Source organism: Lotus japonicus, chromosome 3 (genome assembly GCF_012489685.1).
Source record: "Lotus japonicus ecotype B-129 chromosome 3, LjGifu_v1.2".
Lineage (NCBI taxonomy): Eukaryota > Viridiplantae > Streptophyta > Magnoliopsida > Fabales > Fabaceae > Lotus > Lotus japonicus.
The window spans coordinates 73,775,811-73,847,899 of record NC_080043.1 but is presented as its reverse complement, the minus strand read 5'-3'; the positions used below and the strand labels follow the sequence as shown (position 1 = coordinate 73,847,899).

At 37.4% G+C, this 72,089-nt stretch overlaps 3 protein-coding genes and 2 pseudogenes across 4 annotated transcripts; 4 read left to right on the top strand and 1 right to left on the bottom strand.

Annotated features, from left to right (window-relative positions):
* Window positions 1-22,153: 22,153 nt before the first annotated feature.
* LOC130745807 (methyl-CpG-binding domain-containing protein 11-like) lies at window positions 22,154-24,887 on the top strand. Of its 2 annotated transcripts, XM_057598193.1 has the most exons (3): window positions 22,154-22,241; window positions 22,347-22,432; window positions 23,578-24,887. In XM_057598193.1, exons 2-3 carry the CDS (start codon window positions 22,361-22,363, stop codon window positions 24,628-24,630), a joined length of 1,125 nt encoding a protein of 374 aa, XP_057454176.1. In that variant the 5' UTR covers window positions 22,154-22,241; window positions 22,347-22,360; the 3' UTR covers window positions 24,631-24,887. The 2 variants fall into 2 exon arrangements, with proteins under 2 accessions (XP_057454176.1, XP_057454175.1); XM_057598192.1 differs by having other exon boundaries at window positions 22,179-22,432.
* Window positions 24,888-26,256: 1,369 nt separating this feature from the next.
* Window positions 26,257-28,948, top strand: LOC130745804 (glucan endo-1,3-beta-glucosidase 14). Its single transcript, XM_057598188.1, has 3 exons — window positions 26,257-26,454; window positions 27,361-28,391; window positions 28,607-28,948. Exons 1-3 carry the CDS (start codon window positions 26,280-26,282, stop codon window positions 28,670-28,672), a joined length of 1,272 nt encoding a protein of 423 aa, XP_057454171.1. The 5' UTR covers window positions 26,257-26,279; the 3' UTR covers window positions 28,673-28,948.
* Window positions 28,949-29,176: 228 nt separating this feature from the next.
* LOC130744702 (F-box protein SKIP23-like) lies at window positions 29,177-30,484 on the top strand (annotated as a pseudogene).
* Window positions 30,485-33,446: 2,962 nt separating this feature from the next.
* LOC130745805 (protein LURP-one-related 12-like) lies at window positions 33,447-35,074 on the bottom strand. The gene is made up of 2 exons (XM_057598189.1): window positions 34,622-35,074; window positions 33,447-34,129 (listed from the first exon to the last, which is right to left on the bottom strand). The coding sequence occupies exons 1-2, from the start codon at window positions 34,844-34,846 to the stop codon at window positions 33,719-33,721; spliced, it is 636 nt and encodes a 211-aa protein (XP_057454172.1). The 5' UTR covers window positions 34,847-35,074; the 3' UTR covers window positions 33,447-33,718.
* Window positions 35,075-61,746: 26,672 nt separating this feature from the next.
* On the top strand, window positions 61,747-65,489 carry LOC130745803 (replication protein A 70 kDa DNA-binding subunit C-like; annotated as a pseudogene).
* Window positions 65,490-72,089: the final 6,600 nt, after the last annotated feature.

Here is a 72,089-nt window from a genome sequence, read left to right as displayed (position 1 = left end):
GCTTCGCCCTTGTCGATTATTGAAGTTACTTCACTTGCTTTCTTTTTTAAGACTCTGATTGAGATCTTTTCCCGTCACTTCACCACCATACTCCTGTCATAATCACAAACAAGATATGCAAATATTTTGAAACTTGAAACTATCCATTATACCTCATGATGAAACGACGCCTGACAGTTTCCCAAAACCCATATCCACTCAGCATTTAATTCCCACTGACATTTCTGTATCAAACGGTACAAAAGTAATAATTATCTAACTCAAACCCTTCACACCCATTCATTTTCAGAAAACGTTTCATAGGTAAAAATTGATGGACCATCAAGAGACACGTCTTGGAACTTACATCCTCCATTACAGGGCGAATCGACGCGCCTGCTCTTTACCCCACTATAAAGCTTGACCCTAAAAACCTTTTTTCTTACCATTCTCCACTCTTCTTATTTCTCAGTAACTTTCTCGAAAAAACATTCGCTGCTCTGCCTCAAGTGCTTGAAGAATTTCTGGGAATTTCGCCAGAAACACTTCCCAACTCCTTCCAGGTCTTGTCATCCCACTCCCTGGTAATCTCTTCCTCCCTTCAACTTTTATTCATCTTTTCTATTTCTCTATCCTGTCCACCCCCATCTCTTTTAAGCCTTTTTCCTGTTTAAACTTAAAATCACTTTATCACTTCTATAAAGATAAATAATTTTCCTCAAAACTTAGAGCCTATTTACCCAACCTACTTCACCACTTACTCACAGAAAACTCCTACCTGACAAACCCCATTTCCTCTTAATTTTCAGGAAACTTCGCTCTCAAAAATGGTTGCAAAAAATCCTCGTAAATCACCTAAGAAATGTAAAGAACTTCCTGTTGCCGACTCCCTATGGATCTCACGATCAATTGCTACTAGATACAGCGACTTCTGCACTATTCCCAAAGTGATGGATCTGATAACCCAATATAATTTTAGGGCTGATGGTAATGACGCACATTTAGACATAGTCGCCTGCGCCCCTGATGAACCCTGTTGCTTCGGTAAACCTGACCCTAATGGTAAAAATCACACTTACCTCTTTAAAACCCTGTTCCAAGACCTTGAATACAAACTCCCCCTTCCTTACTTTACCTGTTCCAGCTTAACCTTAATGAACATCGCCCCTACCCAACTTTCTGCTAATGGTTGGGCTTACCTTCGAGCCTTTGAATTATTATGCGTCTGCCTAGGCATAATACCAACCTGCAAGAAGTTTTTCTTCTTTTTCGAAACTTCCGGCATGAAGGTAAAGGGCGAATATATTTCACTATCCTCTGCCAGGGGGCGTGGGGTATTTACTCTCTTTAGGAGTAATTTTAAACACTAGAAATCTAAATTTTTCAAATTAAAGGAATCCGAAGAAAGTAAAGATGTTTTCTACTTTGATGATGGAACCCCACGATTCCCTTTCTATTGGACTGATAAGCCCCAACTTATCCACAATGTTCCCGAATCCTCTCTTAGCCCTGATGAAAAATATGAAGTTGATTTCTTGTCCACGATTCACTTGAACCTTTATGATTTCTATGAAGCATTCAAGAAAAGAAACTTAGCCCGTTTTGTTGGTAAGAACATTTTTTCTTCTTAACTTGACTCACCCAAAAGTTTATGCAAAATCCTAACTGCTTTTTTTTTTCTTTTGTATTCTTCAGCGAAGATGTCTCGCCTTTCCGAAGATGACATTCTCCGCTTCCGCCGCGAGCAACAGGCGTTGAAGAAGAAGCAATCCCCTGCTAAGTCCCTGACCGAACCTGAAGGAAGTCACTCTGAAACTGAGAAGAATCCAGCCCAGAAAAGAAGAAAAAGAAATCAGAATTCTGAGAAGTCTGCCGAGAAAATCGCCATACAAACTTCACTGGAAAAATTCGCCACCAAAGGGGCGAATCAGTATGGTTCTTCCAGCACTCCACCGCCCTCGTGGAAGTACGAACTGAAAGAATTTGAGGACATGACTTCTGAGGAAGTTACTTCCTTATGGGATTCCCGAATCAACTTCAACTCCCTTGTGGAAACAAACCTTGTGTTTGAAGCTGATAAGGAAAAGATAAGAAAAATTGGGCTTCAGGAGGCATGTCAAGCTGTCATGACCAAGAGCTTGGAAATTGCTGCAATTTCCAAAATGATAGAAATTGAGTCCAACGGCTTTGATGGACTTTCTAGCGCTAAAAACTTGAAGATAAAGAAAAAGAGAATGAGAAATTGAAGTCCACCATGAAGCTGTTAGAAAAATCCAACAAGGCCAACGAGAAGAAAGCCGCAGATCTGGCTTTAGAACTTGAAAAATTGAAAAAGACTCTGGAAGAAGGTGAAGCCTTACTGAAGGCGAAAGAAGAAGAAACACAAAAAATGAAGGAAGAGGCGAACTCCTTGGCCTCAGAAAAACAAATTTTGAACAAAACTGTTGATGATCTCTCTGCCGAAGCGGCATCTTTGAAAACCTCCATTCTTTCCCAACTTGAAGCTGGCTTTAACAAAGCTAAAGAGCAAATCTTGTTCCTAAATCCCGACGTTCCTATCAAGACTGAAGGCGCTGATCCTTATGCTAGGATCATTGAAGGAAAGTTAATCACGCCCAACTTTGACGAGGAAGAAGAAGAACAAGAACAAGAAGAAGAAGAAGAAGAAGAAGAAGAAGAAGACAAAGACAACAACAACAACAACAACAACAAAGAGGGCGAAGGGGAAAGCAATTGACCCTTCCTGAGAAAAGTTGAAATGATGTTTTGTTCCCGTTGGTCTTATACCAAACGGTTGACTTAGTTTCCTGCTTTTATTTCCTGCATCTCCCGTTTTTAATTAAATGTAACGCCCCCCTCTAATATTAATGCAACAAAGTTTAAGTTCAAAATCTAAGAATCACCCCTATACTATGCTTTAAAATCACTTATCTTCCTCTAAAATCTCCCATTCCTTCTTAAAAAGTAATAACTCAGTAATCTAACTCGAAAGTTATTGTATTCTCTAAACTTAAAGTACTGCTCTAACAGTATAAGAATATGAAAATAATGTACTGCGAAAATACCTTTCTTCTGGATTCGTTTATCCACAAAGGCGTTGATCTTAACAAGTTGTCTACCTTATGAAGAAGGCTTTGACAAATTCCTACAAAACTCGAAGCCCTGGGCTTATTCAAAATTTTCTGTTTCAAGAAAAAATTGATTTTTCTTTAACAACTATTCTTTGAATTCATAAGGCCTTTGCATTTTGAAGTGAATCAAAAATAAAAAGATCAGAAGCGCAATTTGTTCTGATATAGAAATTTGCTCGCTTGGAGACTTTGTGCTTAAGTTGGACAAGCTTAATCCAAGTTAAGGCTATGCTTATGAATTCGTGGCCAAACGCTCTAGTTTTAAGAGACTTACTCTTTCTCAATTGTCTGGAATCGCCCAATTGATAGACCTAAGTTGAAAAGTAACTTAAATGCTCACAAAGCACTAAAGAAATTTTTAAAGGTTATGCCTCATTAAAAACTCTCCCGCCTGGGGTAGAGAAAAGAGTGCATACCTGTTTTTTCATTAACAATTAACGTCATGCCTCGTTAAAAACTCTCCCTAATGGGTAGAGAAAAGAGTGCATGCTACCAAGTCTTAATAGACAAACCACATAGTCTTGACACTTAAACAAATACAGAAACCACAAACAACGAACACGACGTAGTCTTTGAACAGAATAAAACACACTGAAACGAAACAAACAGAACACAACTTCAACTGTAGTAATAACGCAAGTGTTGTGCATTCCATGCCCTTGGAACCCTGCGCCCAGATAACTCCTCCAAGTGGTAAGCCCCCTGCCCCAAATCTCTCAGAATTCTATAGGGACCTTCCCAGTTAGGTGTCAGCTTTGAATCGGTTGGACTTTTTGCCTTTCTTCGCAATACCAAATCGCCCACTTTCATGCTCCTAGGCACCACTCGTGTATTATAACGCCTTTCTGACCTTTGTTTGACTGCAGCCTCCCTTAAACGGACTTCTGCTTTTACCTCATCTGCCAAGTTCAAGTCCACTAGAACATTTTCCCGATTCTGGTTTTCTTCATATGTAGTTACTCGAAAAGTCATGTCTTGTATCTCCACTGGAATCATTGCATCAACTCCGTAAGCAAGCTTGAAAGGTGTTTCTCCAGTAGTGGATTGGGGTGTTGTGTTGTAAGCCCAAACCACTGTGATCAATTCATCAGCCCATAATCCTTTTGCTTCGCCCAATCTCTTCTTCACGCCATTCAAAATCACCTTGTTTGCTGCTTCAACCTGCCCATTAGATTGTGGGTGCTCCACTGAGGCGAACCTGTTTTCAATTCCCATCTCTGCACAAAAATCCCTGACCTTCTTGCTTGTAAACTGTGTTCCATTATCACAAACAATGGTTGCTGGCACTCCAAACCTGCAGATTATCTTCCTCCAATAAAATTTTTTAACCTTCTCAGCTGTTATCTTCGCCATTGACTCTGCTTCAATCCACTTTGTGAAATAATCCACCGCCACCAAAACAAACTTGACTTGCGCCCCTGCTGGAGTGAATGGACCCAGAATATCTACGCCCCACATTGCAAATGGCCATGAAGAACTCATTGAACTTAAAACTTCAGGAGGTGCCCTGTGAAGATCAGCAAAAACTTGGCACTTTTCACATTTCTTAACATACTCCATACAATCGCCCTTTAAAGTTGGCCAATAAAATCCTGCCCTCAACACCTTCGAAGCCAAAGATCTTCCTCCTACATGACTGGCACAGACCCCCTCATGCACCTCAAACATAATCCTTTCTGCATCCTCTTTGCTAACACACCTTAACAACGGTACTCCTACGCCCCTCCTGTAAAGTTGTCCGCCCATCATAGTATAACGACTCGCCTCTCGTATTTGGTCCTTTGAAAACAGAGCTAAATCTGACCCATCCGCTTCCAGGCACATTCGAATTCTATCCATCCAATCTAATGCTGCTCCGCCCGTAACCACCATAACATCATCCTCCTTCACACTTGGACCCTTCAAAGTCTCTTGAATTACAGACTTGTTGTTACCTGGTTTCTTCGTGCTTGCAAGTTTGGATAATATGTCAGCCCTTGTATTTTCCTCCCTCGGAACATGATTTACCTGAAACTTGTCCATCTGCTTCAACAATTCTTGAACCTTTACTAAATACTTAGCCAACTGAACATCCTTCGCCTGATAATCTTGAAGGTATGAAAAACGGTAGAAAGGGGGGGTTTGAATAACGTTTTCAGTACAAAACTTCCACCTTAAAGATTTTGGCAAATCTTTCGAGAACTCAAGTGCAAAAGATAAGAGATAAAAAAGCACACAAGGATTTTATCCTGGTTCACTTGATAAATCACTCAAGCTACTCCAGTCCACCCGTTAAGGTGATTTCTTCCTTCTTAGAATGAAGGCAATCCACTAATCAGGTAAGAGTTACAACTGCACTTGAAACCTACAAGTGACTAACAATTACACTGACTTAGCTCACACTAAGATTCACTCTCTTAGTCTTCTCTAGGATCCGATCAACCTTGATCTCCTAAAGGAACTACCACTAAGATTCACTCTCTTAGTCTTCTTAAGGATACTGACCTACCCGGTCCCTTAAGGAAAATCAAACAACTGTTTGAGGTTGGTGTTTACAAAGGTTTGCTTCTAAATAAGCTGAGTGTAAACTAAATAAATTACAAGATGAAAGAAAGCTTAGAATATTTTTGAATATGTCTTGTGCGTGTGTATTGCTTCTTGCTAGTTTCTTCTAGCCGCTTCTTTCAATCTTCAGCCTTTATATATACTCCAAGGATTAGGGTTGAGCGTTGCATGGGAAATGCTACCGTTGGAGGGCAGTTCTGGAAAATCCAGCTTCTGCTGTGGCTGAGAACGTTAGGTAGGTCGTCAGGAAGGTACACTTGCTTTTGTACTTGGATAGCGACTTGACCTTTTAACCTAGGAGACTTCTGATCAGAGGAATACTTCAGATTGGAACTTGTGAAGCCGGTTGATCAGAGTCAGAGGGAAAGCACAGATCCTCTGACCATTGTATCTTCTGATTCTGAACTCAGAGGGAAGAACATGGCCTTCAGAGTTTCTTGCTTCTGGACTTCAGAGTTTCCACTATTCAGCTTCTGGATCTTCAGAGTCTTCTACACTATCAGAACATCTGAACCTTCAGTGTTTCTTGGTTATCAGAACTTCTGGATCTTCAGAGCTTCTAGCGACTGAGTCCACATCAGAGTTTGTATAGCTTCAGAACTTCTGAAGCTTTTCCACTGTTCATACTGAACATGGTGAATGCGAAAGCGTTGCTTGGGTCACTCTTTATACACAGTGCTTCTGATTTGTGTGAGATTGAGTTGAGGTCAGAGCCTGTAAATAGCACACTCAGAAAAACACGTTAGAGTACCACAATTGTTCATATCAAAAGGTTAACTTGTAATCATCAAAACATAGAGTTGTACTACTAGATCAAAACTTGATCTTACAATCTCCCCCTTTTTGATGATGACAAAACTAAGATTTTTGATGAACAATTCTTAAACATTAAACTGAATTCACTCAGAGTTTTGAGATATAGAATAATACGTAGGGAAGGCAGATCAGGATAAGTATTATTTTGCTCATTCTGAATTCAAGTCACTGCTTGATTCTGAGCTTAGCTCCCCCTGAATCTAATACTTGATGAAAACGTTAGTAAAGTCTAGATTCTGAGCTAAAAAATATAAGAGTTCAGAGTGAGAAACTTATGACATAGATGAAAAACGAATAAACAGAGCGCATAAGTGATCAGAGTCAGGGACAAGGTATCAGAGTCTTGGGTATCAGAGCCAACTTATAATCACTTCAGAAGAAGTGAAATGTATTCCTTGTATTTGCCCAGTGACACATCTATGGTCATGAAGGTGGAACTCTTAAATTCTCCAAAAGAAAAAATAAATCACACTAACACATCTTACACATCAAAAACTGGGTTTACTCCCCCTTTTTATCATAAGCAAAAAGCTTGGGGTGTGAAAAACTTAGCTTGAAGTACAAGGTACTCCCCCTTAGAGAAGGTCTAAGTTTAAAGAAAATGAAAACGAAGTAAGAATCAGAGTTAGGCGAAAATAAATAGAAGAGTTAATGCAAGGGATGAACGTTTACCACCGGTCAAGTGAGTAAATAGAAGGGTCAGTTACCAAGAACTTAACCTCGAGAAACTGTAAGAGCATTAACTTTCAGAGAGAAAGTGAAGCCTATAAAAAGCGTTGGAGAGAAAGGTAAGCTTCACACCTCGAATAATTTTCAGTAAGAAAAAAATGGCATCATACAGAATGGCATTAGAAGAGCTCAGAAGGAAGGCTTTTGAGGAAGATATGTTCCTCAATATTAGGCATCCCGATGGTACAAAGACCATACAAGGGCTGACGAAGACACTGCTGGAAGAAGATCTTGGTCCAGAGATGGAGAAAGATCTGAAGGAGTTCCTCTGCTTCGTGGAGGAGATTCAGGAGCTTTGCCAGCTGGAGCTGAATCTGCTGGAAGAGAAGGAGACTGTGGAAAAGAGACTCAAGACGACAGAAGATAGTCTAGAGAGAGATGAGCGGAGCATCAAACTCGGCAACATAGAGTATACACTGGATCGTCTGGAGAAGGAAAGAGTGGAGCAGCGCCAAGAATGCAGAAGAATGAGGAAGGATCCTCCATTCTAGATGTAGGGAATAATGTATGATGTAAAGAATTATGATGTAAACATAGAACAATTATGAATAAAACGAGTTGAGCAAACATATTTGGCATAAGTATATAGTTATGTATGAACAAAAGAGAATAAATAAATAAAAGGAAACAGAGTTTAACAAAAGGAAAACAAAGTTAACGAAAAAGAAGAAAAAGAAGAGATCCTAAAAACTAAGGTTTGTCAGTGCGTCTCAGAAGTTCCATCATCATTTGCTTCATCTCAATCAGCATGGATTCATGAGTGTCAAGACGTTGTTCCATGATGTTGAGTCTGGATGAGCTTGTCTGAGTAGAGCTGGAAGGAACATTCTGAGCAGCTTGAGGTTCTGGAATGGAAGCAGAAGCAGCAGGAGTAAACACAACTGGTGCAAGTCGCTCTGCCTCAGCCTCAGCTTCAAGACGCTCTGCCTCAAGTCTGGCTTGTTCAGCCTGAGCTGCTGCTTGACGTGCAGCTTCTTCTGCTTGTTCTTTCTTTCGCTTGGCTTCTTCAACAGCTTCAAGAAGCTTATTTCTCTGTTCTAGTTCGTGAAGAGCCACCCTCCTAGCAAGCCTTTGCTTTGCAGCCTCAATGCTCTGACTGCCCTCTGCATGCAGGAGCTGCATCATAATTGGAACTTGAGCCACTAGCCAAGTGCTCAGATTGTTCCACTCATCAGCCACATTTTCAGCATTCTCACTGAGATCAGTCTGACCGTGCACATTGCGGAGCCTCAAAGAGGCTTCATGATAGAAGATATTGATGCACTCAGAGAGAGATGTGGGTTGAAGGTGAGTATAGGGAATTATGGAGAGGTTGGGTTCAGGAGAGGCTGGGTGATTGCTGCTATGGGCTTCAGAGGCACCTTGTGGAGAACCAATGTGAATCATGGGAGCATTGGGTTCAGAGGTTCCAAGGTGTGGGTCTGAAGTTTCAACCAGAGGGTGAGGTGATTTAACCGAGGATTGGTTAGACACTGATTGTTCAGGTTCAGGGTCTGGTTGAATGGGCTCTTGTTGGTCAGGGACAGGATGAGCTTGTTGAACTAAGGGGTCTGCCTCTTGGATAGGATTGGCCAAGATAGGTTCATCTGGGTCAACTAGACGTTCAGGTCTAGGGCCAGGATATCTCCTAGGGCTTGGACAGGTAAGGTAATACTCTTCCAAGGCAGATACCTTTTCTTTTCTAACCTCCATGAATTTTCTAATTGATTCAGAGGTATTGGAGGGAGGAGAGTCAATGACATTGGTTGGGAAGGATACAGGTGTGAAGGCTGATGAAGAGTCTGTATCCGTGGTTCTGACAGCAGGACGTGCTGATGCTCTGGGAGCAGAGTGATCAGACGTTCTGGGTTGTGGTTCTGTTTGGTTGGGTTCGGGTTGGTCTTGGACTATTGGTTCAGAAGATAATGGGTCGTATGGAATGGTAAGGAGAGAGGTTGGATCTTCTGACCTAGAGGTTGGGTTCTGAAGCAGATTCCAGAGTGATGCTTCAGAAGGAGAAGGTTGAAAGAAGGAGGATCTTGGAGAATGTGGTGGAGAGGTGGTTTGTTCGGCTGGCTGGGATTCAGGAATAGGAGTGAGGGGATTTGAGGAGTGTTGAAGCAAGGCAGAAATAGGGAGTGCATCAAATAAATTCAAATCATCATCAGAAGCAAGTGCAGGCTTACTTGTATGTGCTGATGATCGAGTCACTCTGGCAGGAGGTTCAGTCCTTCTGACCACTGCAGCAGCTGGTTCCACCCGAGTAGGCTTCACCACGATTCTGACCTTCTTCTGCTTCTTCTTTGGAGGACCATCCTCACTATCATCATCATCACCATCATCAGGCTTTCTCTTTGTCTTCTTGACCAGAGGGACATCAGAGTCTTCAGAGGATTCTTCCAGAACCATCTTCCTCTGAGCTTTCTTCTTTGGAGGAGAAGAATACTCTGGAGCTGGCGGTAGTCTGCTGATGAAATCATCAAGGTCAATTTCGAAACCTTGAGCCCTGAGGTCTTCAACATAGCATCTGATGGCTTCAGGATGGTCTGCTTGAGTCCACAGAGGGTAGTCATTCAGAGGCATTCTTCTTCCTCTAATCTCAGAAGATGAGTCTTCATAAGCAGGAGCAATCTTCTTCTGGATTAAGCCCATCTTCTTCAAGGAGTTTGCAGTGAAGACATCACTGACAATTGTGCTCAAATCCTCTGTGCAACCAGCATCGATCAAATCTTGCACCAAGTTGCTTTCAATGAGAAAGTCTGAGAGCAGCCTCCCAAAAGGGATATATTTGATTGCAGACTTGATGGAGGCGGTGGTGCGAGACTTCCGGATGCATTCCTTTAAGTAGGAGAACAGGAAGTAGGGAAGGCAGATCTTCTCCTTGTTCTGAATGAAGAACAGCATCGCCTTCTGGTTGAAGTTGATGTAGTCTGGAGAACTGCCCTTCGGTCTCTGGTTTATGCAGTTGAGCAGGATCTTGTGCCAGATTCTGAGTTTGGGGTGAAGATCCATCACCTTGTAACTCGTCTTGCCCGGTTTGAAGGTGGTGTACAGAGCCTGGTTGACTATGTCCTTGGTGCTGGGTTTCAGCTTCGATTCCGTCAGTTGGAACCGATACCCATAAGCAGTTTCTGCTCCTAGCAGATTCACGAATAACTTCTCCGTGATGATGATCTTCCTGCCAAGAATGTGAGAGACCACCTGAGTGTCATCGCAGTCTGCGTGCTTCCAGAATTCCTTTACCAATTTCTCATACACCGGTCCTCGAAGTCGATTGAAATAGTTTCCCCAACCTTGAGCTTGGACTTCAGGACGAAGATCAAACCCATTTGCAGCCAAGTTATCGAGGTTGAATCTCCATTCTGCCAGGACTTGGAGTTCCTCAGGAGCAAATACGCAGTGAACGGCACAGCCCCGTTCTGCAATAGGAACAATCTGCTCTTGAACTTGAGCTTGTTCTTGTGCCGGGTTCTCAGAGCCCCTTTGACCCGTTGCCAAACCAACTTCCATGTGAGGGAACTGAGGTGCATCTGCAGTAGATCTTCTGGTTTGTCTCACCATTTTGAAGAGGTTGAAGGTTTGAGGTAGAAGATGAAGTTTGAAGGATGAAGAGAGATCGAGAGAGAAATCAAGAAAGAGGCGGTTTTGAAAAGCAGAGAGTGCGAGAGTGAAAACCGGAAGTGAACGAGAACGTGTGTGTATAGTGGGTTTTATCAAATAACCGTTGTTGATTCAAAAGGCACTTTAAGATCAACGGTTGAAAATTAAAGATTGATAGTAACAGTAAAATACACGATCACACACAGGAGATAAGCATATCTACACGCACTCATAACAGACTGTCACACGGGCACAAGGAACTATGCATCAGAAATTCTGACACACGTGTTGTTGTCTCAGCTTCAGAGTCAGCACCAGTGGGCACACACACTCTGATTGAGTTACCTTCTGGACTAGACATCTTCTGATCAAGAAGTATCATAGTCAGAGGTTCTGATCCATCTTCACTCTGGACAAAAGTCCATGTTTAGATTTTTCAGAATAAAATTAAATCTATCTTCAGCTAAGGGCTTTGTAAAGATATCTGCCCATTGATGGTCAGTATCAACAAACTTCAGAAGAAGTACGCCCTTCTGCACATAATCTCTAATGAAGTGATACTTTACCTCAATGTGCTTTGCCCTTGAATGCAAGATAGGATTCTTGCTCAACGAGATTGCAGCAGTGTTATCACAATAAATTGGGATATTGCTCTCAAGGATCTGATAATCCTCCAGCTGATGTTTCATCCAGAGCATCTGAGTGCTGCATATTGCTGCTGAGATATATTCTGCCTCTGCAGTTGATAGTGCAATGGTTGATTGCCTCTTGCTTGCCCATGAGACTAGATTGCTTCCCAGAAATTGACAATTTCCAGAAGTACTTTTTCTCTCTGTTCTATCTCCAGCATAATCAGCATCACAATAACCTGAAAGCTTATACTCTGATGTTTTCTTATACATCAAGCCAAGGTTAGTGGTGCCTTTCAAATACCTTAGGATCCTCTTAACAGCAGTTAAGTGGGTTTCCCTTGGATCTGATTGGAAACGAGCACATAAGTGAACACTAAATAATATGTCTGGCCTAGATGCAGTTAAGTATAGAAGTGAACCTATCATTCCACGATAAAGCTTCTGACATACTTTACCACTTTTATCTTCTTTCTCCAAAATGCATGTAGGATGCATTGGAGTCTTGGCCACTGTAGATTCCAGCATATTGAACTTCTTCAGAAGTTCTTTAGTGTACTTGCTCTGATGGATATATGTTCCTTCTGGTGTTTGATCAACTTGTATTCCCAGAAAGTACTTTAATTCTCCCATCATACTCATCTCAAATTCAGCCTGCATCATCTCAGAAAATTCTTTGCATAGAGATTGATTAGCAGAACCAAATATAATATCATCAACATAAATTTGCACATGGCTTAATTGCAACTTTGGTCCCTGACATTTACAAAAGCCACGATTTTGGTCCCTCACCTAATTTAATTACAAAAATCGTCCCTCACCTAACACTTCGTGAACAACGTTGGTCCAACCGTCAATTTTTTAAAGGAAGAAGCTTACGTGGCGTCTGAAAGCTTATGTGGAAGTGCCACTGGCGTCAGAATCAATTTTTCCTCTCCTCTCGGCTGTTTTTTTTATCTCATAGTGAAGCTTTGCTGTTGGGAGGCCTAGTTGTTGGAACGTTGGGATTGAGGTTGTGTGCTATTCCTCTGAGTTTTTTTGTTTTTTCCTCTGAGATGTAGAGGCATGTGCCTCCCTCTCTCCAGTGGCACTTCCACCTAAGTTTTCAAACACCGCATAAGCTTCTTCCGTTAAAAAATTGACGGTCGGACCAACTTTGTTCACAGAGTGTTAGGTGAGGGACGATTTTTGTAATTAAATTAGGTGAGGGACCAAAATCGTGGCTTTTATAAATGTCAGGGACCAAAGTTGCAATTAAGCCTTTGCACAATTAAGATATCATCTTTATAAGTCTTGCAAAAAAGAGTTGTATCTACTTTACCCCTTACAAACTCATTCTCCAGAAGGAATGAGCTAAGTCTCTCATACCATGCTCTGGGAGCTTGCTTCAGACCGTAGAGTGATTTCTTCAATTTGAACACATGGTCTGGTTTCTTTTCATCTTCAAAACCTGGGGGTTGATGAACATAGACTTCCTCTGAGATATAACCATTTAGGAAGGCACTCTTTACGTCCATCTGATGTAGAACTATGTTGTGATTTACTGAGAAGGAGATCAACAGTCTAATTGCCTCCAGTCTTGCTACCGGAGCAAATGTTTCAGTGTAGTCTATTCCTTCCTGCTGGCTGTAGCCTTGAGCAACTAGCCTTGCCTTGTTTCTGACTACTTCTCCTTTCTCATTTAGCTTGTTTCTGAATACCCATTTCGTTCCAATAACATGGACACTCTCAGGCTTCTTCACTAAGCTCCAAACATCGTTCTTGGAGAATTGATTCAGTTCTTCTTCCATGGCCAGAATCCAATCCTTGTCCTGAAGAGCTTCATCTATGGACTTGGGTTCAATTAAGGACACCAATCCTTTCAGACTCAGCAAGGTCTCTTCAGAGGGTCTGAAGGCAGATCTGGTTCTGACTGGTTCATCTTTGTTGCCCAGAATCAATTCCTTAGGGTGAGCTGCAGTGATTCTGCTCTTCTTCAGAGTTTGTGAGTTAGAGGGACCAGCTTCTTCCTCTGGTTCATCTTCCTCTGGCTCAACTTCCTCTGGAGCTTTGCCTTTGTCAGAAACATTAATGCTTAAATCTGCAAACTTTTCAACTAGCTTTGACTGGTCAGAGTCAAGCTTATCATCAAATCTAACATGAATAGATTCTTCAATAGTCTTAGCATCGGTATTATAAAATCTAAAACCTTTAGATCTATCAGAATAACCAAGTAATAGACACTTAGAAGACTTAGCATCAAATTTATGCAATCTATCCTTAGTATTGAGAACATAACAAACACAGCCAAAAGGATGAAAATAAGAAATGTTGGGTTTTATGTTCTTCCACAATTCATAAGGAGTCTTATTCAGAATTGGTCTCACAGAGATTCTGTTCTGAATGTAACATGCTGTATTTACTGCCTCTGCCCAAAAGTGCTTAGCCATGCCAGTTTCTTGGAGCATGGTTCTAGCCATCTCCTGAAGAGTTCTGTTCTTCCTCTCAACAACACCATTTTGTTGAGGAGTTCTGGGACAAGAGAAATCATGTGCAATTCCATAGGAATCAAACAGACTCTCAAACTTGTCATTCTCAAACTCTCCACCATGGTCACTTCTGACACGCACAATCCTACAAGCCTTCTCGTTTTGCACTTGAGCAATGAAGGTAGAGAACACAGCATGAGACTCATCCTTGCGGGTTAGAAACTTTACCCATGTCCAACGGCTATAGTCATCAACGATAACCATCCCATATCTCTTGCCACCTATAGACTCAGTTTTCACTGGTCCAAAAAGGTCGATATGCAGAAGTTCCAACGGCCTTGAGGTTGAGACAACATTCTTTGCCTTGAAAGGGACTTTTGTGAATTTGCCTTTCTGACATGCTTCACAAAGAGCGTCTGAAGCGAACTTCAGATTGGGTAAGCCCCTGACAAGGTTTAGCTTGCTCAGCTGAGAAATCTTTCTCATACTGGCATGCCCTAACCGTCTATGCCATACCCACTGCTCTTCATTAACAGACAGAAGGCACTTCACATTCTGAGCCTCCAACTCAGATAATCTGATCTTATAAATGTTGTTCTTCCTCTTGCTGTTAAACAGAACAGAGCCATCGATCTGACTTACAGCCCGGCAGGACTTTTGATTGAATATAACATCATAACCCTTGTCAGTTAATTGACTTATAGACAATAAGTTATGTGTTAAACCGTCTACCAATAAAACATTATCAATGCATGGACTACTATCTGCACAAATAGTACCAGTACCAACAATTTTACCCTTTTCATTTCCTCCGAAGCCAACTTCGCCTCCAGGCTTAAGTTTCAGCTCTCGGAACATACGCTTTTCTCCCGTCATGTGACGCGAGCATCCACTGTCCAGATACCATGATTGGTGTTTCAGTGGAGCTATCAAGGATATCTGCAACATAGATGATCTTGTCCTTAGGTACCCACTTTCTGGGTCCTCTTTTGTTAGTTACCCCAGAGGTTCTGATCACCTTGGGTGTCTCAACATAATATTTTAAAGGAATATTTGCATGATATTTAGTCATAGAGAAAGATCCCTTTTTAAGAGGATGTTTAGCAACTTTAGCAGGTACAGGATCAGGCAATATGGTACCAGAGGGAACAAAGCATTCATACAAGGATTTAGCTTTAGACACAGAAGGCTCATTTCTAATTGGTTTAGAATAGCCAATGCCATGCATTCCATTTCTGCTTACGCCATAGATCATTGAAGCCATCAAGCTTCTATCTACGCTTTTAGCCAGGAATCTTTGAAAAGATTTTTCATACTTAGATTCATGCTTACTATCAGAGGCATCGCAGGCAATAACTTCTTCTAACTTAGCAATTTGATTCTTAAGCACAGAGTTAGAATTAACTAAAGCATGGTTATCATTTTTCAAATCAGATATGATTTTCTCATGTTCAGAAGGAGTTTTAGAAACAGCAGATAAGTTCTTTTTCAGCTTCTTATGCTTAGACAACAAAGAGTTATACTTATCCATGATATCAGACAAAGCATGTTTCAGTTCAGAGGTTGAGAAAGAAGCGAATACCTCATTTTCATCGTCAGAGTCTGGATCTCCTTCTGATTCTGAGTCAGAGTCAACAGCTTCCTTTGACTCTGCTCCTTTGTCTTTGACAATGGCCATGAGTCCTTGGACTTCACCATCAGAGTCAACATCCTCTGACTCTGATTCATCGAATGTCACCATCAGACTCTTCTTGGTCTTGAAGTGCTTCTTTGGCTTCTTGTCTTTCTTCAACTTTGGACAATCACTTTTGTAGTGCCCAGATTCTTTGCACTCAAAGCATGTGACTTCCCTGATTGAAGACTTCTTCTGGCCTGAGGACTCATACTTGCCTTTTGCCTTTCCAGAGCCTTTGAACTTGCTCTGCCTGTGCTTCCAGATGCGGTTGAGTCTCTTGGAGATCAGAGTCAGCTCATCTTCATCAGAATCTTCTGATGCTTCTTCAGATTCTTCTTCTTCAGCTTGAAGAGCCTTTGACTTCTCAACCTTAGCCTTTTCAGATTTGGATTTCAAGGCTATGGACTTTTTCCTCAGATCTTGCATCTCTGAGCGCTTCAGCTCATGGCATTTCAAAATGCTGATGAGTTCTTCTAAACTCATATTCTCAACGTCTTTCGTGAGCTCTATTGAAGTCACCAAAGGCATCCAGCTTTCAGGAAGACACCTGATGACCCTTATGACATGATCTTTTGTTGTGTAGCTCTTGTTGAGAGGTCGTATGCCAGCTATAAGCAATTGAAATCTGGAGAACATTTCTTCAATGGACTCATTTGGCTCCATGATGAAGGATTCATACTTTTGGATCAAAGACAATGCCTTTGATTCTTTGACTTTCTTGTTTCCTTCATGAGACATCTTCAGAGAATCAAAAATGCCTTTAGCAAACTCACGATCTGTAATCTTCTGGTACTCTTCATAGGAAATAGCACTTAGAAGAATTGCTCTTGCTTTGTGATGTTGTGAGTACAGCTTCTTTTGATCTGCAGTCATCTCTGACCTTGGGATCTTCTTGCCATCTGCATCAACTGGACGCTCATAGCCATCCACAATAATATCCCAGAGATCTGCATCGAAACCCAGAAAGAAACTTTCCAGTCTATCTTTCCAATATTCGAACCTTTGACCATCGAACATAGGAGGCTTTGTGTTGTAACCATCTCTTTGAGTTTCACTGGTGGTGGCAGCCATTGTTTTTCACACCGGCCCGGATCACTGAACACTGTTAGGTGTGGTAATCAGAACTTGCGCTCTGATACCAATTGAAGGTATGAAAAACGGTAGAAAGGGGGGGTTTGAATAACGTTTTCAGTACAAAACTTCCACCTTAAAGATTTTGGCAAATCTTTCGAGAACTCAAGTGCAAAAGATAAGAGATAAAAAAGCACACAAGGATTTTATCCTGGTTCACTTGATAAATCACTCAAGCTACTCCAGTCCACCCGTTAAGGTGATTTCTTCCTTCTTAGAATGAAGGCAATCCACTAATCAGGTAAGAGTTACAACTGCACTTGAAACCTACAAGTGACTAACAATTACACTGACTTAGCTCACACTAAGATTCACTCTCTTAGTCTTCTCTAGGATCCGATCAACCTTGATCTCCTAAAGGAACTACCACTAAGATTCACTCTCTTAGTCTTCTTAAGGATACTGACCTACCCGGTCCCTTAAGGAAAATCAAACAACTGTTTGAGGTTGGTGTTTACACAGGTTTGCTTCTAAATAAGCTGAGTGTAAACTAAATAAATTACAAGATGAAAGAAAGCTTAGAATATTTTTGAATATGTCTTGCGCGTGTGTATTGCTTCTTGCTAGTTTCTTCTAGCCGCTTCTTTCAATCTTCAGCCTTTATATATACTCCAAGGATTAGGGTTGAGCGTTGCATGGGAAATGCTACCGTTGGAGGGCAGTTCTGGAAAATCCAGCTTCTGCTGTGGCTGAGAACGTTAGGTAGGTCGTCAGGAAGGTACACTTGCTTTTGTACTTGGATAGCGACTTGACCTTTTAACCTAGGAGACTTCTGATCAGAGGAATACTTCAGATTGGAACTTGTGAAGCCGGTTGATCAGAGTCAGAGGGAAAGCACAGATCCTCTGACCATTGTATCTTCTGATTCTGAACTCAGAGGGAAGAACATGGCCTTCAGAGTTTCTTGCTTCTGGACTTCAGAGTTTCCACTATTCAGCTTCTGGATCTTCAGAGTCTTCTACACCATCAGAACATCTGAACCTTCAGTGTTTCTTGGTTATCAGAACTTCTGGATCTTCAGAGCTTCTAGCGACTGAGTCCACATCAGAGTTTGTATAGCTTCAGAACTTCTGAAGCTTTTCCACTGTTCATACTGAACATGGTGAATGCGAAAGCGTTGCTTGGGTCACTCTTTATACACAGTGCTTCTGATTTGTGTGAGATTGAGTTGAGGTCAGAGCCTGTAAATAGCACACTCAGAAAAACACGTTAGAGTACCACAATTGTTCATATCAAAAGGTTAACTTGTAATCATCAAAACATAGAGTTGTACTACTAGATCAAAACTTGATCTTACAAATCTCCCTTTATCTGATTCGCCACAAGCTGAGAATCAGTTTTTATTACAATACAACGTACATTCATCTCCAAAGCAAGCCTCACCCCAGCTATTATTGCTTCATATTCTGCCTGATTGCTGCTCGCCTTGAAGTCAAACTTAAGAGATTGCTCTATAATTACTCCACCTGGTCCCTCCAAAACTATACCAGCTCCACTTCCTTTCAGATTTGATGACCCATCAACAGACAAGAACCATTCCACTTCTTCTGGTACTTTTTCTTCCGGAGACATCTCATTCACAAAATCTATCAAGCCCTGCGCCTTTATTTGTCCCTTCTTCTCAAATACTATACCAAACTCTGACAATTCGACAGCCCAAGAAACCATACGCCCTGCTAAATCAGGCTTTTGAAGTACTTGGCGTAAGGGAAAGTCAGTTTTGACTTTGATCTGAAAACCTTGAAAATAAGGCCTCAACTTTCGGGCGGTGATAATCAAAGCTAGTGCAGCTTTTTCTATTTTTTGATACCTTGTCTCAGCCCCTTGTAAAGCATGGCTCACAAAATATATGATCCTCAACTCCTCTTTACATTCTTGCAATAAGACAGAACTCACAGCATTATCTGATATGGAAATGAAAATTGACAACGGAATACCTGGAATTGGTTTTGACAATATGGGAGGCTTAGCTAGATGCTCCTTTAGAGTTTGGAAAGCCCGCTCGCACTCATCTGTCCATTGAAAAGCTTTGTTCTTCCTCAAACACTGAAAGAATGGAGCCGCCTTACTCCCTGAGCATGGTAAAAATCGTGATAAGGCCGCAATCCTTCCTGTTAACTTCTGTACTTCTTTCACCGATGTTGGGCTCTGCATTTCTAGAATTGCTTTGCATTTATCCGGATTAACTTCAATTCCCCTCCGAGTAATCATAAAGCCTAAAAATTTTCCACTCTGAATTCCAAAAGATCATTTTTCCGGATTCAAACGCATGTTATGCTTCCTGATTTCTCCAAAAGCCTCAGCCAAATCCGTACAATGACCGCCCATTTCCTCTGACTTGACCACCATATCATCCACATAAATTTCCATGTTACGCCCCACTTGCTTTTCAAAGACTCTGTCCATCAATCGCTGATAAGTTGCTCCTGCATTCTTAAGCCCAAACGGCATGGTTTGATAACAATAATTCGCTTGGTTCGTCATAAATGCTGTTTTCTCTTCATCTGGCGCATACATTCGAATTTGATGATAGCCCGAGTACGCGTCCATCAAACTCAACATTCCAAATCCCGAAGCCCGATCCACCAACTTATCTATGTTTGGCAATGGATATGAATCCTTTGGACAATGCTTGTTTAAATCCGTATAATCTGTGCACATTCGCCGTTTTCCATTACTCTTCTTGACCATGACAACGTTAGCCAACCAAGTAGGATACTTCACTTCCCTTATAAAACCTGCATCAATTAACTTATTAGTCTCTGTTTTCACCGCCAATGCTTTCTCTTCGCCCATTTTACGCTTCAACTGGGCGATCGGCTTCACTCCAGGGTTCAATGCCAATTTGTGGCAAATGAACTCTGGATCAATTCCTGGAAGATCTTGGGCGCTCCAAGCAAACAAGTCCATGTTCTCAGCTAACAATTGCACCAGTCTGCTTTCCTGGATTGGAGTTAAGTTTACCCCAACCTTCAAATTCCTTTCGCCCACCTTCACTGTCTTTGTTTCCTCTTCTGGAGTCACCTTAAAATCTGAAAATCCCTCTCTTGGGTCCAAACTAACCTCATCTTGATCAACATCAACTCCAAAAACTCTATGTCCCTCCTTCACTGCTCTTTTTCCCATGTGACCATACTGTTTGAAACTGTCAGAATAGCACTTCCTAGCAACCACCTGATCAGCCTTCAAAGTTCCAACTCCGCCCTTATCCAATGGATACTTAACTGTTAAATGCCTTGTTGAAATAATCGCCCCAAGCTTGTTAAGCGATGGTCTTCCAATAAGCACATTATACGGCGATGTGCACTGTACCACAAGAAACTTAATGGCAAAGGCTTTCTCATTTTTACCTTCACCAAACACAGTATTCAGCTCCACATATCCTCTAACAAATACTTTTTCACCAGAAAAACCAACTAATGCCCCATCGTACGGTAACAGATCAGTTTCCGTAAGCCCTAACTTTTCAAATGCATCGCCATATATCAAATCTGCAGAACTCCCTTGATCCAACAGTACCCTCTCAATTTCGTAATCAGCAACTTTTAACATCACCACAATGAGATCATCTTCATGAGGTTGTACTCCCTCAAAATCTCTAACAGTGAATGTAATATCGGGTTGATTGACTCCCCAAGTTCCCCAATCGTTTGTATAGACAGCATTAATGGAATGAACATACCTTTTCCTTGAAGAATTAGTTATACCTCCTCCTCGAAATCCCCCAAATATAGAATGAATGCGCCCTTTAGTTTCAGCGCCAGCTTGCTTCTTTGGTTCAGACTCTTCAATTTCCTTCCCTGTATCATCACGCTTCGTTGAGGTTCCAGCTCCGTCCGAGTCCTTTCGCCCATCCAGTTGACGCATGTAGCCTGCTTTTATTAATGCCTCAATCTCTTTCTTTAGGGTAAAACAATCATCTGTATTGTGTCCCGCGATTCGGTGGTACTCACACCACTTACTCCTGTCCACGTTGCCTGGTGGGCGTTTTGGTTGTTTAGGAAAACGAATTGTGTTCGCCTCCAGACACATGTGCAATGCTTCAGTTAAATTAACCGCGAGTGGGGTCGACCTGTCTTGTTGGTTTCTGGTCCACGTCATCGATCCATAACCACGATTTCCATAAGGCTGAGCACGATTGCGAAAATTAGAGCGGTTATCGAAACGACTTGAATTATTGTAACCTCTCTCTCCTTTTGTAACCGCTCCGCCCGAACGTTGATCATTAACCACCGCCTTTTTCGAATCTAACTGCTGTTGTTGGCCAGTTACCGCCGCACTTTTACGGTTTCTCTTTATGCGATCACTTTGCTCCTCCCGAATGAAACCCTGTACCCTGCTTCGCAACTCCGCCATTGTCTCCACGGGCTTACGACTCAAACTGCTGTTCAAACTTCCTGATTGAAGACCCAATTCAAAAGCCGCAATGCAAATTTCGGGCATTTTATCCTCCAAATGCACGGACAATTGATTGAAACGCCCCATAAAGGATTGAAGGCTTTCATTATGCCTCTGTTGCAAATTAAACAAGGCTGCCGGAGTCACTTTCTGGGCGCGACTAGTTGAAAATTGGGACAAGAATTTCGCCGATAAATCCATGAACCCTGCAATTGAACGCGGTGGGAGCGTTGTGAACCAAGTCATTGCTGACTTCTTAAGAGTTGAAGGAAGCATTTTACACTTCAGAGCATCTAAAGCGCCCACAATAACCATCTTGGTGTTGAAATACACCAAATGATCCTTGGGGTCAGAATCTCCGTAATAAGAATCAAGAACCAAAGTCTTCAAATTATCTGGAACGGTTGTGTTTGCAATGTCTTCTGTGAATGGTTGGAAATCTACCACCATCTCTGCCATTCTACGATCGCCCTCATGCAAGCCCCGATCTTGGTTGATCTCAGCAAGTTGAGTTTGCAGTTGTTGATTGTGTTGACGAAGATCAGTTAGATCCGCCATGATCTGTTGCAAAATGTCGGGCGGAACATTTTCATGGTTAACATGATTGTCCCTTCCGTTTGCTCCAGATCGATTCACCATTTTCAGTGAGTTTGAAGCTTAGGATTGAATTCCTCGGCCCCACGGTGGGCGCCAATGTTCCGGTCTAAATCTCCGGTCAGGGCTAAGCAATTAGGCAACAAAAGTAGAAAATAACAAGATAACAAAATGAGTAAAAAAGTGTTGGATCCCCCACCGCTTGGGCGGTGTCCTCTTTATATATTATGAAGTTTTGACCCGTTCGGGTTATGGGTCGCCTGGCCCAATAGTACAAATTAGGTAAGCCCACATAATACAAAGGCTGTAAGCCCGCTAACAGTACACTAACTAACTAACGATAACGTTGAGAATATAAATAAATAAATGATAATTGATTGACACGATGTGCGTGAGGGGACAAAAAGCGGTTTGTGATTGGAGGTTACCAAACAGGCGGGTGAGTTTATCGAAACCCGATTTCAAAATTCAATTTAGCTACGTTTATGAGAGAGAGAGAGAGAGACAAGTCACAAAAGCCCCAAACAAACCAACACATAACAATATCCTCACTGCACGCACGGTTCCGGTTTGTGTACTTTTTCTTTCCTCTTCCTTCTTTCTTTTCTAGATTTGTTTTTGAATTTGCAGTTACTTGTTGTCGACATTCCCATTCTTCAACTCACCAACACAGAGAGAAAGAGAGAGATGGAGAACGACCCACAAAGTGAACAAGTGCTGTCGGTGGAGCTTCCAGCTCCTCCTGCTTGGAAGAAACTGGTATCTTTCTCTCTTCCTTTTTCTCTCATTTTGTATGCAACTCAACATATTTGCAGGTAGTTAGTTTTTTTGTTTTTTTCTCTAATTTTTTTTTTTCACTTTTCTTGTTTTTTGTGTTAATTTATAAATTATTATTATGTTTGTTTCCATGGCTTGGTTTCTTACTTTCCAGTTTCCCTGCCACAATCCTGTTCTCTTTCAGTTTTCTGTTTGTAAAAATTTGCTGTTAATTTTTGTTTCTAGGGTTTTGCTGAAAGGGGTTAATCTTGCAATTGTGGTAGCCTTTGCCTTTTTTGCTTTTTCCAGTAACTTTTACTTTTTCTGGTGGTGCTAGCTAGTGTAGGGTTAATTTAATTAGCATAGCAGTTAGATTTGTTGTTACCAAAATTTGTCTACTTTAGGTTCAGTTGGATTTTTTTGGAAAAAAAAAATCTGTTCTCTGCTTTCATGGTAATTGTTTTGGACAATTTTCCTGAATTTTTTTCCTAGATTTAGGGTTTTCAATGTATTTTGTGGATTCGAAAATTTTGGTGCCGGAATTCATTCCATTTTTGTAATTTTGCTTACTTGTCCTGCTCTGCGTTTAATTTGGTTTACCCTTCTGGATTCTGAATTGCAACCTCCAAGTCCCAGAACTTACTAACGGGTGTGTTTGATTAACCGTTGAGAGGAATTCTTGGGGTTCCTTTGGGGTTGAACCTAATTTTGAAGGCTTTTGTAACTGATTTCCAGTATGAAACTGTCATGAAATTTACTGTTTGCTAAGGAAACAGATTAATATATATATATTTTTTGGTTCAGCACTGGTTGGTTAATTTTAGTTCATTTCATGGGCTTATGTTACAGAAAGTCATGAATTTTGCAGCAAAATATTTACAGACATACATTATTATCTGAGTCATTCTAGACCAGACCATTTTGTGAACTAATGCTTGAAGGTTTAATGATGGTCATGTCCTTCTGGTTTTGTTTTCTATGCTTTTGTACATTTTTAACATAATTGACTCTTGAACCTAATCATTCACAATACTGTTTTGCACTGTTAAGCTGTACCTATGAAATCCACAAGCCTTCTTATTAGACTCATTGTAATTCTATGCTGTATGGAAATTTCGCTATAATGCTTTTTAACTTACTCTATGCAGTTCTTCCCTAAGAAAGTAGGAACACCAAGGAAACAAAGTGAGATCACATTCATTGCTCCTACCGGGGAAGAGATCAGTTCCAAGAAGCAATTGGAGCAGTACCTGAAGGCACATCCTGGGAATCCTGCGATATCGGAGTTTGATTGGGGAACCGGTGAGACCCCGAGGCGATCAGCTAGGATTAGTGTGAAGGCCAAATCAACTCCGCCACCAGCAGAGACTGATCCTCCAAAGAAACGATCTCGGAAATCATCATCAGGGTCAAAGAAGGATAACACAGAAACTGAATCTGCTTCAGAGGAAGGTAAGGCAAAGTCTGCTGCTGAAGAAAACACGGCTGACCCGAACGATGCTGATGATAAACCAAAGACTGATGCAGAGGAAACTAAGCAGAGTAATGTGGAAGGGGACAATGTGACTGCCAAAAAGCCTCAAGGGGAGGAAGAAGCGTCGTTAGCAGAATCAGGGGAGAAACTTGTTGGGGAAGCTTTGAACGATGCTGTGATGACTGAAACCCCCCAAGAGGAGGCACCAGTAGTTGTATCAGAGAAAGAGAATGGTGCAGTTGATAGTAAGCCTGATAATGTGGAAGGGGAAAATGTGACTGCTGAAAAGCCTCAAGAGGAGGAAGATGCATTGTTAGCAGAAGCTGGGGAGAAGTTTGCTGAGGATACTTTTTACGATGCTGTGATGACTGAAATCCCCCAAGGGGAGGAACCAGTTGTTGAATCAGAGAGAGAAAATGGTGCAGTTGACAGTAACAAGGATAATTCAGGTACTGTGACTCTTGAGGTAAATGGAGGAGCTGAGAAAGAGGAACCAGTAGTTGAATCAGAGAAAGAAAATGGTGCAGTTGACAGTAACCAGGATAATCCAGGTACTGTGACTCTAGTGGAAAATGGAGGAGCTGAGAAAGTGAATCCTACTGTTGAAGACATCATCAATAACAATGCTAAGAATGAAATCCCAGTAAGTGATGGAAAAATCAACATTCAGGCTGAGGAGCAAGTTCAGAAAGTGGTTGACAATGGGATTTGGAGCTTTGCTCAATGAAGTGTAGGTTATTAATTCCTAGCACCATTAACTTTTTGTGATGCTATATTCAAATTGCTTTAGATGTTTTGTGAATTACCGGATGACTGTAGTATCATGTTATGGCTAAAGATTTGGATGTATTTAGGAGATTAATCACGTATTTGTGGTAGATTAGATCATAGTATGCAGTTCTGAATGTAGGTGTTTTGTACAATGTTCTGACTAATGTCCATTTGTGTAACAGGAGTAGGAATTAAAATTTTACTTTGCCCGAATTTCATGACCCATCCTTTACTTGGAAGAAAAAGTAAATGTGGATTTTAAGTTCACTCGTTTGTTTATCTGTAAGTAGATAGGATATATTTTAAAAAATGTTTTCATAGTCAGCATAGATTGGTAAAGTTAGTCTTATGTAAATGAAGAAAGTGATTATTATGTATTCAGTTTTTAGAATAATGATGTACTTTCACATTGGAGGTTTTTATTTTTTTCCCATTCAATGGTTGCGTTTTGTTGGCATTGATGATAATTAGATATGCTTACATAATATGTTTATATATTGTATACATTAAATTGTAAATTAAGAAAAGATACAATGAAAGGGGATGAATTTGTATTAAGTTAAATTTTAGTTAGCATCAAATAGTTGTGATTTTTTTTTACATGAGGAACACAAAAACGAAAAAGACATTATCACATTGCATCTCGGCACAACGACACAATTAAGCTAGGTGGAAGCTTCACAATTAAGCTAGGTGGAAGCTTCTAGGTATGTCGATGTGATCCTTCTCGAGGCTTGACGGGCCAACATATCCGTTGTACGATTTTTATCCCTAAGATATGTGAACAACAAACTTATGTTTTTATATGCCATGTGTTGAGCTTATGTTCTTCATTGACTTATAATGAGTTAAACAAGTTACTTATGTCTAATGAGAGGACTTTGATCCCCTCCGATAATATATAAACTGTTTCTTTATTAAACTTATAATGAGTTAAACAAATTATTTATGTCTGATGAGAAGACTTTGATCCCCTCCGATAATATATAAACTATTTTTTTATTAGACAGTTTACTGAGAATGTGAAAATACACATTTATCATTAGATAGAGAGGAGTTCCAACTCTCAACTCTCTTGCCCTTCCGCAATCAAAATAGAGGACACAACTATAGATCCTCAATGATACCACGTATACAATTCCTTAACAATATCTTAAAGCATACATAACATGCAATACATGATGTGTTTGTTCTTCTTAGTTTATTATAAATACAGCATATTTTTGTCCCGCGAGGCCTATGCTCTCAACTCTCATGGTTTTAGAACCCCCTTAATTACCCATGAGGTGAGGCCACGAAAGGTATTGAAAATCTAGTTGATGAAAAAGTTCAAAAACAAGAGTGAAAAGTGAAAAAGGTATACTTTAAGGAGGAGTCAAACTCAAAGGTGGTGATGAAGAAAGGAAGAATCTATTCTAAGCTGCTGAAAACATCCTAGTTATGTTGCAATCATCTTAATTCGATTTCAGGCCAAGAATCTTATTCAAATATTTTACTAGCCAATAATACTCATCTAGAGGGTAAGAAAGAAAGAATCTTAGTTTATGACATGCCTAGAGGAAAAGTTTTGCATCACTCTCAGGATTGCTTACGTTTTCCTCGTTCATGACGTTACCGTTTTCTGAATTACATAATACATGGACGCGCCCACATCGTTTCCACAAGTGGAATTGCACTCTAATTCTTAACAACATGCTCAGATTTCAGATGATCTTCTCTTCCTCAAGCTCCTCCTTTCTCTGGCTTCTTCTCATCTTATTCTCTGTAACATTTTCTCACGGTGTGTAATTGCTCTTCCTAAACTCATCTTCTTCACATTCTTTCTTATAAAATCAGGGGTTGATGTTTCAGAACACAGGGTACTTGTTTTTAATACACATTTTTCTCTCTAAATTCTAGGATTTAGGCCAAGTATAGGAAATCCTCAGCTTAAGATTCCAAAATCCGTGTGAGTGAAGATGTCTCATCCTATTGGGCTATGCTCCCTTATAAATGCTCATTTTTTATGTTAGATTAATAGGAGGTTTGGCATTTATCATAGGATTAATGGATTAGTAAAGGTGTTATGCTTAGTTAATTAATATGAGACCGCACTGAGTTGGTTTGATTAGGGTGTTACGGCTGGCTTGACAATTGGGGGGTTACGATAAGGTTTGTAACCTTTAGCCTGTCTCACTCAATTGTGGTCCTTGGCTGAGGGTGGTGAGAATAAGTTAAACTCTCCTTTAGTTTGAGTTTGGGGGCACTAAACTAAGGAGGTACATAACCCTCCTAGTCCTGAGCGTTTAGCTTAATAGACTTAACGTCTAACTCCTGTTTAGTCTGGGTTTGAAGGCTCCATACTCGGGAGACATACACTCATGTGGATATGGATGTAGTTTTTTATTGTAGAGACCCTGATTCGTGTTATGAACCAATTATTCCGGAGTTTAAGTTATTAAATGACATGAATGATTTTAAATTATAGTTTAAACTTATTTGTAGATTACATTTTACTATTTTAGTCATAATAACATGTTTGGATTAACTTCTTTGGTTAGAATTCAAATTTTATTAGAATTAATTCTGAATTCAAAATTGATTCTATCTCCATAAGTAATTCTAGAAAAATTTATGTTCTTTTCAAACATTGGGTTGCATGTCATGGAATTTGTAAACAAGCTTTTCACATTCTTGTGTGGTGCAGTTTCAGGTTCATTCAAAGGAACATATGGAGTAAACTACGGTAGGATAGCAGACAATCTGCCATCCCCTGAAAGTGTGGTTACTCTGCTCAAAGCAGCAAAGATAAAGAACACAAGAATATATGATGCTAATCATGATGTTCTCACTGCCTTCAAAGGTTCAGGACTCGAAATCATCATTGGACTCCCTAACGAATTTCTGAAAGACATAAGCGTGGCTGAGGATCGCGCCATGAGCTGGATCAAAGAAAATGTCCAGCCATACCTTCCGGGGACCAAGATCGTCGGAATCGCGGTCGGAAACGAAATCTTGGGAGGCGGAGATATGATGCTCTGGGAAGTCTTACTCCCTGCAGCAAAAAACGTTTACAATTCCCTTGACAAGCTTGGTTTAACAAAACAAATTGAGGTATCAAGTCCACATTCAGAGGCAGTGTTTGCCAATTCATATCCTCCATCAGCATGCACTTTCAGAGATGATATACTCCCTTTTATGAAGCCTTTGTTGCAATTCTTCTCACAAATTGGAACTCCTTTCTACATAAATGCATACCCTTTTCTTGCATATAAGAATGACCCTCAGCACATTGACATCAACTATGCTCTCTTCAAGAAAAACCCTGGGATTTATGATGCTAAGACTAAATTGCACTATGATAACATGATTGATGCTCAAATTGATGCTGCTTATATTGCTCTGGAGAAGGTTGGGTTTGAGAAGATGCCGGTGATTGTTTCCGAGACAGGTTGGGCTTCTCGCGGGGACCCAGACGAAGCGGGAGCAAATGTGAAGAATGCGAAGACTTATAACAAGAATTTGAGGAAGAAGCTAATGAAGAAGAAGGGGACTCCTTATAGGCCAAAAATGCCTGTGAAGGCTTATATCTTTGCTTTGTTTAATGAGAATTTGAAGCCTGGTCCAACTTCTGAGAGAAACTTTGGACTGTTCAAACCAGATGGAAGTATTTCTTATGATATTGGCTTTACTGGGCTTAGGTCTTCTTCAGCAACCTCGTCTCTTCTTTCCTTCAAGGTACGTGTCAAGTTGTTTTACATTGACTAGAGATACAATCGAATAAGGGTTTATAATGGCTAGAGAAACCCTCTCACAAATTAGTTTTTTTAGTAGAGTTAGGCCATACACAAATTCTTCGAGTATGAATGAATGTGTATGTATATACTTTATGTTTTGACTTTTGGTTAACTTATTCCAATTGCAAGTTTCTAATGGATGTTGCATTTTTGCAGGGTATTGAGTCATCATTGGTAATGCTCTGTGCAAGTTATGCTGCTCTTCTTCTTGTAGCATTGTAATGGGACGTGACCGAATGTATGATTCTTTGAATGCTGTAACAGTTTTCTAAACTTACGAGCAATTCAACTTATGGAAATTCCTGAACACTGACATCTGATCAATCTATTGTTGATTCTTTTTATTCCTCTTTGTTAACACCCGGCATTGTATCATAGGCTTAAGTGTATATTTGATCCTGTCTCTTGTTGTCGTTAATGATGAAGTAATGATGTTGTTTTTTCCAGCGTCAAGCAGTTTATTTTTGCAATAAGAGAATCTAAGCACAATGTCTATTATAAGTTTGTTTATTGTGGTTTAACTAAAAGTGACATTAATGTGAAGTCATTGTGTGTACTTACACGTTTTAATAATTTTAATCATTAAAAACTTGATCAACTTAACAGTTAATTACGGCCTGAGTGAAAAATTGTCAGTTTGATCGCCATAACCTACAAAATACGTCCCAAGCTCTTAAGCATTTGATCTGCTTAGGGTGACATATACTGTTTGTCTAATTTATCTCTTATTTAGCCAACAAGTCACAACTGAAGGCGGTAGACTGGTCTCAACTCCCGACGGAGCTCCTCCATCTGATTTCCCAACGCCTCGATAGCCCGCTCTACCTCCTCCGCTTCCGCTCCGTCTGTTCCACATGGCGCCGCTCTTCCTCATCCGCCGTCACGCCCCTTCACCACTTTCCCAACCCTCTCCGACGACACCGCTTCCACCTTCTTCCTCTCCCAACGCACCGTCTTCCTCATCATCCCACCGCCACTCCAACCAACCGAACCCCTAACCCCCTTGTTGTTCCAAATCAGCCAAGACAACGGCTGAACCCGCCGCCTCTACGACCCCCTCTCTTCTCACCGTGACCCCCCCTTCTCTTCCTCGCGCGTTCTCAACTTCTACAACCTTCGCGTCATCGATCTCGGAAACGTGTTCATCCTCCACCACTCCATTCCTCTGCCCGATTACCGATACTCCATCTACAAGAGAAAGGTAGTAGCGGCGGTTGCCGGAGAGGCTTGGATTTTGCTCACCATTCACGACTCCGAGAAGCTGGCCTACTTCCGAAGCGGCGGCGAGTGCTGGACACTCATCCCGGAAACACACATGCCCTATGACGACGTTTGCGTCTTCAACGGCCGGCCCTGCCCGTCCATAGATGTAATCGCCGAGCCGGTGTTTGGCGGGGACGAGAAATTCTTGGTGGAGAGCGAGGGTAGGTTGTTTCTGGTGGACAAACACTTGTCCTCTACATGTCATGAGAATGATGAGGTTGATGTTGGTGATGATGGGGTTTTTGTTGACAGGTTTGAGTTGAAGAAACCGGTGAAATTTGATGTGTATAGACTTGATGAGAATGAGAAGATGTGGGTAGAGGTAGAGAGTTTGGGGGATCGGGTTTTGTTCTTGGGGGATGTGTGTGCTTTCTCTGCTTCAGCTTCTGATTTGGGTGTTGGCAGAGGAAACTGTGTGATCTTTGAAGATTATAAACTGAAAAAAAATGGGGTGGGTATTTTTCCTTTGGATGTAGGTTGGATTTCGCTTCTGGATGATCTTCCTGATTACTCCAGCTTGATTGATTATTCCAGGTTGTTGAAGCCACCTCCGGACTGGGTCAGGTAGCATCGCCATTGATCTTAGTGATATTGGAAATGTTCTGAATTCGGAACTATAACTGACTATATGCCATAATGCATGTTTTCTAATTTTGCTGGTAATTTTAGATAGAGTTTCATACTCATGTAAATGTGCTTTCTGGATGCTGTGTAATCCACTTTTGGAACTGGTAATTGTAATTTTAAACCAAAATATGCTGTTTTGGGACATTTGGGATGTGACACTGCCGTGGGTTGGGGTGGGTGACTTCTCTAAGTTGCTGCATAATGTATCCAGGATAATTTAGGGTCAACTCTAAGGCTAAAATGGCTTATGATACTATAGATGGAATAATTTGAATAGAAGCATCAACCTGTATGAATATTATGTCATCAGTAAACTAAAACCTGATAGAGAAGCATGCATGAGTGCTTTAGTGTAAGGTCAATAAAAGCTAAGAGGCATGGTAGTGGTTGTTAGACCAATTTGCCTCACTTGACTAGCTACTTTACATTTTTTACAGTCTCAATTCTGGGTCTGAGTGGATGAGTTTGGCTGGAGGTATAAAATAAGCCCCACACTTACATGAAACCACCACAATTCAAACTTAAAATAAGCCTCACAGTGTGTACACATTGGGCTTTCCTTCTTAGATAGGCTCACCTCATCACAGTCAATTAAGTCTTTTAGTGAGGCCAAGGGATACCAGGTTGCAATCAGTGAAGTTCATGTCCAGCTTGGTGTTTTTGCCTTAAAATGTTGGAGGGAAGCTTCAATGGCAGATGCAGAGCAACAGGGTCAATTTCAATGCAAGGGGAACATTTAAGGCGGGGTACAACATAGGTCTTATCCATTTATCTTACTGGTTGCATATCATATGCCAGAAAGAGATGACTAGTCCTCCAACTGGTGTTCTATTAGCTAGACTATGCTCAACATGGCGATGGTGATGATCGAATAACATGTTTTTAGAAATCCTTATACAATTGGTTCTAAAGCCAAAATCAATTCTAGGGAGAATCTTATGTGAGCACATAGCTTCTGGGTGCTAGAATTGATTCTGAGGAAAAATTGATTCAAACATGCTAGAAGAGAAAGTGTAGAATTCTGTGTTTGTTTATGCTTTCTAGTTTCTATCATATTTTGATTTATAGCTAATGGTAAATACCAGTGTACTAGAGAGTGATATCAGTCATGAGTAATGAAAAAGAGAAAGATTATCAGAAGATACCTTTTTGATTTTCTTTTAGGTTGTTGATAGAAACTTTTTAGGTACAAACTTAAGAGGAGGTGTTTAATTGAACCCTTCAATATCAGGAACATGTAGCGGTGGAATTTATTTTAATCTACTAGTATTTACAGCAGGTTCGCTAAAGCAAGCATTGAATTAACCTTTTGTTATTGTTTTCTTTTGTTTCCTTAGTTTGTGTTGGGTCAGCAGCACTAATTGGAAAACCTTTTGACTGTATAAAATAGTTGAAACCAAACTGCCAAAAAAGGACTCGGCAAAGATTGATCATTGATGTGGAATTAATTAGGCTTTCAACGTATGTATAATTTATTTTGGTGAGCCTAGCATCCCAAAATCATTTCTTAATCCAGTTCATCAAAATCATGTGTTTTTCATTCTTTTGCAATGACAAAAGTGAGAACAACAATCATGTCTTCTTTCTGGTTTGGACTAAAGTGAATGTTAAAGAAGAAAGTGAATATTAAAGAAGACAATCTTCCTCAGTCCAAACCGATATGCAGAATGTTAACAAAGGCAAACTCTGGAAATCACGGAAGAGAAGCTTAGACTAACCTCACGGAAGAGAAGCTTAGACTTTGTAGCTCATCATATCTTCACCGTATTAATTTTTTTTTTCTATAACGCTGATCTTATAGCATTTCCTTTAAATCATTATGACACTACTTTGACATAAGAACGTTGGTTTACACTCAGCAAATTTTCAGTAATCCTGCAGTAAGAATGAGTACACATCTTCTGCTATTATGTTTCACTCTTGTGCCAGCAAATTTGAAAAAATAAAAATGGAAGTGAAATGACTAATTACTATAGTCTTGCTTTTAAACGGAAGATGAACAAAGCTGAGAAATCAGCTTGAAGAATAAAGAGGGAAGAAATTCTCATTATTCTTCTTAGAATGGTATGTTACACATTAACAACCATTTGTACTAGTTCACTGTACTGCTAGTTAGTTTATCAGTGTTTAATCACTTCATATCAAACATGTTACATGGCTATCCTCTTAATTAACCACACTTGATCAGTTAACCTACTTGTTTCACTCCACAATCTTAACCCAAATCACTTTTTCTCTTCTCTTTTTCTTCTACCAAACAACCAATAAAATATACGCACTTTCTCTCCTCTTTCTCTCTATTCATTTTTTCTATTTCTCTCTTTTATTCCTAAACCAAACATAGTGTAGAGGAAACATCAAACACACAAATAAAAAGTGCAATTAGTTTAGTTCCTTTTGGCCGGTGGTGGCCGGTGACGTGATATATAAGTTTAGCTCTATGGAATTAGCTAGGTAGGTTTCCTTTCTAATGAAACAGAAGATAACTAATAGTCAAATTAGTTGCAATTGTCTAGTTCAGGAAGGGTTTTAAAATATAAAATATATTAGACTAAAAGAAAGGAAGAGTTTTCAATTCAAATTTGTATTCATTAAATTGGTAAGTTAGAAGTCACATTACAATATTAAATTCAAAAGTGAAAGATATCTAATGCATAAACAAACATATTTCAAAAATGTCCTTTTCATAAAAGAAATTGTGATCCAAGTCAACCCAACAACATCTACCTTGATGACTAACTCCATATCTCTAAAAGGTTGTAATAATTATATAATTTGGATGAAAATCATCATGGATTTGTCTCGATTAATTATATATTTGTTCCCTAAAACGAGACCACCATATTGTATGCATCTCAGGCAGTTCCAAGGGAAAACAGTCCGAACTGAGTAATGTTTTCGTACCTGAAATATATGAGAAAACATCTTATGATCCTATCTTATGATGGTAGAATGTTACATTGCTAATTTACTATCACATTTTCAATTAAGAAAAATAGCAAACACTCTACACAGTTTATCTCAGTATCTCAAAATGCAGATTTCTAGTGATCAGAGAGACATTCATAAACTACAGGTATCGCTTAAAAAATTTAGACACGAATACTTGATTATAAAATAGTTGGTACTTCACCTTTCACAATTTCCTTGACATAAAACATCTAATTAAGATACTTGCAACTTAAAAGTGAAATGGGAATAACAATTTTGTTTAAATGAAGCATAATTTGACTTTTGAAAGGTATTAATATATATACACCAATAACCCTTTTTATTTAAGCCATTCAGGTAAGGTGAGAAGATAGTGACCGAAAAAGTTGAAATAAACACAAATCTCAACTCAAAAAAGGAACCAAACCAAACCAAAGAGCCAAGTCCTCAATCTTCTGTAGCAGGGTGCACAGCAGGCTCCGTCGTGATTCCACTATCAAAGAAATTCTCACCGTTGATCTGATCAAGCACTAGGACCAACCCCATGGCGAAGGACCCATCAAAACCAGGTTGAACGCAAAGCATGAACACTTCCTTCCCAAGCATAACGCTGGTGGTGGGGTCCACCTTGCGACGAATCTCAGCCACTAATTTTCGAGTGGAGTTGTAAATCTTGCAACAACGCTGCGGGAAACACCCTTCGATGAGATACTCCACACCGGGGTTATCGTACACCTCCACCGTCAAGGTAGTCCGTGACCGTCCGATTATTGAAGATCTCTTCACGCTGAACATTGGTTTATCACCGTCCGTTCTCTCCCCTCTGAAGCCTTCCCACCGTTGATGAAGACTCGGTTTCTGTGTTAACTCAATGACTCACTCAACTCAATGATAAAAAAGTTGAATAAAATAAAAATTGCAATCCTCTCATCAGTTACAAATAGAATTATAATCTTCAAAAGAAAATACAAATATATAGAGAAATATGATCAAAACTGAGTTCACAAGCTTAGATCTTATTCTCGGAATCAAGGCCGGCTCAAGGATAAAACCACCCAAGCAAAGGCTTTAGCCTTTAGGCCTCCAGTTTCTTTTGTTTTTTCTTAAGTAAAAGAGGCCTCCGATTTTATTTTTATTAAAGTAAAAAAGGCTCTCAAAATTAAAATTAACAAAATTTTATATTAGATCAAACATGTTTCAAGGCCCCCAAAATTAAAATTCGTTTTAAGCCTCATTTGGTGTTGGGCTGGCCCTGCTCCGAGTAGACTCGGTGAGTTAACTCAGTGAAACATAACTCGGTGAAACAGAGGAGAATGCAAAAATGACCGAGAAAGATGAGTCGAACAGTACCTTTCGGCGGAGGGTGAGAAGAGAATGACCTTGGGGATCCATGAGAACTAGCTCGTCCTTGTCACGAGTGGAGGGTCCGTAGCAGTCGAATCGGAAAACCAATTGGCCCTTACAATCGTAGACGGTGAAGCCATCACCGGCGAAGAACAGAGAGGTTTTGAGAACAGTGAGTTGGGTCTCTTGAGTGAACACATACCCATCTTGCACAACCAGCTCTTCCGTCATTCTTCTTCTTCTTCTTCTTTAATAAAAGGCTTTGAAGAGAAGAAAACAGAGTTAGCTAGTGTTCAGAATTTGAATGAGAATGGAAACGTGGAGAGGAAGGTGTATTTATATAGCTAGGTGTATGAATAATGAGGGAAGGAACATGAAGCACCCTATTGTGTTGACATGTGCTGTAAAGAGATTTCGCGTTTGAATGGGAAAGGAACATTGATGAGAGTGTGTGACCTGTATGTATTGTAAAGGAAGATCAGGAGTATCATAAATCTACATCGTCCATTATCACTCTTTTCAGTTTTTTATTTTGATTTCTATACTTTTTCTGCCTCACATTTTTATAATATGTCAATCAGAATAAAAGAATATATTCGAGATTTTTTTTTTAAAAATATATTGTCAATTCTTTATCGGTCTATCGTGTTTTGTTCAACGTTTTTCTTAATTTTATTTCCCTTAATATTCAATGTTTTTTATAAGCTCTTAATATTCAATGTAGCTTTCAAATTAAAAAAAAAAATTCATGTCTAATATTAGGTTGGTATTCCATTAATGGACAGCAAAATTGAGAAAGACCGCGTTTGTGTTTATGAAAAGTTTATTTGAATTTATTTTATATATTCATGAACTTATAATAATTATTCAAAACAATTTGCAACAAATTAGCATCTGAGAAGTAGCCAATGTTTAAGGGTTTGTTTAGTTTTTAGTTTAAAAGTAGAGCTTTCACCGAGCGGTGGTTTAGTCCCCGAAGAATAGCTCAAGTGGTAAGAGTTAGGGACATAAAGGTTGGGTGGTGTGAGACCCAAGATTTTAAGCTTAAAATAAATTAGTGAATTCCTTATTAACGAATAAGTTCGATGTATCGTGAAGGGAAACCTGAACAAGAGTTTATTGGATGAAATAAATTTATGAAGGAGAAGATTCAGGAAAAGTTCAAGGATTGTATCAAAACCGATAAGAGTTATAGCACGATTAATATTCGCCTAAGCCTAGGTCAAAGACACTAGTAAATAGCTAATTTACACTTTAGGACGCGATGGAAACTAATTCCAAAAATCTTCAGAGAAATGTTAGAATTTCTCTTATTCGTCTATAAACAAGTATTTCGATGCGAATCCCTGGAATGTACGAACGTCAAATTCCAATTCTCGGAAGTTTGCCGAAACGGAATCCCTGATAGTTCAAAAACCCTAAAATCGACGGAAGATGAAGACTTTTTCTATTCGGAGCTTCAAATAAAGATTTCATCCGCGCACGCCCACTCTAATCGACGTTCCAAATCTTTCTTCAGAAGGAAGTTTCTGCATCCGAGGTCAATATCATAAAGTGCATAAAGTGCATTTTTAATGCCGGTAAGCATTAAAAACAAGCCTCGAAAACCAAAAATCATACTGATATTTCTTTGAAGAATTAGAAGATTCAGCAGGAAGAATATCGTGTCTAAAATACGTTGGAATCAGTAGGAAAAATCGGAATTGCGAAATTTTCATTTTTCCGCATTTTCCATTTCCTATATATAGTATGAAAAATGAAAAAACAAAAACAAAAAAATCCCAAAACACACACACACGGCCGAGAGCTCTTGGAGGAAAGGAGGAAAAGTGTTTTTTTTCCAATTCTTGACCGATCGTCGTTCCGTTCGTTGCTAATCGAAGACATCGAGGTATAGTTACTATCCCTCACTTCTGATCGTCAGATCTGTCGACTTTTTCTATGTTTTTCTGAGCTCAAAGTTTGGAGCTTTTTGTAAAACTGTCCAAATAACTTGATTTCAGTGTCTAAACTTATTGCCTACGTGCTCTAGAGCATGAATATCCGGTTGTTTTCTGTTGAATCTCGCCGAATTGCCGCCGAGTTTCAATTCTGCTCAAAAACCCATTTTTATGCTGAGGTTCCGCTTTTTGGATCAAAAACTCTCGACTGAGCTTAGCTTTAGTAGGATTAGTTGTTATAAATGTCGTTAGGATCGACCCCATCTAATTTGTTTTTCGAAATTCTGATTTTGAGTTTCCGAGCTAAAAATATTGACCAAAATACCCCTGCGACAGTTTTCGACCCGATAATTTTTCTGAGAGTTTCCCTGGCCTAGATATCGCCTAAGAATACCTAGGAATTGATTTAGATCGAAGAAAAAGTTCGAAAACCCTATTTTCCATAGTGGCCGAAACCTATTTGCTTGGGTACCGTGTCCAAAAATAATTTTTGAGTCTCTATGACCTGAGCCATTGCGTAGCTCTTTCAATTGTCGAAATTTTGGCGCTGGTTTTGTGTCATTCCGAGTTCTGTAGCCCGAGTTATGCACGTTTTAGCGAATAAAGTGTTTTTGTACAAAACTTGAATCGAGTCAAAACTCATCCATTCGGGGGAAGCCCTTCCATTCGTGCCTAAATGTTGTACTCTGAAGCTTCTCGAGCTTTGTCGACCATTAGTTAGGATTGTTTCGACTGTATCGACTTGTGTTGATTCATTATTGCTTTGTTTGCTCAAAGGTTCAATTGTGGAAACCTTGGGATTGACTGAGCAAGCTTGTGAGCGAGACCTGCACCGCGAGACTAGAACAACTCGAGGTTAGGGCAACTTACTTACTAGCTATTTGTATTGTAGGCGTCGATAACTTCGACTTGAGTATTGCTTGATATTGAATATTGCTTGGATATTGTTTATCGCTTTGAATTGGAAAATGTTTTCTGGAGGCTTCGGCCGGGTGAACTTATATGAGACGTGTGTCTCCGTTTTCTGAGAGGCTTCGGCCGTTTACTGGTTTCTGTCTTATCGCTGTCTAGTGGATATGACAAGGTTATGTTTACAGCACTGCCATATTGATTCATCGCTCGATAGAGCTTGATGTATTTGCGTTTATGATTAAATTGTGCTGACTATATTCGTGCATTTTGATGCCACTTTTGGAGTGTAGAATACACTTACCTTCGTCATGACAAGGACGGGTTTGTTTTGGGAACGTTTGTTAGGTCGGACCAAGGTTCGAACCTTCATTGTTCTAGGGGATCTAGTGTTTTCTCGGGGAGTTGTTTGGGTTTGATGGAAACTTTGAACTTATAGAGTTTTGGACTGAAAATAATCATAATCTGTTTTATGTAAATAAATCCATAATATATTTATTAAGAATATAATGTTTTTAATTAATGACGATGATTCAACGGAAAAGACTTAGGAATGAAAGTGAGTTGGAAAACGGGAATGGGTCGGTGATCCTAGCTTTGGGAACTTTATTTTGAAAGGTGTTGGAAATGAAAAACTGAACTTTGGAATTAACGACATAATGGACTAATTCACGATGGAACATTTTACCTAATAAGAGAACTATTGTTTTAAGGGAACTCATTTTATGGGGAAGAATTTGAAGACGGGCTTTAGCCAAGGGTCTGGGCGTTAGTAAGGTACCTAGTAGAGTACACTTGGCACAACAGGTAGTGACGGTCAGCCGTGTAGAGTTGTATCGTGCCTGTTGATGTCTGGCGCAGCAAGCAGAATGGTTAAACCCGTGGGGTCACAACCGACTTGACTATAGCCTAGGTTTCTCGTTGTAGATGCCTTTGGTCAATGAACCAATTTTACCTGTGAGGACGAATCGTTGTTTAGCTAACCATATTGCACCCATGCATACACGCGATGAAGTGCCAAGTGGAGTACTTCGGTATAGCAGGAAGCAACGATCAGCCGTGTAGAGTTGAATCGGTCCTGACTATACCTGGCACAACATGAGGTAACGATCATCCATGTAGAGTTGTATCGTGCCTGTTGATGTCCGGCATAGCAAGCAGAAATGGTCGAACCATGTAGAGTTGGATCGTCTTGACTATAGCCAAAGGCGAGCAGAAATGGTTAAACACGAGGCCAGTGTTACGACCGTCTCGAGGTGCCCAGCCTTTAAGTGGCAATACCATTGGTTTGTCCCGTCGCCAAGCAGAGTGACGTTATTCCGGTTTGTGTCAGCATATTCTGCATTGGCACACCATGCATCTTATTATGATTACCGTTGTATGACATATCATGCACTCTAACTATAATTGTTGAGACTTGATGATTTGATGTTGATAAACATCGTTATGTGTTTTGATGATTGAATTGTGTAAGAGATTTGATAACATGTCATGTATATACCTTAGGGTAGGCAATGCATAACTTATATGTATATATACAACATATATATACCCCCTTTATCGCATGTTGGTTGTATATCTATTGTATTCTGTAAGTTGACCCTAGCGCCTTGGCTTTGTTTGTATGTTTGTGTTTGGGCGGTCGGCCTGCTGCCAGGCGTCCGTCAGCCGATTCGTGATGACTCGTCACTCGAGGAGGACCAGGAGCGTAATGACTATTACTGAAGCTTTCGACGAGGACCCGGACTTCAGGCCTGATCGAGGAAGGGTCGATGAAAGTAGTGTGGGATATGGGTGGTTAGAGTCTTTGAGTTGGTTGTTAGAGTCATAGCTCTGATTGTCATTCCTTATTTTGGGGCAGTGCAGGTCCCCGACTATTAGCTTTTCGTGTGATTCCCTTCCATGAGGATCACAGGGAGTTTGTCGGACGTAGGAAGTCTTTTGAGGCCGTTTTGGGCCGACTTACTTTCGTTGGAGGACTGTATTCAGAATACTTGACCTTTTGTTTTAGTTTGTACATAATTGCCCACGGGCACTACCTTTCCGTCACTGGAGGTCACTCGTGACGATGTTTTTAGTTGCAACGAGGGCTGTGCTTGTATTGTATATTAATCGCTGTTAATCGCGATTGGGTTGAGTCTTTATTTCGACAAGTCTTTTTATTTAAACAAAACGAAAAAAAATACCTGCTTTTCGGCTTTATTTTATTTTGAGTTACTAAAGTGACGCCACCGAAATCGGGGTGTTACAGGTGGGGTGAAGGGTCCCGGGTTCGAACCCGGATGATGGATTAATTTACTAACATTTCCAACAACTAATATTTGCCTATAAAAAAAAACCTAACGGTTGTTTAAAGCCTCTAGCTTTTACGTGTGGGGTATTGGAATGTGGGATTTTGAATTCCAATATCTCAAACGGACTGCGAAACTGAAAACCAAACACAACCTACTACGTTGTCCTCAATCCAAACACAATTTGGAGAAGCAAACGTTAACTTAGTAAGAAAATCAGCTGAATTAATACTCGTTTGTCTTAGGAACAGATAAAACAAGTATGCAAACGAGAATTCCAAAGGAAAAACATGTTTATCCTTAAGGGCATAATTATTGGTACCACTCCACATCTAATTATGTCACCCTTAAAGGGGTGAAAATACCAACTCTTCGTTAAAAAAAATACGGGTAAATGGTCACATTGGTCCCTGGATGTTTGCACCGACTTCAGAATCGTCCCTGGATGAATTTTATTAGGCTCGCGGTCCCCAGATGTGGCAAAAAATAGTCATATTAGTCCCTGACGTTAAAATCCCCTAACGTCCGTTAACCCAATTAATAAAAGTCAACATTATTTTTCTAATTTTCTTTCACTTTGGTCCATTTCTTCTTTCTTCCACCCTCTTCACCCCCTCCTTCCATCATTTTCACCAAAACCCACCCCCCATCATGCTTCAGAAACCCAGAACGTAAACCCACAATCTTCACCTCCTTCATCTTCATCTTGTTATTCATCTTCATCCCCTTCTTCCATCATCTTCACCAAAAACTCCTCTCCTTCTTCATCAACCCATTCCCCTTTTTTTTTTCTTTTTTTTTTCATATCATCATCATCAACACTCTTCTTCTCCTTCTTCAACCAACCATGCCCAAACCTTCTCTCCCAGATTTAACACAAACCCAACTCAGATTTAACACCAAATCAACCCCCTTCACCACCAATCTGAAGCTTTTCTCACCAAACACTGAAAACCATGGTTAGTTTCCTTAACCCAACCCCACCCATCTGGTTAAAGCAAGAACAAGAACGTTCTCAGAAGTCAGAACACAACACAATCCAGAAACTCAAGAAAAAAAAACCAGAGCAAGATAAAACGAGTTGCAACCCATCCGAATCGACTCGGACGCGTTGCTGAATCGCTCTCTGACTCGTTCTTCTCCTCACAAGATTTTCTCTTCTTTCATCGATTTGGGGTTTTTTTTGTTTTCTCTCTCAATTGAATCGGTGTTCGTGGATGTTGTTGTTTCCTCAATCACGTTTAACAGATCTAGCTTCCATTGCAGCGAGTTCGAATTTCGAAGGTTGAGCTAGGTCGACGCTGTTCAATCTTGATGGGGGGTGGGTTTTGGTGAAAATGATGGAAGGAGGGGGTGAAGAGGGTGGAAGAAAGAAGAAAGGGACCAAAGTGAAAGAAAATTAGAAAGATAATGTTGACTTTTATTAATTGGGTTAACGGAAGTTAGGGGATTTTAACGTCAGGGACTAATATGACTATTTTTTGCCACATCTGGAGACCGCGAGCCTAATAAAATTCATCCAGGGACGATTCTGAAGTCGGTGCGAACATCCAGGGACCAATGTGACCATTTACCCAAAAAAATACTCACATCAATTAATACTCTACCCCATCCTCACTAGCTACTTGCGCACTTTAAAGTGTGGTACTTGTGGATGAGAGTAATCAGAAATTTGTCACGGTTTATCTCTTTTCTTTCTCTCTCGAGCAGGACTAGAAAAAACAACTCTAAAAACAAACAATACAAATAAAAAACCACATTAAACTGTAAACGAACACACACAAAATTATATTCAACGTCGACGATTGTTTTTATCCTGAAGCAAAAAGAAAACGATTGAAGTTGGAAGTATGAGATTTTAGTAAGCTTTCCCTTCTTCTCTTGGAGGGCATATATTTGCCAATCAGAATTTAGAATTTGGATCTTGGAATATTATTTTGATTATGCACTTTTACAAATGAATGCTCTTTGAATTGAAAGTGCGAGCGAATTTTTTTAAGGATCTTTTTGAATTTTATAAATTTAAGAGTGACATGAATAAGCGTAGAATGATGGCAATAACAATTCCCTATCCTTAAATGACTACCAAAATAAGATTTATTCGTAGAAGAAAATTTCCATAAATTTGGAGACGGATAAATAATCAGTCTCAAGAACATGAGAGAAGCAAAGATTCTTATAACTATAGAGAGAATCTACATGAAACAAAGAGCCTTCTACCAAACTATGGATAAATAACATCGTTTAACAAGGGTGTTGCAACAACAAAAAGTTTCCCATCCATTCTACGCACAACCATGCCGCAACCTGCCTGGTTGTTCTTGAAAAAGGAATCAAATTAAAATTGATCTTGATCACATATGCCAATGGAGGAGATCAACTTGCGAACAATCCTAATTATCTCACAATTTTACTAACTTGAGCAACAAAGTACCTTATATATATGTACTCACCTTCACTCATTGTTAACGTTCAATCACTTAAAGAAGGAGAAGAAGGGGTACCTTGTATATATGTACTCACCTTCGCTCATTCCTATTTTGTCTCCAATCTGTTATGTTCTGTTGCTTAATTGTACCACGGGTGGCACCCCTTGTACTTAGCTTGTTTTATATATATTATTGCTTATCAAAAAAACTAAAGAAGGAAACCCACAAAGGAGAATTCCAATTCGTAGCGCGGATAGCATTAACCACAATCACCCTTATTAAAGTTTGATAATTAAACATACGAACAGTCATAACTTTTATCTTTTAAGAGTGAAATTAATTGCTTTTCACGTTTCATGAATATTATTTTACTTATTTCAATATTTAAGGTACTAAGACGACAACTTTTTTATGGATAAAATGGACTACTGGTCATATTTTAATTGTAATGGAGATAAAATGATAAAATTTAATTAAATATATAAAATTTACTTACATTGTTAATATATAATTACTAAACTCTCATATTTTTTTGGGGTAACACTCTCATATATTTATTTAAAGAATTGAAAAGTATCATCTTAAATGCATAAAATAATTGGATTCTTTTCTCAATTCTCACGTCTGTTTTCTTCTCTAATTGACTAATTCAATAAACAAATAGAACACACTGATAATAATAATAAACTATAAAAGGTTCCATTTAATTTATGTGGATGTCCCTTTAACAAAAAAAATTGTGGATGCCATGTCGTGTTGAATCAGTATTTAGATATTGGAAAATTATGGGGTACCCATAATTTTGTTTGGGTGTGATACCCACATTATGTTATTTAATAGATTATTACTATGTTTTTCAATGTAAATTTTACATTTTTAAATTTTATTTTACTTTTCAATTAACTTCATTCAATAAAATTTATTTTTTAATGAAAAATAGATGAGTAGTGAAGACGAACGAAGGTGGTGACGATGCGCGTCAATTGACCATATTTGACGGAAGAACAAAAGTTAACAAAACACAACAAAGAAATTTTACGTCTCTAACAATGGAATACTACATTACTATAATATAATAAAATCAAACTTTCAACGGATATATAAGTTTTTACTACTCATTTAACTCATTTTGGGTACCACGCCTTGAATTGACTCAAGGTACCACAGCAAGCACCTTAGATATTTAGATGATCTTTCGCAATAAGTCCCTCTACGGCTCCACATTAGTTTATTTGTTATTACGTAATTATAACTGATCTCCTTTAGTCCTTTGACTCACGTACCCTTAAATTTATAATTGAAATTGTTGGCATGAGCATATGTGCGAAAAGCTTTTATGAAAGAGTGAAAGACGTAATGATATTGTATTAAACTATTAATGGCTTTTATATAACGTACTCGTATCTTATCTAATCCGATCGATAAGTATTTGTTCATTCACATTTATATCAAAATAGAGAAAGTAATAAATGAAATACATGATAGGTATATATATAAGAAAGAAAAGAGAAAATAAGGTAAAATAAACGGAAATAAGATAAAAGATAAATAAAAATGAATCAAAATCCTATTTTATCTAGAAACAATTGGAAGAAGAACTGTTTTTTAGAATTTTTAAATTTGTGTTTGAGTAATTTTACAAAAATAATTAAGGATTGATCTATAGATTTTCTGAACTTATTTTATGATGCAGCATCATGTTTTTTCAGAAAATGAGAAGAAAACATCTTTGATCCAAGTGTGTTGGTGGTAGGCAAAGAGCACGATGATGTGATGAATATTCACAGTCCATAGTAGAGCATGACAGAGGTGGTGCATGAAAATGCGCTCTAACGCTCAAGATTAGAGAAAGAGCGTGAGAAACTCAGAGTTTTAAAAAAGCAATATGTGAGCAAATGAGTTATATATACTTAATTAGTGATTGAACGATCAAACATGTATTATAATGATTGAATTGTGTAATAGTGAGAGTATTCAACTTTTGCTATTTTTGTCTCATTTTTGTCTTCCAATAACATAGCTAGCTACTTATTTGACGAGTTTACATCTAGAACAAGCGTCCACTTAATCTTTTAGTTGTTCCGGCTGACCAACACAATGTTCACGCTCATTTCTGAACCTTTTTGACAACTAACTAATTTGCGAAAGCACCAGTAAAACTAGAAGAAGGACTATTACTAGTTACATGTGTTTTTTTTAAGGTGGCAATGCGATGAGCCGGGATCCTCTCAAGTGTAAAAAAACTTGAGAGTGTCAAGTTTTACCATCTCACCATTAACTTTTGTGTAGATAATAAATGAAAAATAAAATAAAATAAAATTAATGGTGAGATGATGAAACTTGACACTCTCAAGTTTTTTTACACATGAGAGGATCCAAACCCCAATGCGATACATTTTTTCCGAAAAAAGAGAAAATAAGTCCATATTTTAGTATTTTACAGTCTTTTTCAGTTTTTCTGTTTGAAATGATATTTTACGGTCTAACTAGAAGTAACGTGGTAGGAATTTCACTCACGTAAGTTACTCAACATTTCGGGACCCAGTAATAGATACCATAATATTAGGTAAGTATATATGTAGGTGAAGTTTGGTTTACCATTTAAATTAATTAATTTCCAACCAAACTTGGAAAGAAATCTAATCCTTACTTAAATTAGAATAAATCTGCAACATGGAAACAAACGATCATTCCCCAAATGGAACATAGACTTCTTGACTTATTTGAATGTCTTATTACACAATAAATTTTTAAATAGACTACGACCAAACTTTCAATAAGTTAGGACTAGCTAGATAATAATTCTTTTAAGTTAAGCTAATTTAATTAGGCTAATCAATTCATGTTCCTGCTCCATTCTCACCCTTATATACGAACATGAACAATCTAGAATGGGGCGGTGAAAGAGGGAACATATACCACTGTGGCAGTACCATTTAAATGGTCAATGTGTGGGATTGGATGACGGGGTAGCCTTTCTTTCCCAAGTCGGTGACCCCACCACACATACCTATCAATCTATCATTATCAATCCAACCCAAAAATCCTAATTCTAAGCTGGGATAGAAAAATATCATGGAGAATCGAGCATGGACAACTATAATTCAATTTGTTCTAAAGTCAAAACGTAACTTATATTGGTGGGCTGGGGACTGGGGTAACCTCCACCGCCCTTACACACAAAACTTGTGTACAAAGTAGTCCCTCTTATGATGTTTTTATGTTTGTTTGAGAAATAGAGTAAATCAAACGTTTAAGTATGATATCAGTTGGAAATTCAAGAAATAATGAGAATATTCTAGAGTATGTTGGAAATCTGAAAATTAATTGATCCAAATGATATTACTTCTCAAACATTATAGCGGTCTAATGTTCCATTCTTATCGCCCCAATTCTTCAAAAATCGAAAAAAAAAAAAAGAATTAAAAGTATATGGTAGTATGTAAGCTTGTTTTTTAGCCATGTTGACATTGTGAGGTTGATGTTGTGCTGGTGGATGCGTAGTGATGGTGCAAATTGTCCAAGTTCAGAGGTGGTGGTGGTTGTGGGTTTTGTGGAGGAGGATTATCAAAGGTGGGTTTATTAGTTATGGGTTTAATATAGAGATCTTTTGGGAGAACTAGGTGGTTTCTCACATAGTGATCACTACTAATATTAATTGTAGAGGGTGTGGTGGGGTGAAGAGATGAGGATGGTGATATGGATTGCAGGAGATGAAGAGCGTGCGGTCCTGGTGGCGGCGCTGGAGAATGACACCGTCATCTTTGGTATGTCACAGTGGTGGCGGATCAGTAGCAATGACAGATGCAAGTGTTATGCTATGAGGGCAAATGCCCTCACTTAATTTAAGAAAAAAAATTGAGTAGTACGTAAAAGTATGTGGTTTTTTATGGTCCTTAACCCTTTGATAAAAAACGCTCTCACTTATGTCTCACATTGCTAAATGCCTTCACGTGTGTCCTATATTGCTAAATGTCATCACTTGAGTAGTAAAAGTATGTGATTTTTATGACCTCTTTCGTAAAAAATATCTCCACTTGTGTTTCATTTAGTAAAAAAATGTTTCCACTTTTAATAGTATATGTTAATATTTTTATTATCATTTTATATGTATATATTATTTCCACTACATCTAAATTTTGGACCCGTTCCTCTCTAGTAGTATGGTGGTGGTGGTGATAGAGGGAAAACATAGAAGGAAAATTAAGGTTATTTTAAAAGAATAAAATTATTGTATTAATTCACTCATTTCATTATAATTTTATGCTATTTTTCTAAGATAGTGGTTTACTTTTTCATAGCTCGTATGTTTGGATTGATGGAACGTAATAGAGCGGAACGAAATGGAATATAATGGAATGAAATGAAGCGGGACAGAATGGGATAAAAATCTCACTCTATTGTTTAGGTATTTTATGATGAAGCGGAGCAAAATTACCACTTCATTATTTGGGCAATAGACGGAGCCGGAATGAGTTATACCTTTATTATTTCAATATTACCCCTTTCAAAATAATAGATTGTTACTATCCTTTTATTTATAGTTATTACTTTTGTTTCTCAAATTATATACTCCAACTCATCTTTTCCTTTCCTTACTCCAACTCATCTTTTCCTTTACTTTCTCATAATTTTTATTTCTTTGGTTTTGATTCTCCTTCTAGTTGCTCTTACTGTAATTGAGAAAACAATTGAAAAATAAAATAAATGCAGCAAAAAAACAATAGCAGGAACGCATGAAAAAGGCAATTGAAAAACATGACGCAACAAGAAAAGTGCAAAACACATGAAAAATCGATTGAAAAAACAAATTCAGCAAGGAAAAGTTGCATAAACGTACATGTATGTTAGAAGTCTCACATTGACTAGAGATAGAGCATAGATAGTTTTTAAGGGTAGTGCAAATCTCAACTGTTGATCGCTAGCTTTTGTGGTTGAGTATAGGCCTCCCAATTTCTAATATGGTATCAGAGTCTATCTAAGATCCATTTGTTGTTTGTTGTGGAGACCTCCCATAATTGGGCTACCCGTTGTTGATCTCACATTCCAAGTTGTTCAGTCCTGGACGTGAGGGGGTGTGTTAGAAGTCTCACATTGGCTAGAGATAAAACATAGATAGTCTTTATAAGGGTAGTGCAAACCTCAACTCTTGAGCTAGCTTTTGTGGTTGAGTATAGGTCTCCCAATTTCTAATAATGTATGTCGGAGACAAGTGCAGAAGTGCAGAAACGTAGACGGAGGAACAAGTGCAACGAGGTACAAAGTAGTGATAAATAAAAAGGGTATAATTGTAAATGATATTATTTTATTAGGTTAAAATTCTGGTTCCATCCCATACCCCCAAAACTGGGAGGGAATCAACTTGATGAGATTCAATAGAATTGGATGGTATATATCCCACTCCATCCCACCCTTCATTAACCAATCTAAACAATGGAACTTAAAAATAATTCATTTCATTCCATTCCATCTCACTACTTACCACCAATCCAAACAGACTATGAAGCCAAAACATAGAATAAGTCCCACTATATTACTATTACTATAGTACTCTCTTGATAATTTTGAAAATAACTTATAGACCATGAAATCCACTATGAATCGTGGATAGGGGTGGAAATAGGCCGAGCCGAGCCAGACTTTGTGTGGCCTAGACCTGACCTGCATTATATTTTCGTGGCCCAAGCATGGCCTGTGGCCCATCAATAGGCCAAATTTTATGGCTCGGTCTGGCCTTTCCTAAGGCCTGACCTGGCCTACAAGCCTGCTTAAAAGCATATTTAACAGACAATTTTATCAAAAGAATGTCATTAGGCTGGCGGGCTAATAAGCCTTGTATATATCATTGCACTTTCTTTTCAAATAAAAAAACATGTATCATTGCATTTCAAAAACTAAACCTGTATCATTGCATTTCAAAAATCAAACAAGTATCATTGCATTTTAAATCAAACACAAATAAAATTAAACATGAACCAAAGAGTTTTATTCACGGTTTGGAGGAGAGGTGGACTTGGCAGCGGCAGACCGGCAGTGGTGGCTGGCTGCAGCCTGCGTCCTGTGCGGTTGAGGGTGTGCTATGCTGAATATGTCTGGAATGTTTCTAATCTAGGTTAGAGTAGGGACTTAGGGTTTTCTTTTATACTAAAGTATAAATCAGTAAAAAAAAATCAAATAATATATAAATAGGTCGCCTGTTAGGCCAAATAGGCTTTTTTAATAGTTTGGGTCTGACCTTTTTAGTTAAACAAGCTTTTAAGAAAGCCTAAGTCTGACCTTTTTAATAAACGAGCCGAGCCGAGCCTCTAATGAGCCAGGCCATAGGCCCCTGACGAGTCGCCTGACCTATTTCCACCCCTAATCGTGGATGGTTATAAAGAGCGAGTTACAATAAACATTTCATTCAATTTATGTGCTTGATGACTCTAGGGCCATCTAGCATCAGTGCATCGCTCTTTTTTGTTGTAAATTGTTATGATTGGTGGGGTGAGGGAGAACAAAAATCGTGTGAAGGTGATCGATCTATAGTGGGTGGTTGGTAATGGACCTACTTATTGTGCTCACCATCTTTTCTATTTTGTAGGGGACACCCATCATAATTTACAAAGTTTGATTTGATATTTCAAGGCCTAAATTTTGCATAGAATAAGTTTTATATTTTTTTTTGTCTAATTACTACGTAACTCAAGAGTTGAAAAAGAAAAAACTAAGGAAAATTATCACATTAATAAATTTAAAAATATTACAAATTTGGTGTCTAAGTTTTTCATTAAATAAAGATACAAACAATACATATATTACTAGTTACGACCTCTAGAAAAATAGTCTTTTACTTTTGATGGCATGTATAGCCACACCAAAAAACATATTGAAATAGATAGGGTCACCCAAAATATCTTACATATGATATTTTTATGGATATCCACCTTCTTCTTGCCTGAGATTAAGATATTCAGCCACATTATTCTTCGTGAAGTTAATGGCTCGGTGGATTACTTTTGGTGCTAGTAGTCAGTGTGGTTTGACTAGTATTAATGAGAATTTTGACATCTTTGTTGTCAGTCGTTACTGTCATTTTATTTTTCCCCGTGTCAAAAATAAGTTTTATATCCCCAAACTACCCAAGATTTTTTTGAAGTTTTTTTTTTTTCCGATGAAGGAGGTGGGCTTAGCAGCCCAACAAGCAAAAGGAAACAAAAACCAATCTAACTACATGCCTCTATGATACATAGTCGAGGCATTATCCGAAGCAAAAACAACAGAACAAAATACTAGGTAAAGAATTAAAGGTCATGGACTCCATCCCCAAGCTCAAACCATGCTTGGCCAACACATCAGCCACTCCAGTAGCCTCACAGAATACATGACCCCAAACAACTTGAGGGAAGCTCCTCAAAGCTCGCCGAATCTGCTCAACCAATTAAGACCGCACACGGATGGCAATCGTCACACCCCTGACTGATTAATTGAATGCTACCTGCAGAATCGGACTCAATCACAACCTTATGAAATCCTTTCTCGACCAATAAACGCACTCTACACAGATTACCCTAAAGCTCTGCATGAAGTACTGAACACGAACCAAACTTCCTCGCATACGCCACAACAAAAGCGCCAAAATGGTCTCGCACAATCCTTCCACAGGCAGCCACATCTAACGCAGAAGAAACAACCCCATCAGAGTTTAACTTGACCCATCCTTCCTTGAAGGAAACCAGCGATTCGGCTAAGTATCCTAGGATGGATTAACAACCCGCGTCACCTGGGCCATCCGCAAAGCCTCTCAATAACGCTCAAACCTGGCATAGACTTGGCTGCAACTGGCGTTCACTCCCGACATCACATCATCGAAAAATTTACGATTCCTAGCATACCAAGTTGTATCCAACACCAACCCTAACACCAGGCTCCACTCCTCAACGCCATACCGAGCCCCATCTGCACACATATTCACCTTAAGCCTTTCATTGAAAGCCTGAGAGAAAAAAACCAGGTGTTGCACCCCGGCGAGACAACACTAACCAAGTCTCTCGAGCCACCGTACAACTACGAAAAACATGCTCCAGCAGCGTCTCTGGCAACCCACACATCGGGCAACCATTAGAAACTTCCATATGCTGACAGAATCGTTTATGGTTTGTAGGCAAACAACCTGAAGCCACCCACCATAGAAATAGGGAAACTCGATAAGGGCCACGCCACTTCCAAATAACAGCAGCCAGATCATCCCGAGATAATCTACCGTGCCTCGCCAGTACCTCATACGTCGAACCCGCCGAGAACTCCATCACGCGAATGCTCCAAGCTATGGAATTAAAAACCATAGTTAATTCGTGAAAAATAATTAAACTTTTATAAGTTTAAGCTCTAGAAGAAAATAAATATCTACTCTAAACTGTATTTATACTAAACAATATTTAATTATCATACACAAGACCGGGTTTACTTTTTACTACTCCCTCCGTCCCTAATTATAAGCTAAACTTTTAAAAATCACACTTATTAAGAAAACCATAATTGATGCATTGGTTTTTGACAAAATGGTACAACCTTCCATCTTTACCCCTATTTAAGACAAAACTTTCTAATCATTATACTTAATGGTGCTCCACTATCAATTTATTGCCATCCCACTGAAATTAGAGAACGAGAACTTGAAGCTATCAATATGGATGCTTTAGAAAAAAAGAAGAAGATCAATGGGTGAAACGTATCCAATTTTTGAGAACAATTAAATTCTGGAATCCTTGAGAATTTTGTAGAAACCCATTTTTGTATCTTCTTCATATTCATCCAATGAATCTGCAACAACCTCTCCACTTAAGTCTTCAAGAATTCCATATTCAGTTTTCTTCTCCATTGAAGCTTCAACTTTGTCATCCTTGAGAATTTTGTAGAATCCCATTTTTGTATCTACCTCAAATTCATCCAATGAATCTGCAACAACCTCTCCACTCAAGTCTTCAAGAATTTCATATGGAGTTTTCTTATCCATTGAAGCTTCAAAGAATTTTTTCTCCATTGCCTATGAAAAAAGGATAACTTGCAAAGCACAGGGGAGAAAAAAAGAATAATACTCCCTCGAGGGAGTGAAAGATGTGAATTTATTAAGCAGGTCCATTCTCCATAAGTTTAGTACAGAAGACTAAGAGTTCAAAAGGCAAAGTGTAACATTAAAAGAGTTAGTTGGGTAGTAGGAGGAAAGAGAATATAAAAGTGGGTTTTAATTTTAAAAAGTTGGAATTGTAAAACCAATAAATTCAAGGGTAAATATGGAAAGAAATTTAGCTTTTGCAAGTTTAGCTTATATTTAGTGACAAAAAAAAAGTTCCAACTTTAGCTTATAATTAGGGACGGAGGGAGTATGTGTTAAACAAAGTGAGCTTATTGGGCCATAAAAAATACGTTGGATCTAAGTGAGCCTTCAACAAACAAAACATATAGTGATCTTTACGAACTGTAATTCCAAAACCTAAACAAACAAACAAAAAAACAAGAATAGGAATTTATGACAGATGATTTGTATTTGCTCAGGAGAAAATGGCTCGTTGGCATTCCTGGTCGACATGGTAATTGTCTTGTTACAGTACCATGACATCACATGTCATGAGGTATTACATAATACCTCCCTTTTTTCTTTGATTTTAGTATTCATAATAGGACAACTTTTTTTTGTCTTTTTGATGGATTTAGTTAATTTTTATTTATTTATATTAATCATTATAATAATTATTTATTCAATGCATGCTTTGAACAATAATTTTAAAAAAATCTAAATATAATGTTTAAAAAAAATTCAAAAACATTATTTAAACTCATCTTTTTATAAGGGCCGGTAAATCGAAAGACCCATATAAAATCCATATTTTTTTTTTACATCGGAAAGATAAATTGCACCCGCCAGAAATCGATCACTGGACCTCCCCTTACCCAACTCATATGTGTCCATCTCCTACCACTTGAGCTATCCTACGGTGACATATAAAATTCATATTTGATCTTAAGAGTTGATTTCTTAGAATAAAAGGCTCCATTATGTTTTATACCCCTCATATCAAAACTATAAAAATATATGGTGGGGTTAAAATAAACTTTAAATGTAAAATAGGGGCCTAAAACTTATTCAAGCTTAGAATGAATATTTTTTTATAAAAAAAAAACATTACTCATAAATAAGTAAAATGAGTAAAAGATGTATCCAATACAAAATTTAAAACATGAAATTGAACCAAGGAAAAACCATTCAAGAGTTTATCCCTATTCTCGTACATTCATATTATTTTGGTAAGTTTTTTCAATTTCACATGATTCACAATATACACAACACCGTTATTTCAATTTAATTTACAAGTCATAAGTTATACTAGAAATTAAGCCCGTGCGTTGCGCGGGTTTATTTTTAAGTTATGTGTCTAATATTTGTAAAAATAATTTAGGTAATATGAAAAATTATAGAATAGTAGATAATTAAGAATATGATAAACATATGTAATGTACTTACATTAATGAAGCTCAATAAAGAATTTATTGTACACTAATTTTTTAGTATTTTTTTGTATAAACATTTGGTACCGGTCACCCTTTGGATATACCGACAGATTTGAGATTTAGTCACAGTTAAGGATTCTCATCCCTCCCCAGAGTGTATTGTGTAGGGATCGAACGCGAGAGCTCTTCACACACACTCAGCCTGCGTTGCCAACTAAGCTCCTCACGCGAGAGCTCTTCGCGCACATGTTTTATATTTTATGTTTGTTTAATAAAAATTATTTTCAATTTATTTGGTGATTATATGTTTAAATAGTGATGATGCACTGTCAATATTAAGTAAAATGATGAAAATATATAATTAGAGCTTAATAATTTAGTCTGTGTTTGTGTAAAATCATCTATAAAGGTAAAAAGACTTTTATAAAGTGGTATTTATCTCTTGCTTTCATGTTTTAGCCATGAAAGTAGTGTTTCCAGTTGAAACTTTATGAGAAGTGTGCTAGTAAAAGTTTAATGTCGAAACATATTCTTAGTGATACATATAAAAATTATACTATTTATTGCATAATGAGTATTTAATTAGTTAATATGTAGTTTGTAAGAGCATATATTTTTTAACTTAATTATGAATTAAGATAATAATTTATCTTATTACATAATTTTTTATAGTTTTATAGAAAGTAAAAAATTATAAAACCTCATAAGACAATTTGAAAACACAAATCGTTCAACCTGAGATTCCGTTCTTAAGGAATGAACTTTATAATAGACCTTTAACTTTCACTACACTTGAGTAGTATATGATTCTCATAGTAGAGGATACATATGGTTAACACAAATAAATTATAAGGACTTAGTTAAAAAGATTCTTAAGAAGAAATATTGCATACTACATGAAATATACTACATTGCATACTACATCAAATATTGCATATTACATTGCATACTACTTATAAGGACTTAGTTAACACTTGAGAAGAAATATTGTAGCTATATCAAATATAATTTTATTTAGGAAGTTTATTAAATACTTCATTGTATACTACATTTTTAGCCCATTGTACAACAATGATAAACCTCATAGGAGGTTATAAACTCATATTAAATATTAGTAGAAAACATATTTTAAATCAAAATTATAACTATAATCGACCAAAAATTTTAAATTAAACTATTTTGACAAATAAATTTAACTAAGCTATTCTATTATCTTTGATAACTAACATGACATGCATAACATATTTAATATATATCTCCTAATTTAATTAACTTAGTTTTTAATATATTTAATTTATTTATCATCATATATGTCGTTAAATACAAAAATTACTCTATGATAATTTTAACTATCAATAATTATTTAATAAAAATATTTATTAATTTTAAATATATTTTATCTAAATTAATTAATTATAAATATTATTTATAATTAATTAATTTTAATTCTTAATATTTGTCAGTTCAAGTTATTTTTAAAATTATAACTATTATTATTTAATATTTTTATTTTTGTGAATGCTTAATGTAGGTAGTTGAATAGCTTTTGACAATATAATTTTTTTTTCCAGTTTTTAATCTTATTATTTAATATATTTATCACAAAGATAATTTTTTATTACTTAATGCATTGTAATACATGCAATCTTTACTAATGTATTTAATGTAATGGTTCAAGTGTGCTTTCAAACCCGTGCGTTGCACGCGTTTGTTTTTAAGTTATGTGTTCATTATTTGTAAAAATAATTTATGTAATATGAAAAATAATTGAATAGTAGATAATTAAGAATATGATAAACATATGTAATGTAATTACATTAATGAAGCTCAATAAAAAAATTATTGTACACTAATTTTTTAGTTATTTTTTGTATAAACATTTGGTAACGGTCACCCTTTGGATATACTGACAGATTCGAGATTTAGTCACAATTAAGACTCATCATCCCTCCCGCAGAGTGTATTGTGTGGGGATCGAATCCGAGAGTTTTTCACACACACTCAGTCTGAGTTGCCAACTGAGCTACCCCTCTTGAGTTAATTTTTTAGTATATTAAAGCACATATTTTATATTTTATGTTTCTTTAATAAAAATTATTTTCAATTTATTTGGTGATTATATGTTTAAATAATAATGCACTCTCAGTATTAAGTAAATGGATGAAAATATATAATTAGAGTTGAATTTAGTGTTTGTATAAAATCATCTATAAAAATAAAAAAGACTTTTTTAAAGTGGTATTTATCTCTTACTTTCATGTTTTGGCCATGAAGTTAGTGTTTTCAGTTGAAACTTTATGGAAAGTGTGCTAATGAAAGTTTAATGTCGAAACATATTCTTAGTGACACATATAAAATTTATACTATTTATTGCATAATGAGTATTTAATTAGTTAATATGCAGTTTGTAAGAGCATATATTTTTTAACTTAATTATGAATTAAGATAATAATTTATCTTATTCGATACATTTTTATAGTTTTATAGAAAGTAAAATATTATAAAACCTCATAAGACGTACAATTTGAAAACACAAATCGTTCAACCTAATGAATGTCTATTACAATGGTTAAAATTAACTCTTTGGATCCATGAGATTCCGTTCTTAAGGAATGCACTTTATGATAGACCTTTAACTTTCACTACACTTGAGTTGAACATGATTCTCTCAGTAGAGGATACATGCGGTTAACACAAATAAATTATAAGGACTTAGTTAAAAAAGATTCTTAAACTCGTGTAGCATAATAATCTGCAAAAGTGAAAATTGGTTAAGAATGATTGTTATTTTTTATCAATGAAAAAATATTGTAGATATATCAAATGATTTCATTTAGGAACTTTATTAAATACTTCATTGCATACTACATTTTGTCTATTGTATATGAGTGCAACAATGATAAACCTCATAGGAGGTTATAAACTCATATTAAATATTATTAGAAAACATATTTTAAATCAAAAGTATAATACCAAAAATTTTAAAATTAAAAAAATTTGACAACTAAATTTAATTAAATTATTCTATTATTTTTTATAACTAACATGACATGCATAGCATATTAATTTAATATATATCTCCTAATTTAATTAACTTAGTTTTTAATATATTTAATTTATTTATCATCATATATGTAGTTAAATAGAAAAATTACTTTATGATAATTTTAACTGTCAATAATTATTTAATAAAATGTTTTTCTTAATTTTAAATCTATTTTATCTAAATTAATTAATTATAAATATTATTTATTATTAATTAATTTTAATTCTTAATATTTGTCAACTCAAGTTATTTTTTAAAACTATAACTATTATTATTTAATATAGATATTTTTGTGAATATTTAATGTAGGTAGTTGAATAGCTTTTGACAATACAATTATTTTTTCAATTTTCAATCTTATTATTTAATATATTTATTACAAAGATAATTTGTTATTACTTAATGCATTATAATACATGCAACCTTTACTAATGTATTTAATGTAATGGTTCAAGTGTGCTTTACTTATATATATAGATTATAATCAACACCATACATTAATAATCATCATCTTAATAATAAAGTTAAAAAATGAAAAACATTCATCTCAATCTATAGCAATAACTCATCTTATAACAAAAACTCAACCTCTCTTGCTCAACTTAGGTATAAATATCATATATCATAATGTTTATATATTCTCAGAAAATATTATAAGACAAGTGTCTAACGGTATGATAATCCAAAGCTATCCATTTCTAGCCAAGATTTTTGGAGCATATTGTTGACGCCAAATGTTAAAGCGGGTAGAACGGGTCTATGGCAGCGAAAACTATGGAAGCAGCCAAACGTCGACAACTGAGGAGACGACAATGGTGGAGGTCGTGGTTGTAAAGACGGTGGGGTAGCCACTATGATAACTACCAGACGACACGGGAAGTGGCAATGGTTGTTGGGTACCAGAGTAGCAGGATAATAACATAACTAAAATAAGAGATGAGTGATGAGGAAATTGACACACAATATTTACGTGGAAAACCCTCAACAGATAAGGGAAAAACCATGGGCACCGGTAGAAAAACTTTTCACAAAGTGGAAGAAATTACAACACCTCTCTCTAAATACAAGGAGAGAACAAATTACACTCTCTCTTAAAATAGGAGAACTCATACTAGAAGAACCTCACAAGAGAATACAAAGAAAACTAATTTCTCTATCTCTCTGAATTTTTCCTCTCTTTGAAGCAATACTCGAATGCTTGCTGGGATGAATTGAATGAAACTATGGTGCTCTATTTATAGGCTGGGCTGCCCTTCCATTCACGTGATGATCAGCCACAAAAGTGGCTTTACCATTATCCTTATCCTTCTCTATTGCATGATGTCGTCTACTTGCTCAACAATCTTTATCAAGTCAACAATTTCAACTTTGCTTCATGATTGTTATCTTGCCAATTTGTCAACATTTGCAACTCTGTTTCTTGCTTGTTATCTTGTGGCAGTGATCATTAATAGCCACTTTCGTTGACAATCTCCCACTTAAAGTCACTTTTGTGAGTTTGCAAAATTTCTCTACCTTGCCAGTTCCATGTTGCTTACATTTTTAATAGGCCATAAGAGGACCTACACCAAGTAAACTTATCAGAGTTGATTGGCTTCGTCATTACATCCGCTAGGTTATCTTTGGTGTGAATTTTCTGCATATCCACGCTTCCTTCTTCTACTACCTCTCTGACAAAATGGTACTGAACTCCTATGTGCTTTGTCCTAGAATGAAAAGCTGGATTCCTTGCAATGTGCAAGGCGCTCTGACTGTCACAATACACAATAATCTTCCGTTGCTTGTGCCCGAGCTCTTCCAACAACCTTTGAATCCAAATAGCTTCCTTGCATGCTTGAGTAGCTGCCATGTATTCTGCTTCTGTAGTAGACAAAGCTACAACAGTCTGTAATTTGGATAACTAGCTTACTGCTCCTCCTGCAAGTGTGAACACATAGTAGTAGATTTTCTTTTATCAAGATCACCTACAAAGTCTGAATCAACATAGCCTCTGATATTGAATTCTGATCCCCCAAAACATAACACAGCACCTGAGGTTCCTTTGATGTATCTCATAATCGTCTTCACAGCATTCCAGTGCTCTTTGCCTGGATCTGCCATAAACCGACTGACCGTCCCAATTGCTTGAGCAATATCTGGTCTAGTGCATATCATAGCGTACATAAGGCTTCCCACCGCTGATGCATACGGTACTCGAGACATCTTCATCCTCTCTGCTTCAAAGCCTTCTGGTTGGAGCATATAGATTTCTTCTTCAAGTTCTCCATGAAGAAATGCAGTCTTTACATCAAGCTGCTCAAGATGTAGATCAAATGCAGCACACATTGCCATGACTGCTCTAATAGTGGTAAGTCTTACTACTGGAGAGAATATCTCATTGAAATCAATACCTTCTTTCTGAGCATATCCTTTGACCACCAGTCTTGCACGATAGCGTTCCACCTGATCGTTGCCATCTCGTTTGATTTTGAACACCCATTTGTTGCCAATGGCTTTCCGACCTTTAGGAAGTTCAACAAGTTCCCAAGTATTATTTCTATGTAAGGCTTCAATCTCCTCCTGCATTGCTGCCATCCGCAGAGAAGCATCTGAACCATTTAACGCCTCCTGAAAGGTTGATGGTTCTCCATCTTCCGAGAGAAGACAATATGCATCATGATCTGCTACTCCATTCTACTGAGGTGAATGAGCAACTGTAAATTGCCTCGTAATACCTTCTTGCTTGTAGAATGCCAGGAAATCACCATCTGTATATTCTCCTCCATTATCTGTCCTCAAACACTTAATTCTTTTCCCAGTTTCAAGTTCTACTTGTGCTTTAAACTCCTTGAATACTGAATACACACCTGACTTCTTCTTGATCGGGTACACCCACAATCTCCTGGAGTAATCATCAATGAATGATACAAAATACTTTGCTCCTCCTATGGACATTTCCGGTGACTCTCACACATCAGAATGAATCAAGTCCAGCATGTGTTTGCTTCTAGCAGTTGACTTAGCAAACTTTAGTCTTTGCTGCTTACTTATCACACAATGCTCACAGAAAGGTAAACTTACTGACTTGAGCCCAGGTATGAGATTACGTTCTGCAAGAACTTTCAAGCCTCGTTCCGACATATGGCCTAATCTGCGGTGCCACATCATCGTTGTTTCTTCTTGGCTTCCAACTGCAACTGATGCATCTGCCATTTGCCACGTATCTCCCAAAAGCATGTATAGATTTGCAGCGACCTTCTTTGCTTTCATTACTACTAGCGAACCTTTCACCACTTTCAAGATCCCACCTTGAATATCGTACTTGTATCCGAGGTCATCTAGTTGCCCAACAGACAACAAATTCTTTGCTAACCCTTTCACATGTCGTACCTCTTGAAGTGTGCGAATGGTACCATCATACATTTTTATTTTGACAGTACCAATTCCAACAATTTCCAAGGCATGATCGTTTCCCATGAACACGTTTCCTTCTGAGACATGCTCATAAGTGCAAAACCAATCTCGTCGTGGGGTCATGTACCATGTTGCTCCTGAATCTACTATCCAAACATCAATGAGACAATTTTTGCCTTTAGTACTAACTGCTGCTTCGCTGTATAGGACTTCCCCATCATCAGAGGTACTAGCAACACATCCTTGAGATGTACTTGCTTCAGAAGATTTTTCACCACTCTTCTTGTTGGCCCAACAATCTTTCTTCAAGTGCCCTCTCTTGCCACAATTGTAGCATTTGAGATTTGTCTTTCTTCGAGATTTTGATCTACCATGGTTCTGACTCCCACTGGGGCCACGCTCTGTTGATCTGCCTCTCGTCACCGTCAAAGCTTCCATTTGTTTTGAGCTCTCCGGACGATCTTCCTTATTTTTCCGCCTGGACTCTTCTCCAAGAATAGCTCCGACAACATCATTAAAGGATAGACGGTCAACAATATTATTGTTTGTAATATTGATGACGAATTGATCATATGAATCTGGTAAACTCTGAAGAAGAACCTCTGCACGTTCATTTTCCCCAATTGTGAAATCTGATGCAGATAGTTGAGCAAACATTGTGTTCAAATTGTTGATGTGATCCGGCATCGAAGTGGATTCACTCATTCGAAGAGTGTAGAGTCTCCTCTTTAAGAAAATTCTATTGTAAAGTGACTTGACCTCGTACAGTTGGATAAGAGTATCTCAGATCTCCTTTGCTGTTTTCTTTTCAGCAATACTGGACAAAACCGAATCTGCCACTGCTAGGTGCAGATTGGCCACAACATTGTCGTCCATCTCTTTCCACTTATCATTAGTTATATCAGCAGGTCTACCATCAATTGCTGGTAAGCAATTATCTTTCCTCAGGATCGCCTTTATCTTCAATTTCCACAGAGAGAAGTTACTCCCACTGAATTTCGGGATCTCAAATTTTGCTGCCATTTTTTTTTTCACGGAATCAGTTTACACAATTTCACTGTGAATAGCACAGTATACGTGAGCAGTATTGTATATTTTTACCGCACACTAGAATGGATCTAGTATACGTTAACAATCACTGCAAAAGTATACAACCTCACGTGTAAATAGTAACCGTACACCGCAGCGGAATAAGGACCGGCACCAACAGCTCTGATACCACTGTTGGGTACCAGAGTAGCAGGATAATAACACAACTAAAATAAGAGATGAGTGATAGGAAATTGACACACAATATTTACGTGGAAAACCCTCAACAGATAAGGGAAAAACCACGGGCACCGATAGAAAAGCTTTTCACTAAGTGGAAGAAATTACAACACCTCTCTCTAAATACAAGGAGAGAACAAATTACACTCTCTCTTGAAATAGGAGAACTCATACTAGAAGAACCTCACAAGATAATACAAAGAAAACTAATTTCTCTATCTCTCTGAATTTTTCCTCTCTTTGAAGCAATACTCGAATGCTTGCTGGGATGAATTGAATGAAACTATGGTGCTCTATTTATAGGCTGGGCTGCCCTTCCATTCACGTGATGATCAGCCACAAAAGTGGCTTTACTATTATCCTTATCCTTCTCTGTTGCATGATGTCATCTACTTGCTCAACAATCTTTATCAAGTCAACAATTTCAACTTTGCTTCATGATTGTTATCTTGCCAATTTATCAACATTTGCAACTCTGTTTCTTGCTTGTTATCTTGTGGCAGTGATCATTAATAGCCACTTTCGTGGACAATGGGACATATGCGACATGATATGGAGACCATGGCAACATGGGCTATATATAGCAGCGGCCAGGAAACAACTGAAGTGATGGTAGCAAACGAGCCATGGCAGCCACAATTGTACAGTGGAGGATAAATGGAGGTGACATCAACAGTAACAGTAGCACTGGAAGCTGATTAGGGGCAGCGACCATCATAAGTAGTACATCAAAGGGGCAGTGCCTAATCAATATCAATCAATATCAATATCAATATATCAATATATATATTAAAACAGCAAGGGTTATGAGAACCCAATGCTGATGTGTCATCACCAGAAACATTCTCTTCTATGGTGCATTCTTACAGTGAGTGAAATTCCTATGTGGCTCACTCTCCTTCCTTCCCTCCATTCACTGATTACGTGTCATTTTCTCCTTCATTCTCATTCTCCAGTCAGATTTTACATGGCACTCATCCACCAATCATCTTTCACCGGTCCCCACCCATTTATTTGTTTCTCTCCATGATTTTCAAATTTTGCATCAGCATTTTAAATCTTGACTGCTGCATTTACTACTCTGATATTAATCCTTGATTGCTTATTTAAAAACGTGGATGTTGATTGTTTACTTTTTAACACTGATATCTATATCTTTTAATGCTAATATCTTATTGATACTGTCAACATTCTCAACCGTTTCAATTACTGATATATCTGTTTCCAATCAAAAGGTTTATTCCCCCACACTCCTTAATTCACTCCTTTTTATTTTATATTTCTGTTTCCAATCTAAATATATATATTGATTCGTCCACCCTCCTTATCTCACTCACGCCTGATTTTTTTTAGCCAATCACAGTAATTGCTTACACCACTAAACGTGTTACGTGCACAGCCTTCTCAATTCTGATTCTTTTAAAAAAAAAACTCTTCTCAATTGTAGATAGTGTGCATCGTGGCTGTGAAATTCCTTTTTTCCAATGAATCATAATTATAGACAATGGCACCGAGGCTGTGAACTTTTCAGTGATTCTAAACTCAAATTCAATTCTCCCCCTCCCCCTTCTACTATATATAAGATCATGATGTTCAATTGTTTTTCACTCACTCTTGCTTTGTTCCTATCTTATTTCCTTGCTCTGAAGGAGATTCATTAACCATGGCAATCAAAGTTGATGATGTCTCAGATGTGAATAATTCAAAGGATACTTGGAACATCGTTACAAAGGTGGTTCGTTTGTGGGTTAGTCCCAGCTTCAGTGGAGGGAAATTGCCATTCTCAATGGAGTTGGTGTTGATGGATTCAAAGGTGAATTTATCTGCATTCCTATCTCTGATTCCATATTAATATTATTCATTGATATGCTTTGAAACTTTTTTTTATTAAAAATCTTGCAGGGTTGTCAGATTCATGCTTCAGTGAAGAAAACTTTGGTCTATAGGTTCCGCCCCTGTTGACTGAAGGTCGGGTCTATCAGATTTCATATTTTGGTGTTGGGGACAATCTTGGTGATTTTAGAACAACTACTCATCAGTTTAAAATTAACTTTCATATTCATACCAAAGTGAAGGAGATTGGAAACTGTCCAATAACCAAAAGTCCTTACTCTTTCATTCCTTTGTCTGAGATTATGTTCAATGATCCGGATCCTTCTTATCTAATAGGTATTTTTTTTATTTTTTTCTTGATTCTTGCATTTTTTTCGTGTTGTTACAATATAAAATTTGTTACTGATACATGTTTTTTTTTCTAGATATCATTGGTATCCTTACTGGATCAAGTGGTGAGCAAGAGTATGAGAAGGATGGGAAAATTCAAAAGAGAGTTACGATTGAGCTTTTTCAAGATGGGTTAGTAATGCATTGTTTTATAATATATGTTCATTATACTGTATTCTTACAATGTTTGCTCAATAAAATTGCAGGGTTCGTCTTGAATGTGCCTTCTTTGGTAACTATGTTGGACAGATTCTTGGGCAATTGGCTGCTGGTGACATGACAAATGCAGTAGTTGTTGTTCAATATGCTAAAATTAAACCATTCAGATGTTAGGAATAGTTGGTTATAAATGTAATTGTATTTATTTCATTCGTGTTATACTGTGTCTAATATCTATTTCACATCTGTTATTGGGTTGGACCAGGGAGGCCAAGTGTTCAGAATGTGTATGGTGCTACTAAGATTTTATTTAATCCAGATGTTGAGGAGGCAGAACCACTCCGTGCAAGGTTAGTTTTTTAAATGAACTTATATGTGTTTAAGTATAAGGGTTCTTAACTTCATCTATATTCATGTGTAGGTATTTTGAACTGAATGATCCTGCGACTCAAGTTCTTAGCCAGCTTGAGAGTTCAGCAAGGGTTTCCATCACTGAGGAATTTTTGAGTCAGACAGAAGGGAAGTTTATTGAACAGATTAGGGATTTAGCTGAGGTACTAATCCTTTTGTCACTTTTTTGAGCGGTTTGGTATGTGTTATTATTATTTTGTTAATTTATACCTGTTTTTTAATTTCTTGATTAGAAAACAACATGTGTTGTGCTGGCAACTATTAAATTCATACCTGAAGGTCATCCATGGTGGTATCGGGCCTGCAAGTGTAACAAGAAGGCTATCTCTGCTGATGGCATGTTTTTTTGCGAAAATTGTGTTCGCCATCTGACAACCCCAATTCCTAGGTACAAGTTGCAGGTTAGGGTTATGGACCATTCTGAGTCGACAACATTTGTTATTTTTGATCAGGAAACATCAGCTCTCTTGAACAGACCATGTTCTTCATTTGTCGATGATGTGACTAAGGTTTGTATGATATAATAAGTTGAAATATCAAAAGATTGATTCAATTTATTGTTTCGTACTTAATTTTAATCTATATTGTTATTTTAGGATCCTGCTGATTATCCTATTCCTCCGGAAATTCTGGCTTTGATTGATAAAACATTCTTATTCAAGATTGAAGTGAATAATAGTTCTAATTCCAAGTTTGAACCATCTTATCGGGTTAAGAAAATATGTTCTGATGAAGATGTGATAGCTGAATTCAAATCAACTTTGGTTTTGCCTAACGGAAACAATCTTTACCTGATTGAATCCACTCCAACTTCTGTTTTAAGGGGTGAATCTTCTTCCTCCAGTTTCTCTAAGGTAAAAACCAGATTTCACTTTTATTTTAGGGTTTGGGATTGATTTTATGACTATATGTGACTAACTATTGATGTATTAATTAAAGAATCTTGCTGGTGAATTTGGAATGGCTGAAGATTCTCCAACCGGTCCTATTCCTAATGCTCCTGCTGTTGATTTGGGTCGTGGCAAGCAAGTCACAATTTCTCCGCATGCAGTTGATATCCCTAATGTATTTTTCTTACTGTTTAGTAGTTCCGGTTTATTTTTTTCGTTAGTTATATTTCTGTTTTTACGACTTATAATTTGTCATTTTCAAGCGAGTCCCAACTGGAACCACAACTGATTTGCCAATTAACATTCAAAAAACTATGGATGATCAAGCTGTTGTTGATGATTCCCCTGGATTTGATGTGCCTATTTCCCAATCTGTAGTTCCCATTGCTGCTTTGGTGAAGAAACAAGTGAATGTGGTTATGAAGACCAGTGGCAAGGTCAATTATTATGTTTCTTGATTCCTTTTGAATTATTTGAAAACTACAATATACCTAATTTTATGATTCTTTTTATTTTCTATTTCAGAAATCATCTGATGGATTTCCGGATGATGGTGTTCAAGCTGTTGTTTATGATTCTGATGCTCCTGCAGTTGATGTCCCCAATGTATTTTGATTAGTATTTAGTAGTTCCAGTTTAATTTTTGTTAGTTTGTTGCTATTTTTAAGACTTATAATTTGTCATTTTAAATTTATATTCCAGCAAGACCCAACTGGAACCACAGCTGATGTACCAATTAACATTCAAAAATATGCGGTTGATCAAGCTGTTGTTCATGATTCTCCTGGATTTGATGTGCCTGTTTCACAATCTGTTGTCCCTATTGCTGCTTTGGTGAAGAAACAAGTGAAAGTTGTTAAGAAGACCAATGGCAAGGTTAACTATTTTATTTCTTGATCGCTTTTGAATTGATTGAAGACTACAATATACATAACTTTATTATTGTTTTGTTTTCATTTCAGAAATCATCCAGTGGATTTGAGGTTGATGGTGATTCCCCTCCAGTTATGAATTTTGCTGAGCATGGTGATTCTGTCAACGTGGAAACTGTGGAATCTCCTCCTTTGAAGCGTCCTTCTCCTCCCTGTGATGAACCTTTAGGTTCTTCCAATGTTGTGAAGAAGCCCCTGAAGGTTGTTAAGAAAGAGAAGATGTGATCAATGTTGCCTTTGTTTTGGACTCATTTTCTTAAGAATGAGAAGATGTGATCAGTATTGCCTTAAGTTGTAGTTCAGATATGAATTTTGGATCCTTTCAAGGAGTAGTATTTTGTTGTTTTTCTTTTGATGATTTGTCCAGCAGTTTTCAGGAACTGTTATGTCACTTTTTAGGATCAGTCCTCTACGAATTTTTGTTTGAATCCTTTGTGTGGAATGCTCTATGAGCTGTTTGCTTATTATCAATATTATTTTGAAGTTTTTGATTATTTATTTATGTATGGTTCTTTTATTATTTAAGTTTTTAATTTTGGATAGTCAGCAATATGATCAAGTCAAAAAATCTGTTAGGAATATAATTAGTGTTAAAAGTTGATGGTTAACAATGTGTGTCATGTGCAAAGTATATAATACTTAAGAATTTGTGATAATCTGTTAGGCATATAATTAGTGTTAAAAGTTGAAGGTTAACAATGTGTGTCCTGTGCTAAGTATATAATACTAACGAATTTGTGATTGTGGTAACGAGTGTTTTTTTGATTTGAGTCAATCAAAGTTATTAACTTCAATTTTTAAAAAGCAGATTATCAAACATAATGTTGTATCCAATTTCTTAAATTTCCTCACAATCAATTTCAAAATAGAAACCGAAACATAATCAGTGTAAAATGAATTCTTATTACTTGGAAACAGAATTCTTTATTTATAAATATCAAAAACTTGGGTACAAACTCTCCTAATTGAGTTCAAGTTCTAATAGATAGAGAAAATAATAAAAGATTAGAGATAACGTAAAAAAACAAAATGAGATTGAAAACAGATTAGTTTAAAATAGAACATCAGTAGAGTTAAACTAGCTGCGAGTACAGTGAAATATATTCAGCTCTTTCATGCCCTTCTAAGTGCAAGTCCATGCTAGATTTGTATTCTATATATTTTTTTTCAAAAGAAAAAAACGGATTTGTTTTTATTTCTGATTTCAAAAGAAAAAAACGTATCCATTTCAAATTAAATATCAATCTTTATATATTTTTTAATTAAGGAAAAAATATACAGGTCCTTAACCAAATATATTTTAGGTTGTTTAATGTGTGTATTGACATCCTTTGTAATTTCTATTTTTTAAAACCATTAATTTTCTAAATCAGTACAAAAAATAAAGATTTAGTCTTATATATTATTATTATGTTGATATAACAGAAACAAGGAGCTGGAACAGAAACAATGGGTAATCGGTTACTGTGCTATCAGCAACAAGGAGTAACCGATCACCACAGATAGACTTATATATTATATTTATTGATGATTGTAAATTTATTTAATATTTTAATATATTTTATTATATCTCTTATAAAGCCAATATAGACCCACTTAGGAATTCAGTGCTTTGATAAATAAAAAGGATCAATAAGAATGTTACGGTCAATTCTAATTTCAAATTAGAATTGGGAATCTTACTAGAAATATTTTATTTTTAAATATTAGTACACTGTATTGGAAAATGAAACAACACAAACAGATTGGTCCTGTGTTTTAATTATCTGGAAGATTAGGGGTTTTCTCTACTTTTTTCAGTCTTTACAGATGTGTTGCTGTTTGGATTATCCACACCCTAACATCCAATGAAGAATATGGGGTTCCTTGGAGTTATGTGTGCCTTTTCATTTCCCTTATAAAGAAACACTCTCTTTTTGAATGATGTAAAATGCTCTGGAATTCCAAACCACAGACTATTATTGAAAGTTGGAGTCCCTATAATGCTTCTTCGGAATATAGATCAGGCAGCTGGTTTGTGTAATGGGACTCGATTGGTTGTTACTGCACTTACTCCGCACATTGTTGTTGCTTCTCTTTTAACAGGACTGAAGGTTGGGGAAACTGTTTTTATTCATAGAATGTCTTTAACTCCTTCAGATTCTGGCCTACCTTTCAAATTTCAGCGACGACAATTTCCAATTACTATCAGTTTTGCAATGACCATAAACAAGAGTCAAGGTCAATCGCTATCAACTGTTGGTTTGTACCTTCCAAGGCCTGTTTTTACACACGGACAGCTCTATGTTGCACTTTCAAGAGTAAAATCCAGAAAAGGATTAAAAATTCTTATCATTGACGATAAAGTAGTTGTTTCAAATTGTACTCGGAACGTTGTATACCAAGAAGTCTTCGACAACCTATGAATGGTTAGTTCAGTTCTCTTTTTTACTATCTTTAGTGGTAATGCTCAACCAACAAATATTTGTGTTAATCAAACTGTTTTTATTTTAGCTATATTCTAATATGAAGATTCAGGAGGAACAAATCAGTACTCAAATTGGATGAGTGCAGATGTGTGTTTCCACTTTCATATAATGTGAGTGTTATGCAAGTGCTTTTCATTTTTATCTTATTAAGAATGTTGTTGACATTATCTGATCTATAGAACATAATTTGTAGGTATATTCAAGATGATGGGGGCTAAGTAATTGACATTCAAGATCAAGAGCTACTGATAGCACAACAACTTTTATGTATTCTCTTGATTAGGTGTATTTTGATGAACATGCTGTGTTTTGTAAATTTTAACTGCACAATTTGTTGGCAAAGCAGCAGTTTCAATATTTTTCACTTTAAAAACATGCCAGCAAAGTTGATCGGTTCTTATCTTTTGTTTCCTGGCAGAATATAGTTTGGAATGATTTGTTAAATATTAATTCTGTTTGCCAAAAAAAAATTGTAATTTTGTAAGGGTATTTGCTATGTTCATTTGGAGGTGGAATCTACTGCTGTTTCCTATGATGCAGGAATTATAACTATTTGGGCGTGATATTGTTCATTTAATCAAAACACATATACTTCGTGCGGTGGAGTTTATCAATTTTTTTTTTCCCAATCTTCATTCTTCTTATCATTTAAATTGCATAATCATATTCAGATTTTTTTTTTCCATTCCTCATTCTTTTTACTTACATGTTCGCAATAAGATAAATGTTCGCCGTGCAACGCACGGGAAAAAAACTCTAGTGTAAGAAGAAAGTGGGGCAGCGCTTCCTAATGAAGATGGGGAGAGACCCCTATTTCTCAAAATGGGGTCTTACCCCCCCCCCATTGCATTAAATTACATAATATTAAAAAAAAATCATTACTAGTACTTTAAAAGGGCAATATATCTGATTATAATTTTTATTTTTTTAAAAAAATTAACAACTAATAAAAATGAAAAACATATATGAAATATATAATCACCAAAACAAAATGTCTACGACTACAAGTAAATACTAAATATAAAAATCTAATAATTTACAAAAGAGGGTAAATTAGTAATATTCAAGTATTCTCTATTTCTTTCCTATCACTTTCCCATCATTTGTTCTTAAATCTTAACAATTTAATAATAATCTCATTTTCTCTTTATATTATGTCCTCCTATATTTTTTTTTCTTATATTCTTTCCACACACTTTTACCTTTGCATCTAAATACAGCATCCATGAAATTTTATTGGACTGTATGCACCCTCACCACGGTTGTTCATTGAGCCCCATTGTTCATGTGAAAAAAAAAAGGCGAATTCTGTGGTGCCTATGAGAAAAGGTGGGTGTGGTGCCTCCAAGAGGGTGGTCTAATAGCAAGTTGACATGTGGCAACTATTTTAATTGATTTTCTTTTTTCCATTGATTTTCGGTATTTTTATATTAATTCAAAAATATATCAGAAAATATTTTTGGGAAGAACTTTTTAGCAATTCTTCAAAAGTTTGTTGTGGTTAACATAAGTTTTTACCATCTTTGTGTATCACCTTGAGAATTGCAAAGCATTCGTCTTCAACCTCTTACTCTTCCCCAAATCTTGAACCCCTGGACTCATCTTCATCCGATTGAGATAGGAGGATCTCAACCATCAGCCCTAATTTTCTTCCTCTTCGTTCTGGTTAAGTGGTGAAGGATAACAAACCCCAATTCGTCGGTGATTTGAATTCGTTGACGAGATCGCAGAAATTTGGAGTTTTCTTTCGTCTTCCATTTCTGTTCGCTTGCACAGATCAAGGATTAAGAACAAGGTGTGTTTCTTTTTTTAAAATTATCTTCCTTTTTTTTGAAGCATGTTTGGTGATTTTCGGGTTAAGGGGTTTGCCTTCAAAATCCATGTTGTTATGTTTGGTGATTTTTGGGTTCAAAATCCATGGATTCATGTTTGGTGATTTTGGGGTTTTAGGGTTAGGAAGAAATCAGATTTGAAATTAATCGTCTTCGTATTTTCCATTTTCACGTTTTTGGTTCTGCCCATGATTAAAATTTTTTCCTTTGATTCATATTTTTGTTCAAGTTTTTACTTTTAACTTCTGAAGCACTCCGTAGTATTAAATCACACTTCATAATCCAATAATTTGTGTTTGGTGCTTTTGTGGTTAAGGGTTTTGCTTGGCTATGACAGATTGAAGAGAAATTTGATTGTTTGTGGGATTTCTGGGCTTTGTTGAATCTTCTTGTTACATTTAGGTGTCACTGTTTATGTTGTATAATGGTTGATATGGTCTTGAACAGGTTGACCGGAAATGGCGGATATTAATGAAGAGGCTTGTTTTAACTTATCTATTTCTGGAGGCACGACTGAGTTTGAGGATTTGGAGGATATCACAAATAAGGCTGCTAGAGTTCCCGTAGTCTTCTCGTCTTCTCCACCTTGTCTCTCTCTCCCTCTCACTCTCGTCTCTGGAACGTTCCTCTACTGGGAAGGATGAGAGTGTGGAGAATGATGAACAGTAATGAATGTTTGTTTCAGTTTTCAAATGAGGGGGAACATGAATAGTCATGTCAATTCAATTGAGAGAGTTATAAAAGTTACTTTTACTGTGGTAATTGATTAAGTGAGGGATCAAATAGCAATTTAATTAACTTTTTTTAAAAAAAAACCATATTTTCTGAAAATCATTGCAGTTAATTTAAAAACATTTCAGAATAAATGAAAAATACACCTCATTTAATACATGTCCCATTCCTACTGGTCCAATTAAGCAGAGGTACCACACCCTCATATGAAAGAAGCACCAGCAGCCACTAAAAAAAATCAAAAGTCCCCAACAAAGAGGGAATGTTCACTGTATATGAGCTAGACTAGACGCAGGGTCAATTCAGTTGCTCGTATTATGCCTCTGTGAATCTGCCATGCTGATGCAGTGTTGTTCTTAATTTGCACATGAGTCATGACCACACACCCAAAATACATAGCTAAGCAGTAGCTAGGCACTGCCATTTGCCTTGAATTTTTGTACTTCAGTCAACATTGTGACCAGCAACATCAAAAGTGCCTCACTCAAAATAAAACAGAGTATGCGTGTAATTTCCTCTGTTCTGATTCTCCTGAATAGTTTGTCAAATACTTAGATATTTAATTATTTCATGGGGTGTCATAGCTAGGCGCTAGCTAGTTATATAGCAGTGGAATCGCTAAGCTGTGACAAGAATAATGTTTGAATAATTTTACGTGACAAAATCTAGCTAAGCCATGGTTTAAAATTTTGAATATGGGCTAGCTAGCTTTGAAATGTTGACTGATATCTAGATATAGCTAGAAGATTCCCTCCCCAGAGGGATATAGCTTTGGGAAGTGTTTGTGATGAAACCTTCCCTTTTGCGGTACTTGTACCTCTTTACTAGTGAAAGAAACGGGATTCTACTCTCCATTGGGACTTTTTGCTATCCTCACACAGGTGAATTGATTGACACGGCCTAGTTTTGGATCTCTTGCATGGAAAGAGGTATGATGAGAATATCTCTAGATGATCTTTGTTTCTCTGTATGTGAGACTGGGTTTCCTAAATTGAACTGTTTGCCATGCTTTTTTTTTTTTTAAGTTCAAGCCATGTCTTTGTTTGCACCAACTTTATGAAGAGAGAAAAAAAGTAGATAGAGTTATGAGAGTGAGAGAGGCATTTCACCTTTGATTTGTTGAGGTCTCAATGACATATGGCATCAGCACATCAATCAATCAAGTCCTCAATGAAATTAGAGTTCACATAGTCCACAGGGCATACAATTTTGTAGTTAGTGGTCATATGGAGCATTGCATGTGTTTGGACACTATTTTTTTTAGTAGTTTTTGTTTTTGGTATATAGGAAAGAGTTTTTTTTTTCTTTAGTAGTTTAATACTGTTATAAAGTGAAAAACTTAAAAAAAAAAATGTGTATTTTGTGGTTTAAAGCTGCCACAAATATATGTGTCGTTACGATTTCACCAATTATTTTTGTTCAGTCATCTCTTCATGTTTCAAAACAAAGAACAAACGAGAGAGACACAAAGAATTATATTTACTTATCTCACTTTCATCTCTTTTGAACTTGCTTAAAAAAAACACCTCTTATGAACTTCGATAATTAATTCATAATAATCAATTTTAAATATTTTATACTATTATAGGTGAACATATCATTTTACACAATCAATCATTTTTTTTTCCCACATTCTATTCACGAAAAGATAGAATTTTCACCACAATTTCTCTTCTCTTTAGTTGTATATGTGAGGGTAATGTGAGGGAAAAAAAATGAAGGGCTGAGTGAGTAGTTCACTGTGAAACCCCGAGGGAGGAGTCTTGCTTCCACTTGAATCCTATTTAGCCGAGGACCTTGAAATTAATCTACATCTTTACCTACAAAAATTACTCTATTTTCACATTTTTTTTCTATTCATCTTTCCCTTCTCTTTTTTTCTCTTTTCTCTTCTTCTCCTCAACTAAACAAAACATTACTCATAATTATAAATATTTGATTTTGTTTTGTGAATTTAAAAAATACAAAGACCTAAAGAAGATTCAGATAATAGTTATGAATTCAATCTAATTCCTTAGTTGATAATTGGAAAATATACCTTTTCAGGAAAAGCAAAGAAAAT

Excerpts from the sequence above, each read along its gene's own strand:
- LOC130745807 (XM_057598193.1), top strand. The coding sequence starts at position 22,361 with ATGGAGAACGACCCACAAAGTGAACAAGTGCTGTCGGTGGAGCTTCCA. Across the intron at positions 22,433-23,577 it reads CTCCTGCTTGGAAGAAACTG|TTCTTCCCTAAGAAAGTAGG; the intron begins GTATCTTTCTCT and ends TACTCTATGCAG.
- LOC130745804 (XM_057598188.1), top strand. The coding sequence starts at position 26,280 with ATGACGTTACCGTTTTCTGAATTACATAATACATGGACGCGCCCACAT. Across the intron at positions 26,455-27,360 it reads CTCTGTAACATTTTCTCACG|TTTCAGGTTCATTCAAAGGA; the intron begins GTGTGTAATTGC and ends TGTGTGGTGCAG. Across the intron at positions 28,392-28,606 it reads CGTCTCTTCTTTCCTTCAAG|GGTATTGAGTCATCATTGGT; the intron begins GTACGTGTCAAG and ends GCATTTTTGCAG.
- LOC130745805 (XM_057598189.1), bottom strand. The coding sequence starts at position 34,846 with ATGACGGAAGAGCTGGTTGTGCAAGATGGGTATGTGTTCACTCAAGAG. Across the intron at positions 34,130-34,621 it reads TTCTCACCCTCCGCCGAAAG|AAACCGAGTCTTCATCAACG; the intron begins GTACTGTTCGAC and ends GAGTTAACACAG.